Source organism: Xiphophorus couchianus, chromosome 12, assembly GCF_001444195.1.
Source record: "Xiphophorus couchianus chromosome 12, X_couchianus-1.0, whole genome shotgun sequence".
In the NCBI taxonomy this organism is placed as follows: Eukaryota; Metazoa; Chordata; class Actinopteri; order Cyprinodontiformes; family Poeciliidae; genus Xiphophorus; species Xiphophorus couchianus.
The window spans coordinates 31,742,038-31,814,126 of NC_040239.1; the positions used below are offsets into that span (position 1 = coordinate 31,742,038).

Sequence of the window (72,089 nt, forward strand, 5' to 3'; positions counted from 1 at the left end):
CTTAAATCTCTCAATATTCAGTACAGCAGCACAGTTAGTAACTTTGACCTGAGCCAAAAATACATCGGACTTTTTTGATCTGATCTGTTCTTTCCATTTGGTAAGATAATAAAGGAGAGAAAATATTAGAAGTGATTTCTAATTAAATGCGGAGCAGTTCAGCATTACTGCCTTCTACAGCACAACCTGTATATCTAAAAGAATGTAAGAGAAGAGTTTTTTTTTTATAAAAAGTAAATGAATAGTAGGAATGCATTTAAAAATCAGGAGACAAAATTACTTATTTGAAAAATTTGCCAAAAGGCTTAAAGAGAATTTCAGATGAAGAATTATTTATCATGTGTGGACTAATACAAAACGATGCTTCTAAAAATGTTTCCATGCGGTCTAACACGATTCTTTTAGGAACTTGAGAAAACACATGGCTGAAAATCATTTTGCCAGTTAGAATTTTTCTTAGATATTCAGCCTGTAGAAGAGCTTATGATGCATTAACCGGCCGTTGGTTGTGATCAGGCGCTGGTGGTGGAGTGGAGACCAGAAAGGAGGAGAGCCTGAGGAAGTCTGGTAGGACATACACTCCGTACATTTACAGATCTCAAGTTTAAGTAAACATAATTTCAATATGGCAAACAAAAAGCACAATAAGAACAAAGACTGTTGTCACCATTCAGCAGAACCTAATTGAATCAATGCACTTTCATAATATGTCAATTTCTGGTTATTTTCTTAGATATTGTACAACTCTCTTGTTGAGGTTTTGTTTTTAATTTTCAAATGAGTTGCCTGACTATTGAACTCAAGTTTAGATTTAAACCGTTTTCTGCTCATGAATAGATGAAGTATATCTGTATGTGAAAATCAACTGCTGTTCTAATTGTGTCTCCTGAAAGCTAAAAATGTCCACCTCTTATTGGCTGCTCTGATAACGTTCTTTGACACTGACAGCTGTTAGAGAGATCATATCAGCAAGTGGACATTTCATTTCTATGATTTTGTGATTTTATAATAGTTTTGGCTTCTATAAAGACAATTCTGGTACTATGTCATTACTATTTTGGAGGGGTGAGAATAGAAAATCTGGGAGAGAACTCACATAAAATGTGTGTGTTGCTAGAATTACATGACAAAATGTGCTCTCTCTCTCTGACTCCACTGTTTGTGTGTTGGGGTGTGCATGCGTGTGTGTGTCTGTGCATGTATGTTAGTGTCATGCTCCTCACTGCATAGCCGTTTGTGCGACTGATAGGACCCACACACACTGGAACTCCTCATTTATTCTGCTTATGTTTTCTCTACAAAGACTTCATCACACTGCGTTTCATAGAAGTCTTCAGACTGCTAGGTGAATCAAAATGCCAGCGACACCCATCCCCGGCCTGCATGTCATTTGTGAATAAACAGGGTGTCAGTCTGGCTGTGCTCCTGCTGCCTGCAGACAGCCTCTGTCAGCGTCAGACCAGGAAATGCCACCTCTCTGCTGACAGCTGCCTGTGCCGCGCTCACACCGGTACCCGCAGGGAGAACCCGGCAGCTCCCCACATGGCTCAATGCGCTGCCAAGCTAAGCACAGATCCCCAAACCTGCCACACGTTGCCCTGACAGCACTTCAGTATATATCTAAATAGAGCAGGAGCCCAGCGTGTCCCAGGGAAACTTTTACATTCGCCTCCATTCAGGGAGGATTTGTCACTGGGGAAGGAGGATAATGAAGCAGTGTTTCTTCTGTGCGTGTTCAAGGCAGTCCTTCCTAGCAGACATGGTAATGGCTGGATTGGTTTAAATGAGCTCTCCTTGCTGTCCATCAACTGCAGATCTGTGAGACCTTCCTTTTACAGGCTCATTTATATTAAATGAAGATAATGGGAGCAACTTTAAAAACACTTTTTTGTTTGTTTAGATATAAACAAACAAAAAATTATCTGGCCCTGAATTATGTAATTTATAATCAGTGAATTTTTCAACATCTAAAATTCAAACTGGTAAGAATAATAATGATTAGCTAATAATGACGAGCTGCTTGATACTGATATATTCCACATTAAACAACATAAGGTCAATTCACTGGATCATGCCAAATTTTGAGAATCAATTTAATTCTTAAAACCAATCATTGTGGAAATCGTGTAACGCATCATTTTATAAGTCTTTATTGACTAATTGGTTGATTGAAGGCAGAGACTTTGTAGCCTGATCCTTGGCTGATGTGGAATGTCACCTCTAGGGTGGAGAAGGACCCTGAGTTGGTGTGTGAGGTTGAAAGGCTTCTCACTCGCTCTGGCTCTAGAACCAGTCTCCTCAAGAAGGCCTGGACACTCTTTTACTCTGGAGTTGCCTGTATTGAAAGGCATCAAGCAGGATTGGGCATATTTATTGCCCCCATTCTTGGTACCCGTTCTTTGGGGCTCACCTCACTAAACAAGAGGGTAGCCTCCCTCCACCTACGTGTGGGGGGGATGGGTTTTGACTTGTTTGTGCTTATGCACCTAACATCACTTCAGACTTTTACTCTTTTTGAAGTCCTTGGAGGGAGCAGAGAGCGCTCCTCATGGGGGCTCCCCTGATTTGCTGGAGAACTTCGACACTCACATGGACAACATCAGTGAGACCTGGACAGATGTGGTTGGGAAGAACAAAATGGTGTTTTGTCATTGGACTTCTGTGCTCATCATTAACTGTCCATAACAATCATCATGTTCAAGCATATGAGTGCCAATATGTGCCTAAGAACACTTAGGCCATTGTTCAAAGATCAACTTAGTTGTTTCATCTGATCTGTGGACGCATGTCTTAGATACTCTGGTGAAGAGATGATGAGTTGGGTTGAGTGTCTGTGAGATTGAGCTGCAGCTCCCCCCTGAGGCAGAGCTTTGAACAGGCTCCAGGGGAGGTGGAGGACATTTGGTCCAAGTGGGCCATTTTCCTTCTCCTTGATCAAGAGCAAATCTACCTATGACACTGTCCAGCTGTAGACTCAGCATTATGCATAGAAGACTAGCAATATTTTTCACAATATAATTAAAGTATAAATTTTGATCCACTAAATAAAATACAAAGCCTTTACTTGTGGCTCTCTGCAGTGTCTAAAGCTAAAGCCTATACACTTAGGCTTTAGCTTTAGACACTAAATCTAGTGTGTAAGATTTGGATATTAGATCTAAATCTAGTGAAGAGTGGGGAGAAATCTTAAAATCTAGCTGGTTTTTAACTAAACAGTTATTTTGTGTTCATTGGCTGCTTGTCTAAATTCCAGAATAGATATGTGAGTCATTCATGAAGTTTACATATTTAGCCTTTGTTTCAGGGCTTTATTCAGATAATCTTTTCCCTACTGCACAACTTTAATATAGCTTAGTAAACATGTTAGTTAAATGCATTTTGTCCCACTAATTGGTCTTAATTGTTGGTAATAGCCCTGTGTCATTTTTCTTTAGGTCACCCTGACATGTGGCTGAGGAGGTGCCTTTTATATCGATGTGACAGTTCTAAATGGAGAACCTTTGGCGGAGCGTCAAAGCCTAATTAATCACTCTAATTTCATCTCTCCATGCATCTTCCTAGGCACTGAGTGAATGGGATCAGAGAGAGCTGTCTGCACATTAGCCGAGCATCCTCATGCTAATTAGCTACTAGCCCAGAGATGGAGAGGCCCTCAGGGCAAAAAGAAAGGGGCCGAAGTCAGCCTAAATGGCTATATAATGACCAAGGGAAAAGGAACCAGATCCCAGCTCATTTTATTTGTATATTACATTCATGTTGTTCACCTCCACCTCAACTCCTCCCACTCACTTCCAGAAAAACAAATGTTGTTTCTCCAATGTAAGTTATTGGGGCAACAGGCCTGTTCCTAATCTATCTGACCCTTTACTATCAACCACAGTCAACGGCATTACTTTGAAATGATGAAAATGGAGTTATGTCACCTGCACCGGCATAATGGAACCTAAAAAATATTTAGCAGGTTCGATAGTGAAAAGGTGAGAAGTTGTGTCATTTATTTCAACTACAGATTTCTGATATTATTTTTCTTTATCTATTTTTCTACTTTGAGATAAATTAAAGTTCTACAGAACTTAGAAACAGTCAGCTGAAAAAATGTATCTGGCAGTAAAAACTTTATTGGAGGTAGAAATGTTTAGTTGGTTCTTTAGTTGATTTTAGTACAAAAGAGCTGAACTTTTTTATATATGTGTTATGAAACACTATTATCCATCCGTTGTCCATATCTGCTTATCTTTTCAGGGAAAACTACCAAAAAACTCTAACGTATAGAACACCACAGAAATGTAGGATCTCCAGTGCAGCTCCACATCTCAAAGCCTTTCACCAAGTCCAAAAGTTTTCTCTACTCTTGTTAAGCTGAGGGTTGACTGATAAAATGGAGGCCGATCAGACAGAGTTACTCAGACAGAAGCCTGAAATAGTAAAACTTTAATGTAACACAGATGTAACTCAGCTGAGAAAATAGTGACCATCCTAACTACCTCTACTGAAATACAGTATACATTTAGATAACATCCTCTACTAGGGCACTGAAATAAAAAAATACAGTTTGCTTTGCTTTATATAGCTTAAACCAGCTAGCTGTTAGACTTCCACTGCTATTAAAATTTCTTCACCTTTCTTCAAACACAGTTTGAAAGTATCGCTGTTGTGAGAGAAATATTACTGATGGCTTTACAGAAGTTTACCCCAAAATATCTAAATCATCCCATTAACAACACAATGTCATTTCTATGCCCTCAGTTGTTCCTGTTAGTGTAAGTCCAGTTGGGTACGGTAAAGAGACGCTGAGGAATGAAGATGCAAATTAATAGCTGATACAAAAACACATATCTTCTAAATTTACTTAAATGTCGATTTGTCATGACATGATTACCATAATGAGAAGTGTGTTAAACTGAATGCATGGAGCATTGACACAATAAAAGATACAATGTCATATTAACCTTTTTGGTTAAAGTTTCAGACTCATTTTGATTATGAATACAGCAGCAAAACATGTTAATGGAAACGGCTTAAATATGGTTTATGTGAACACAGAGGATGAGAGACAGCTCACCGAACACCGAAGGCAGTTTATCACAGAATGTATTTGAACCGGAGAGATATGCTGATGCATAACATCATGAACTACATATTTTTATGCATAGAAATGAATTAATAAGTTAATAAGAATTGGTTAATTTTAGGACAAGTTTAACTCAGAAGGTAAAACTTCTTTGTACATAAATGACTCCATTTTAAACTGTGTTATGTGTTATCAGAAGAACTTGCAAAATGTAAATTAGCACCACATTGGCCAGCCAAATTGATTTTTGTTATGGAGACCAAGTGGTGTCAAAAGAAATTCTCAATTACACAAGGTAAGCAGTTAAAATGTGTGTCACAGCAGTTTTCATATTTCTTGTGCTTTTAGAATTAGTTGTGGGACAAAAAATATTGAATAAAGATTTTTGGTATTTGAGAGTACATAGCTCCATCTGTCCAGAATGTCTTTATTTTACATTTTATTGATTGATAAACTGTACATAGTTAAACCTGAACATACTAACTATGTGACATACATCAGGATCTATAGAGTCTGGTCTTGCAACACTAAGTATGAAAATGCTTGAACATTTACTCAAGAGCAACAGTTTCATAGTACAACTCATTTTATATCCATAAGCTCAGCTGTAAATACAGCAGAATCAAACCCCTGATCTTTGCTAGCTAGTTTCATGGTGTCCTTTAGTGAACTAGAGGAAAACAGGAGAAAGAGCCCAGGATCAAAAAAAGAAGGAATGTAGTATTTTGTGATTTCCACAGAGAATTGAACAACAGTCAACTCCTTTCTCTCTTTAGCCCAAACTCTTATTATTGTTTCTGGTTGAGGGTTGTCTTAACACAGTTAATGTGACACAGACAGTTAAGCATCTCTGTGTCGCCACACAAACATGCGTACATGTCTGTGTGGCGACTCTCGAAGGTCTGACTCCATCTGCAGTCCACAACTTGCAGATCTCCCTTAAACTCTTAAATGAGCTTGGTTGCTGCATGGTTGTTGCAACAGTCGTAATTGTGTGCTGTCTCTTTAAGACAGCCTAAGTTATTGCTAGTGATGTCAAAAGTATGAGCCACTGCCAAGAGCGTGGGAGAAAGGTGCTGCAGATGGACGTGTATGTTTTATCTCTGGATTTTAATTAACAGTAGTCAATAATCATCCACATTTAATACTATGTGACTAATGAATCTATATAATTGAATTTTCACTTATTTACTGAAATAAAGCAGCGTTTCAACGATCTTGTAATTTACTGTGATGCACCTATGTGCAGTGCACCTGATAGTTTGATGTTAGCTAAAATTAAAATCCTGTTTTCATAAGTTGCAGTTTAGGAAAAACCAATAAAGGCTTTTCCCAAACAGAGGCCTAACTCCAAAGGGAGCAATAATGTTGTAGTGGTGTACCTGTCTGCAGTTTCACTTGACTTTATGCATGTCTCAGCCCTTTGTTCATCACGTGAAAACAGAGAAAAAAAACACTCCTGCTTCTATTTTGGCCTCTAATTTGTAAAGTCAGTCATGATAAAAAGGAACAGCCCTTCAAGTCCTGGTTAGCTGTATGTGAGAATATAGCGGTGACATGTCAGCCATGCGGCTGGTTGTTATTAATGTCTCAGTTCTGTCTGCAGACTTTGGAACCCATTCTGAAGTTCAAAGAAGATATTAAATGTATTTGGAGGGCTGATCTTATGCAGACTTTTGGCTCTGTTCCTGCATCTTAAACTTTACTGGGCCCAGTGTTTCTATATTGCCTGTCAGGAGTTGTTAAGAATGGCCTCTTTCTAATAAAGCCTTCATCGCAGCACTTTATACGAGTCTGGGTACATCTGGCCAACGTATCTGGCGTCCTTTGCAGATTCTGACTCAGACACCTAACCTGAGACCTGAAAGCCCTCGGCCCCCTGCCTGGCTGCCACCCCCTCCCCTGGGAAAGCTGGGTTGGAGAACAGAGCGTCAGTCAGGACAGGATGCGGAGCTCCATGTGTACAAGAGCATAAAAGAGTAGAGAGATGCTTGCTCTATTTATTGTTAGCTGCTTGTAAATTCACAAAATGTGAACGTGGAAGCAGTTCCACAGAGAATAAAGCAGATCCCACAGAGATCCACTAGGAGGGTATGTTTATCCAGTCTTAACACATGATAACTTTGTGAAGTACAGATGCACTGTGTTTTTTTTTCTTGCTAAACCCATTTGGGGATTCAAGAGCCCAGCTTGAAAGACAAAACATTTTAATGTTCCTGGAAACGAGAAATGTGTACCATATGTACATTACTCCATAGTTTTAAACATATAAACCAGATATTTAAGGTCCCAGTTACATTTAGGCATTATACCCTACACTAAACCTGGGTGTCATTTCCTATATACAGAGTAATATCTTATTCAGGGAAGGTTTTAAATGTCAAACATAATGTTAATCACAGGTGGGATATTAATTGAAAATAAGCAGATAAATGTTTCCCCCCCTGAGTTTTCTAGTGACACTATGCAAAGTGTCTCAAACTTATCTTTAATGTTTGCATGACTCCAAACTAAAAGCAAAAATATATTTTTTATTGTTCAGTCCAGTGTAGATCTGTGTTTAATTTGAAGGGGCCCTGAAGGAACACCATGCCCCGTGTCCAAAAGTATTCACACCTTTTAAACATTTGATCATTTTGTCTCATTACATTAACTGTCTATTTGTTTTTATGGATAAATAAAATCACAATTACGTATAGAAATTGGAAGATAAATTCAGATTTATTTTATTTTATTCTTTTTACCAAAATTTCTGACAGGTTAAGCAGGCCATATATTTTGCTCCCTTTACTGCAATACCCCCAAATCAAATCCAGGTCAATCAGCTGCCTCTAGAAGTGATCCGATTAGTGAACAGTATCCATATGTGTGCATTTTAATCTCAGTATGAATCCAGCTGTTCTGTGAAGGCCTCAGAGGTTTGTTAGAGAACATTAAACAGCATCAAGGTGGTAGAAGATGACTTTTTCTGAACAAGTTTTGAAACCTGGATAGTGTTACATACCGGTTCTCATAGTAGAAGAAAACTAGTTAGAGTCAACAATAGACCAACAATAGACTAACAAGAATAGGTTGACAACTAAAGCTACGATGGAATGGTTTAAATACATCCATATATTCAATATTATCCAGATACTGAAATGGCCCAGTCAAAGTTCTGACTCTCACTCATTTATTTGACAATATGTGACAAGACTTGAAAATATATGTTCACAGATGCTTTTCATCCAGTTTGAGAGAGCAAGAGCTATTTTTTGTTGTTAAAAAAACTGAAAACCGTTTATTGTTTTCCATCCATATCACAATTCTGTGTTTCTCTAGTTCTGGTTTGTCACATTAACTCTGTGAAAACGTTCATGTAGCATAAATGCTTTGGCGAGACACTTCAAGTGCTAAAGCAAACATTGTTCACGTTTAATTTTTAGCTTTAAAAACATACCTATTTTCTGAACCATAGGACAATCCAGAGCTCTGAATGATCCACAGTTGATTTCCCTGAGAATGTCAGTTTTTATTCAAATACAAACACACACATCCATTAACACACAGTAAAGGTTCAGTTATTAGTCAGTTGTTTTTTCACCCTAATGCTTGATGTGGCTCCTCCATACACTCTGATCCGGGAATCAAATTCCCATCACTCAGGAATTTAAAGCAGGTTGTCAAAAGTGGTTTATTCTGACTTTGGAAATTCATAGCCTGGTACAATGTTCAGCCAAGCTTAGCAAAATGTTTATAGGTTAGTTTAACCATGATGATTTTCTGGAATACGGGCCAAACACACACTCACCAACGCAGGGACGTGGTGTAGGCAATACAGAAGCACATTCTGTCTGGTAGAGGTTGTTTTGTTCCTGATCCTGTCCTCAGACTCTTCACACCAGAGCACAAATAATTACCAAGTTGACCCACCGCAAAGTGCTCTTGTCTTGTGTTTTTTTTCCTGTTCACCCATTTCTAATTAACTGCTGCAGGCGAATCGTGCTTCTGTTTTTCATAATTCATGCTTTGCTTACAAAGTATAAAGATAGCCATTTCTTAGACGCGTCTCTCTCTACTTGGCGTTCCAGTTCCAGTGTGGAGCGAAGTGTAAACTGGTATATTTAAGTGGAAATCGTTTATGCCTTTATGATAAGCTCTGGTCCCTGCTGCTTCAGTCATGGGAAAACGGAGCACAATGTGCTCCAGCAGAGTGAGGAAAGCTGCTCATAAAACAGTTTTCATTTTTTTTCTCTCCACTTTTTTTTTTTCCAGTTATGCTTTCAGGAAGGCTGCCAGCCCAAATCACTCGCAGTTTTGGCACAGATGCTCATTTAAAGTGATTGCAAAAGTTTCTCAAAATGATCTTTTTTTTTAGTACTGCAATTGGGGGAAGCAGTTGCATGTAATGAGCTATATAAAATAATGAAACACAATATGGTAAGACAGTAGTTGCAGACCGCTCATACACCCCCCCACTCTCCCCCACCCACACACACACATTTCTGTGATGCATGAAACCTTTCTGTGTATACTGCGAATGTGCACCAGTCTTGTTTTTATCAAGTTTTTAAGAGTAATTTGCTGCACAGGTTCTTCAGGGATGAACTATTAGGCAGCAAAGTCTTTTTTATCTTTCCCATTCATCTTCATACATCCTTAGTTTTCTGTAAGGATAATGGAGTCAAACTCTGCATGTGTAACAGTCTTAATGTTGCATTAAAATGATCATCCCAAAGCTGCGCTCCACATTCTGCTATGACTTAAAATGAGAACATTTTCTCCGAAGGGCCAAACAAATGCCTCTGCTGGTCCCAAGTTTCTGCTTGTGCTATTTTTAAACTGATTTCAATAGTCAGCGATGCTGACCGCCTTGAGTTTCTTTCTGCAGTCACACAAAAGTGTTTGGTACTTTGGGAATTCTTGGGTCCCCTAATATAATTCTTAGGGTTTGGACCTTACTATTTAAATGCAGCGAGGCAGCCTACTGCATGCTGGGAGTCAAGGACAAACACACTCACTGGGAAAACAATGTAAAGCCTGTTAGTTTTTCAGGTTTGACATAATATCAAAATAAACCATATGTTTCTTCACAAGTTTTCAAATTATGTGACTCAAATTCCATGACATTAAACACCTCAATTTGGAGCAACAAGTAAACAAACTGTACTGCTTTCAGTTGAACTTTCTTCTGCAAGGCGTTGTCTCTTCTATCAAATGTTGCAGAGGAAATTTGGACCAGTTATTTCTTCACAATTCAGTTCATCGTAGAACCATTTTTGTTCAGACCTCTGGTGGTTCTGCAGTCAGATTAAACTGTGACATACATCCTAAAATCCCTGATCTCCTTACTTTTAGTCTTTTAGTTGTTGAGTAGCTGCAGTGTTCTCAGTGTTTCGATCGTTGTTGTTTTGCAAAGCTTATTTCTGGTCAAAAAACTCTGAACTATCAGATGATCTGACTCTTGAAATGTTGCTGCTGAATTTACTTGTTTGGCAATGTGACTGCCAAACAAGCCCAGATCACTATTCCTCCACCACCGAGCCTGATGATTTAATATGTTTACTTTGTTTTTAACTGGATATATAAGGCTTTCTCCAACACACTTCTGTACTCCACCACTCCACAGCTACTTTATAAAACGCTTTAAAACAATCACGGCAGAAACAAAATGTTGCACATAATTGCAAACTTCAAACATAAAAAAAACATACAATTATGACATGAGAACCGTCAAAGACTAGATACAATGCAACCAATTAAAAGAAGCAAGGATAAACAAAGTGTTGCTGATGTTGGAAGCCGAAGAATAAAAAATGTGTTTTATGGTGAGTCTTAAAAGCAGGCAGTGAAGGAGCCTTTCTAAAGTGCAGGTATAGTTTCTTCCCCCACTGAGGGGCAGCAGTCAGACGGCCCTGTTCCCTCTGAGATTCCTCCTAGACTTTGTACCTGCAGCAGTTTCTGTTCAGCTGACCGGAGGAACCGAGAACATGAGTATAACCAAATGCAGGTGCAGCTCAATTATGTAGAATAACATTGAAAAGTTGATATAGCTCAATAATTCAATGAAACTGATATGTAGACATGTAGTGATGATAAATGTTCATTTCTGTTAGCATTGATGATTGTGGCTTACAGGTGATGAAAAGGTAAAATTCAGTTTCTCACAATATGAAATAAGAGACCAGTAAAAAAAAAAAAAAAAAGGATTTATGATGCAAAAAAGTGGGCTTCCTGAAATGTGTCCAAGACGTAACCGGTAAAGTCCGGTTTAGGATTTTCAAATTAGAAGATCCGGAAGTAGTTCATTATTTCTTGCGCGGCCCGGTACCAATTGGGTGGTTGGGGACCACTGCTGTACAGGGTTTGTTCTTAGTCAGAGCTACAACAATGATTACTGGAATACTGTTGACACTGTGGCTCTCATTTCCCTATTGACAACATTCTAGATTATTTAGCCTATTATTGACCTAATGCAAATGGTAAATAAATGATGCATGCAAAATAGATTGCAAAATAGGCTAAAGGGAAACTATATGTAGCTACATGTTTTATGTAGCTGCATATAGAAAGTATAATAAATAAGGATATGTTTCATGTGTGTAATAGATAAGGATAAAAATATGGAATTTTTTTTTGTCTTTTTATGAAAGAATTTATTTCTAATACACACTTTACTGAAGTATTTCAAGACACTTCACAAATTTATGAATTTATTATCTTACAAATGATTGGTAGGGGATGTTTTTTATGACATTCCAATAATAACTGCATACCAGTAATATTTTAATTATTATTTATTGTATTGTATTTATAGGCTTTCAGAAATTTAAAGATTTGCTGTTTTTTCATTATATAACTTTCATGTTTTTTTATTATTAACTTTAAGATTTGGACTCTTTGCTGAACAAATGAAGGTGCCTCCTTGAAGCAGGTAACTATAGTGGACATAAGTTTGACTCTGATAACAGCTCAACTCCACTAGTGTTACTGTCAGTCCTCCATATAGTCTTTATGACAATATCCTGCTTTAGTTCGTCTAACTGTAAAATCTGCCCAATGAGCTCACAGGACAGAGCCTGATAATCCTCCACTATAATGGCCACCATGATCATCAGAGAACCAGGTAAACTAAAGGACTTCAACAGATCAGTGTAAGCTCCGCCCACAGCTCTGATCCTCAGCTTTGATAAGTGAGTTTGACAGATAAAATCATTACATGGTCCCTCTGCAGGAACAAGACCCATGAAATAATAGAATTAATTACGTGCATTATCGTCTATAAGTAATATGTATGTGTAAATTAATTTCTATTAAATAAATTATTTACGCACTTATATAAACAATTGTTTATTTCATGCAACATTGTGTATTTATTAGTTAAACTTAGTCTCCTTTGGTTCTCCATACTGAATTACTGAGCAGTAGCTCAGATCTTTTTTCTTCTCTGGTTCAGCCGTGGCTTGAAACAATAAATGTTGCAGTTGTAGTGTGTGTTCTGGATACGTGTGTGTGGTTGGTCTCCAGCTGCAGTCCCTGCTTTGTAATGCTCCCGCTCACTTTTGAATGTGTTTTTCAACATGATGGCCTGAAAGCTGCTTTTATCCCTGCTGCCTGTCGATCTTTACCTTCCTCTGATGTGCTTGGATAGAGAGCTGTGCGACTAGCCCGCCTCTCTACTGTGACGTTTCGTGACTTCTCCTCCTTTGTGAACTGGCTGTCTGCTGGACAACCATCAAACCAGCAGTTTTCACCATGTTTGCGGTTCTGCATGTACAGAACATTTATGTGTTAATATGCTTATTCTTATTGTATTCATATAGTTCTCAAATTGCCTGCTAAACAGAATTTGGGGATTTCAGTTAGCTGTAAACCACAAAATTAACTGGGAGAAACTCAAAATATATGTGCATTAATTCTCTATAATGAGTTTTACTTTTTGAACTAAATTGTGAGAAAAATAAACTTTTCAACCACTTCCAAATTCATTTAAATGGACTTGTGCCTTAACACTAGTTTATGTCTTCCTACTGATTTTTGTTGTTTTAATTCTTGCCAAATTGTTCAAATTTACTGGCCACAGCATTGCTCTGTTTTTCTTTTTTATTGTAGTAGATTCTTTCTTTGTTTGTTTCCAAAGAATTAAGGCTGCTGTGTGGTTCGTCCATTTCCTGATTGCACTGACAGGCTTCTAAAAGGTTTTCTGCCGTTTCTCTGAGCTCCCCTCATTCTGAGCCCAGACGTAAAGATGGTGAGTTTTACAATCCTGAGAGGACTGGCAGTTATTCTTGAAAAGTTGCTTCCTGAGTCATCCTTCTGACTGCAGAATGACTCAGAATTGTTTCCAAATGATTTTATAACCCTCTAAAGTTTGATGGGCACCATCATTTGCTTTTTGAAGGTTTTGCTAATGTCTTTCTGCCATGGCTGGGTGCCAACAGGAGCAGGTTCCAGACCTGAAGACAGGCCAAACTCTGGCTTTTACAGAGGTGCTTGCAGTTGCAGATGATCAGTTCAAACATTCTTGATTTAATTATCAAGATCTGGTCAGTTCTTCAAGGAGGTCTTGGGGGTTTTGACACACTACATGTGCACATTAGCTAAGACTTTAGTAGTAGCTAGTAGTATGTTTTTGTTAAATTGGACTGTAATAACCTAGAACCTGGTGACAACTTGATTCATTTTTAATAAAATTGTATAAACTTTAGTACAGCACATTTAAACAAGGCACCAGCAAGCACTGTTAAATATTAACGATAAAACACCAGTTCCTCATGAAAACACTGCAAAGAACTATTTCAGTCAATGTTTGATCCACCCTCAGAGAGCAGAGAGCATTTTTATCCAAGCATACCTTCAAGCACAAGTCTTTAATGGCCATGTTAGTTAAAAAAAAAACAACAAAAACAGTTTTAAAATAAAGACTTCTTGTGTTCATGACTTCTTTTGCAAGTAGGGATGTAATGATGTAACAAGACATGAAAACAAAAAGATATTTTAATCCTAATTATGTGGGAAAACAATCTAATTTTAGTGGAGAAAAGATTTCACAGAACACAAACTGTTTCAATTATACGGAAGAGGATTAGGGCCACCGAAAAAAAAAAAGAATTCTGAGAATAAAGTCAGAATTCTGACTTTATTCTCAGAATTTTGACTTTAATCTCAGAATTCTGACTTTATTTTTTAATTTTTTTGGTGGCCCTAATCCTCTTCCGTACAATTACCTGTATACATCCACGTTGAAATTAATCATTCTAGGTGTGACTTGTCCTCATATCAGTTTTAATGCTCGTCTTAATTTAGGGTTGCTTTAATCGGAAAACTGAGTCTTTGCTTTTAAAAATAGAATATTAGATGATTTCTTTCCAATATAAAATAAGTAGTATAAAAGTAATTATTGGATGAAGTCATATGCTGACAGCAAGAAAATGTAGTTTTAACAGACAGAGGTAAGATTGTGGCATTCTATTATCGTTATCCTTCCTACCTGTTGATGAAATCTTTCAACAAAACACACAAAATGTAAAAAAATACAGCTCATATGATATTTTGCTAATGCCGAAACTCATTCTTCTCATACCTACAGACTTAAATTAGGCAAACACAATGGAAATTGTGTTGTTTTAAACATTGGGCCTAACATTTTGATAATCTTCTTTCTACCAAACATGATTATTTTCTCTGAATCAGAAAGGATTTGATGATGAGTTCCCAGTTTTTCTGTTTCCGTCTCAATATTCATAGAGGTGGAAACTGGTGCTAAGAATCCTGTAGTTCTAGTTTAAGACAGGAACCCTTACAGGGTCCACAATTAGTTGTAACAAAAGACTTTGTTTAAAAACAATTCCATTCAGATGTAAAAACACTACAGCAAAAATACTGTAGGCTGTTTCATTTTTATAAATTGAAATAAAATATTGTCATATGGAAGTTACCAGGTTGCAATTTATCCAGGATAGACAACATCTGTGAGTTGCAAAGGCACTCGCTCTGTCCGTCCAGAGCAGCAGGTTTTGTTCAGTGAGTAAAGTTCAGCCCTGTCAATATGAACAGGAGCGTTGAAACAGCAGGCAGTACAGGAATGATGAGTGGAAAAAGAAACTGAGGAAGATCCAACAGATGAAGAGGAGAGAGTTGGATGAAAACGCTGGTGTTTGTGCAACTGCTGCTTTAAAATGCCAATCCAGAAGGAGAGGGTACGCTGGAGCTGATAGCACCAGTTTCTAACTCAAGTTGTTTACAGTTTGCATCGGGACGAAATGCTGCCTCAACTATATTAGAGCGGTGTGTTACAAAGACTTAAAGATGCTTTATTTTTTTATACTTTAAAAATCCGTTTGTTATTTTCCAATTTGTTTTGATTTCTGCTAATGGTGTTAGCTCCTGCTAATGGTGTTAGCTCTGTATAATATAGTAAAAGTTTGTTTGTTTGAACAGATATCTTGTGTATAGTGGCACATAAAACGTTGAGGCATTGTGCCATAATCCAGATGTTTGGTAGGCTGCCCTCGTCAAGCGGCCTCATGCATTGTGCAGGTGATAAAATGGAGACCTCTACAGGTGAAACATCAGCCTGGTAAAAAAACAGTGCCTTGTGTTACACGTTGCTTTGTCCAGAGGGTCTGGGCTCTCGGCTGTTAAGCAACAATTGCTTCCTGCAGGAGGAGACTGAAGTTCAAAATTTTACTCAATCTCTAACATTTGTCTGTGACGAATGTTCAACTCTAAGAAGCTTACCGGAAATTGCCTGTGCTGTAAACAACCATCCTCCACTATAAACAGAGTGCTGATCCCAACGCTGCGGATGTTAATATTAATTCAATATTTGGAAGTGTGGCCAAAACAGAGTGGATGGTTTTGTTCATGTCCTCCGCTGCCATTGCAAAAACTACATGAGGACTACAATTATAAAATTGACCACAACTCGTCCTGCTGTTCGTTGATTGGCCCGGGGAGAGTCTGAGAAAACCCAGACTCTGCTGGAAGCAAGAATCATTTTTGAGCAGAATTGCACAGAAAGGCAATGGCCAGGCTTGTGAAAAATATAATAAGGATATATGTTTTTGAAGTAATTGGATTTTTACATTTCACAAATAACTTTTTCGTTAAAAGGAAAATTACAAAATGTTTAGGCCACATATTGAGCTAATCACAGATCCCTTTAAGTATGAGTGATGTGTGTATTATTGTTTCTCTCTCTTAGCGATGTGTTGGCTCACACAGTAATGGACTGACTCCTGCCAGGACAGATCACACCGTCCCTGTTGACTGTAAGAACAGGCTCCAGAAGAGGTAAGCAACTTATTTTTTGTTATTTGATTATCAGTTATTGCCTAATCGATTACGGAAGTTAGTTCAATGTTCCATAAACTATCTAGGAGTTCCTTCAGGTGGTAAAATATTTATTGGATGTGGCAAAAAAATCCCAACTAAAACTAGGTTTGGCTGGCCTGTCAGTTGAGCCAACCTAAACCTGCAGCAAACTTTTTGACCTGAAGAAAACATAACAGCTGATATGCTGGTTACTTCATATGATGAGAAGAAAAAAAGATAAACGATCTTAAAAGTCTGGCCCAGAAAAGCATGATATTTTTTTTGTCTTAATTACAGCAACCACTACAAAGTAGGTACTTCACCAGCAAATGAAATAAAATAAATAACATAAAGGTCTGATGTTCTAAAAGCTAATATTCTCAATATTCTTGTATCTTCGATTCTGTTAAATAAGTAATACCTGTAAATATGAATCCGGTTCATACAAATGTATCTAGCAACAGTCCTATTCAGTTACAGTGTTACTAGTTATTTTGCATCATATTTCTTCTAACAGCTACAGGATCTGAATAGTTTCTGGTTCACTTTAATCAGATTATAGTTTCATTCTTAAATGGAATAAATTCTGCATAAATATTAATTTCCTAAACAATTTCCCTCCAGCGTATATTTTTCTTCAAATGAGAAGAATATTTATGCATTTATTCTGAGACACGTAAAAAAACTGGAAGCCCACAAAACACACAGAACTCATTTAAGTCATCCAGTTTTCCTAGAGACAGTCAGGTTCGACTGACTTCAGTCAGCGAAAGTGGAGCTGATTGGAGTTAAAGGCACATGGCAGTCATAGTATATTTTAAACTGTATTTTAATCTCAGATTTCCAAACAATGAAAAAAAAGACCTTTTACAGTCCTTCTAACAGTGATTCTTTTACAACATAAATACTGTCCTGAAAAACAAATTCCCCAAAAAAAGAAAACATTTCTTCTCAGCAGTCTCTCTTTGTGAATATTGAAAAATTTTAATCGGTTCTCCTCAGTTCTCAACAAGACAACATCAAAATAACAACAACCATTCCATCAGTGAGGCCCAGCCGCCTCACTATGTAGATAGTCTCTAATGGAGTCCTTTTGTTTCCTTCATGGTTCTAATTCTTTTAAAGTTCTAAGGTGTTAACAGTGCTCACTTTTAGATCCAGAAGGAGGGTAAGGATGTGGAAAAAGTCTTGAGTGTGCAGGGAGAGGTGGTGATGATGAGGGGTGAGGGGCTAGTGCTCTGACCATCAGAAGAGGCTGGTCAGCGTTGTCTGTGATGGGCTCCGGCACTCGTGGACGTCCATACCGCCCGGCACCGACGTGAGTACAGAGGTGACAGTAGGCATGGTGGGGTTGGTCAAGTCTGTGAGGGTGGTGGGGGTGCTGGAGGGGCTCATGGAGGCGTTGGAGATCTCCGAGGCCGGGCCTGAGGGCGTCCCACCCTGCAGCGTGGAACCGTCGGATGCCTTGTCCACCCCGGTGCTCTCCTGCCGCAGCAGGTTCCTCCTGAACTTGGCCCGAGCGTTTTGGAACCAGACCTTCAGAAAAAAGAAGAAAAAAAAGAAGAAATCTTGAGTCAGAGTTGGTCCAAGGTGGCATGGGGCCCTAAACAGGATTTCATTTAACTACCCTCAACTGCCAAGCATTTCTGTATTGCACATCTTACACAACCATTTTTACTGTACAACAGCTAAATGTTAGCGGTACAATATTACATTAATTAATTTTATAACTGACTTGTGCTGCCTGAACCATTATATATTTATAGCAGCTGGAATAAACCTTCCACTGGGGTTTAATAAAATCTGAAGCATTACTAATATTTAAACACCACAATATTTCCTTCAAACTGAAGTCCGACTCATTTGATCAGCTACAGCTTAAAATCTAAAATAATTCAACTTCCAAAAACATGACTGTCAGGTTGATTGGTCTCTCTAAATTCTCCTTAGGTGTGTGAGTGTGTGTGGGCGTGTGTGGGTGTGTGTGTGTGAATGGTTGTTTGTTCTGTCTGTTTCTGTGTTGCCATGCAATTGACTGGTGACCTGTCCAGGGTGACCCTGCCTCTCGCCTGTTGACAGCTGGAGACCAGCACCCCTCCCAACCCCAATGGGAGAAAGGTGTAAGAAAATGGATGGATGGATGGATGGATGGATGGATGGACAATTCAACTTCATTAAACAGGATAGTTCTAGAATGAACAGAGATTCTTTATGATGATTGTTTTTTTGTTGCTTTTTTTACATTAGGTCTCCTTTAGAATTAGATAGATATTAAAAACAGATTTTATATTTATCTGTAAATTGATTGAAGCTGTTCTGGAATATTAACACTGTTATATTACTACTATATTTGGAAAAACAAGCAAATGATGATTATTTTTAAGTATTAGCAGTTTGTTATGTTACATATACAGTAAACACAGGATTATACTTTGCTCTGGCAGATGTAGATTGAAAATCAAAATGGTTGTTTCTAAGAAGGCATCAGACACACACATATCAAAATATAATAAAACAATTTAAAAGAAAGATCAGTTAAATTACAATTTATCTGTTTTTACTTCCTACTTTTCAAGAAAGTGTAATTTATTCATTCACAACCTCCTGGAGTGTTTTTCATTGACTATTCAATGGAAATTATTCTTCTTGACATTCTTTTTGATATGTTAAAGTTTCTCAGTTTTGAGGACTGTTTTGCATTAACTAGGCACTTATTAAGACTCTTTGGGTTACTTTTAAAATGAGAAGAAATGAAAGTCCACTTCAAAGGTTGGAGAAGACCTTCAGCAGTCTTTCTGTGAGGTTCATGTCAGGGAATTATTGGCTTAGAGATAAAAACAACTTAAAATGGCCTCTTTAGAAACCAAAAAGAAGAAGAAAGTTCATTTGTTCAAACATCAGGTCTTTCTGACAGCCGCCCTTTGGATTTAACACAGATTAATTGTGAAATGTCCATAAGCCTGAGAAATGCAAAGCTTGCATCAGAAAAAGTTTATAAATTTATGGAAAAACTTAGCAGCAAACACCATAACTCACAAAATACAGCAGGTCTACAATGTCCAATTTTCAATTTGACTAAAGGCTTTAAGTAAAGATCCACCAGTGAATCACTCAGAACTCTGAATCAGACACATTTTCCTCAACTGGTTGAACTAAAAAAATAAAACTGGCTGTAGATCAAAGGAAACATTTTTCAGAATCTGATTTGGCAGGTCAGGCCTAAAAACAATGGAAATCGGTATCGATCAGGAAGGTCTGGTTAGTACAGTTGCAGGTTCCAGGTTTTCATCAAGAAGAAGAGCTTCTGTAAGATTTTGCAACATGTCTAAGTTTTTCTCAAAACAGAGAGCAAAGACCTCATGGTTAGTGTGGCGTCACACTAAAAAGGTCTTAGGTTTAAATCTCAGCTGGTATGCGTGAAGTCTCCGTGTTCTCCGTGTGCAGGTGAAGCTTTTCTCTGATTTGTTTCTCCCCAAATTCCGCTTAGCTTGACTGGCCACTTTAAATCACCCTGGGGTTTGGCAGTGTGTGTGTCAGGGGTTAGGGTTAGCGTCCTGCACACAGTGTGTGCCGTCTTCTGCATCTTGACTGGCAGCACCGACCCCATCACTTCCTCCAGCCTCCTAACGCTCCACTGTGGACAGGGTTAGGCAGGTCCAGGGCGCGAAAGGATGGGATTTAAAAACCGCTTTGGTGTGTATCACAACACACAACTTTGGCACAGTCTCATTCTGTGGTTGCCTTTAGCTCACTCTTTTAGTTTTCTGGCTTGCTGCTTTGCTGCCATCAGTACAGAAAGCTTTTTAAACTCTAAAGAAAACTGAGAGTGAGTGGGAACAGTGTAAACATCTCAAAGCATTTTCCCTGAGAAAAGAACCTTCCATGTCATGGGAGACAGATATCAAAACGGAAGAGGAAGCATAATCATTTTACATAAACTAATAAACTGATGTCCGCAGTTCTGTTGTTCCTGATATACAGCACACTGTCTTAAAAAAATTCTTACGAAACCCAAATCAAAGTAATTACATGATTACAGACGCCACACCAAACAAGCCGAACAGCTGAGAAAATTTCACATGACTGATTCTATATTCTTTATATGCATTTATAAACCACTGAATGCATTTTACTTTCAGTGTTTTTCTTTTTTAATTCCTTCAGAAAATAAAATTACAAGTAAAAGAAATCCGAGAAGATCTGTGGAGGAAGTTTCCGTTTCCTCTGTTTGGAGCCAGCAGTGAGCATAATATCTCTTTGTCTTTTTAAAGAGTATTTGCTAATGGTCTAACTGGAGTCCGGGATAAAAGCAAGCTTAAAAACACAAAGCTGCACTGCTCTTGTGCTGTGTACTGAAGTTATAAAAAGCCTTTACGTTTCACGGCTAGTCTCAGGAAAAATACAGCCTCCTCTTTTATGTTTGCACATAAAAATCCAGAGCCCATGGCTTCCTTTATTTGCCAATCCTGTGAGGAAATTCTAACTGACCCGTCTACAGTGTGTGGGCATAAAAGCAGCTGTGATTTCAGTTCTTAGTCTCATGTTTGCTAAGCCGTTTTCCTGATCATCCCCAGGAACGACACTGGCCTCCAGCTCAGCACTGAAGACAGCCTCCACCAATTATTGTTTTTCTGCACCAATTATTTGTAGTAATATCATATTAATAGAAAAATAATTGTAATAAAAAGCAGCGTGTGTGAGTGAGTGAGACAGAGTTGAGCGCTGAGCCGAGTGTTGGAGCGTGTTAGCGACAGAATCATGACAGAGCCATGGGAACCGAGTGGCAGGAGAGGCTCTTCAGCCGGAATAACAGGCAGGAAAACGCATCAAAGCAAAACGACTACAAGCTCTAATTAAGGCAGAAGGATATATTCCTTTTCCTTTTCACATTTTTCTTTTATTCACAACTCGTTTGTATTTCTTTCTTTCTTTCTCAGTTCCCCAGATAACATGTAGTACATGTCGTAGTGGAAATCAAACACCCTCTTCTGTCGTCTTTCCATATAGTGAAGAACATTTTCCTTCCTGTCCTTCAGTCACCATCAGAGCGTTATATCACAATCAGAAATACAGAGACGGAGCCTTCAGTCTGTGCAAGTAGACACACAATTAGCTTTCATCTTCCTAATTAATAAAACTGTAAATAAATATTTTGTACTTCTATGATCATTCTTTCTTGCTCAGTGTTTACGGTTTGGTTTGGGAGTTTTCTTCAGAAAAATTCAGAAATAACTGATATCCAGCCATCACTTAAAAATGTATTGATTTGCCATGGAAATAAAGAAGAATTTGTAGTGAGTGTAAAGGGATTCTCTTATAGCCCTATGTTTGTTTGTTTATTTTGACACTTTCTTAAGTTTAGTTATAGTCTTTTAACCAAAGACTAATTCAGTTTTACAGTCACAAATCCTTAACAAATCCTTCAAGTGGCAGAGAAAAGTCTGACTGTCCCGTTTGTCCCGTTTATCAGTGTGACTAAAACCAGATCGGATCAGATTTCTTCTTCTTTCAAAGTTTTTTTTTTGTTTTTATTCATTTACAAACATTTGAAAACATTTTATCATAGTTATCATTTTAGATGAGTATTATTAAACTTTCAGTCATGACTACAATATTTTGCTAACAGCGCACTGTGCCATGTACCAGAGTCTCTTGGTTCCAGACAGTGTTGCCCTCCAAACATTCAACATACAATGGCTGTTTAAGGTCTGACACTCGTTTATATTTAGTGCAGAAAAATGTTAAAATGTGAACTTTTTTTAGCCCGGTGGTCCCATCAGATAAAGTTGTTTTTTCTTGAGGTCGACCGCTCTTTGTCTTTCACCTCTTAACCAGATTCACGTTGTTTAGACGGAGGACAGGGCTGCACAGTGGCGCAGTTGGTAGCACTGTTGCCTTGCAGCAAGAAGGTCCTGGGTTCGATTCCCGGCCGGGGTCTTTCTGCATGGAGTTTGCATGTTCTCCCTGTGCATGCGTGGGTTCTCTCCGGGTACTCCGGCTTCCTCCCACAGTCCAAAAACATGACTGTCAGGTCAATTGGTTTCTCTAAATTCTCCCTAGGTGTGAGTGTGTGTGTGAATGGTTGTTTGTCCTGTATGTCTCTGTGTTGCCCTGCGACAGACTGGCGACCTGTCCGGGGTGTACCCCGCCTCTCGCCCGGAATGTAGCTGGAGATAGGCACCAGCAACCCTCCCGACCCCATTAGGGACAAGGGTGAACGGAAAATGGATGGATGAAATGGATAGACGGAGGACAATGCTGTCTTTCTATGTCTATTCAAAGGGAATTTCTTCAGGGCAATGTTTCCTGTCATATGGGTGTACTTCTGGGAGAATGAGAGAGTTACAGCTTTGTAAGACAAACAAGAGTTTATAGAACGGTGCAATATATTTGTGACTCACAGCTTTGTGATGTTTCCTTCCCTGTTCAGTCACAGAATGTGTGAACCAAGATGTGAGAGTCTGCGAGGGTTACCTGTAAGACCCGCTTGGTGAGGCCCGTCTTCTGGGCAAGCTGCTTCAGGTCCTTGGCGTCCGGGTTGTGGTTAATGGCGAAGTAGGACTTCATGGTTCGCAGCTGGTGATGCTTAAAGGACGTTCGCATCCGCTTGGTCTTCTGACTGGAGCTGTACTGAGAGTCCCGGTCTATGGACTCGCCGTCATTCTCATTACAGCTCAGAGCTGTGGGGAACAAGGGTAAGAGGGCAGGTTGAGTCGGCTGAACAGCATCATCATTATCGTTTTTATTCTTCTGCTGCTTATTAGCTTGACCCTGTAGCATTTGTATGCCAGACTCTCATCGGGTCCGAGGTCTCACATGAACCTGGTAATCAAATAATACAAGCCTCGGTGTGCATAAGCAACTTTTTAGTGCATCAATACGTCTAATAAAAGAACAGATTCCAAAGGTATATTCTGTGTATGCCCCACGTGTGCTTTTTCTGTCAGACGAAAAAAATCTCAAAAATCTCTACGCCTCTAATATTAAAGTGCGCTATCATCTTTATTTTTAGCGTGACAAAAATGAAAATTTCTTGCTGTTATTATTTCCCTGATTCATCACTTGAGTCTGATGTAAAGAGTGTCCCTTCCAGCTGTCGTTCACCTTCCCCACCTTGCCACACAGGCCAGTGCGCCTCGTATCTCTGCCTCTTCATCCAGGAGAGAGGTGAAAACGTAGCCTGGCCAAGCACACGCGCTCCCAAACACACAGCAACCACTGAGACAACAGCACACATACAGTATATTCATCCCAGCCTGCAAATTTCTTGGCAATATTCAAGGTGTTGCCGCATGCATAACAGTTCAATATCGGAATGTTGTAAATGATGAATATGAAGTGAGTGAAAAGCACCAGAATAACACTTTACTTAATTAGCCCATACGCACCAGGCAGAACAAATGTTGTTTTCCAGCCAAAGCATATGCTGAGGCGCTTTAACAAACAAAACAGAACCAAAAAAAAAGGGAGGAAAACAAACAGTCATCTTTATGCTGCTTTTCTACTAACTTCATGGTCCAGCAGCAGAATGCAGAGACAATGCTACCTGATGGGGCCCGCTGAGGGGGGTTACCCCGTATTAGGGTTAGTCAGGTTAAGCTTTGCTGCTGTTTCTAGTATGAAACAGGAGAGGGCGCACTACTTCTTCTTTCTCATTGCTCCTCAGTCTTCTTATAATACAAGTTTGTTCCAAAGTTAAACAAGTTTGATTTGTTGTATGAGTGGATATGAGTGGATAGTTTTTTTTTTTTTTAATGAAACAGAAACACACAGACACAATAAAAACAGTAGCTGCTTCCAAAGCAGGAGAAAACTCTGTCCACTTGTTGCAGCGTTTTTACTAAAACTGGATGTCATGTTAAAAGTCCTTATGCATTCAAAGAGCAAAATTTAAATAATAAAAAAAACAAGTCATTAATGCTGTCTTTTTGTTTTGTCTAACTCCGGATCTTCACACAAATGTTACACATATTCTGAAGACTGTGAGTGTGGGACGCCAGAAAACGCTGCTGTTGTGAGGTTAGCATGCTGCCTGCTCTCTCTTCCAGTGAATAACCCATCAAATCACATCGATCTGGCTGCTACACACCCATACTGGCCTGGTCCCAAAGCAAAGAGGTTCCAGAAGTGGGTGTGTTTAGAGTGTGAGTGTGTGTGGAAGAGGGCAAATGCAAAAGAAGGAATCAAAGGGAAAAAAATTGAAATATAATTAAATCTTAAATCTTCTGTATGACCGAAAAAAGGACAACAAAGAAACTAAACATTCGCTGAGATTTAGCTGATTGACTCTTCATTGGAAAAAGTTGAACATACCAAGATTTTACTTGTAAAATAATTTTAATACTTAAATTGACCGATTATATCAAACTACAAAACGCATCTAAATAAATATATATTTCTCTGCGCTTTTCTCCGCAAATATAGATCAAGGATTTGTTTTTTGTTTTTTTTGTCTGCACACTTGGACCCAACTTTTAATTATTTTTTATTTAAATTTCATGCAGAGGGACAGGCATGCACAGCAGCTTTTTGTCTTTTTTTCTTTACATAAATCTAGAGGATTATTTTAACATGTATAATTTTCTATATTCAGTGAACAGGGCATGAGGCAGTCATTTAAACCGCAGGATAAGTGGTTGTATTAGTTATTTGAAATTAATGCTTTATGTTTTCAGCTCTCTAGACAGAAAATGACCTATACTTTATTCCAAAGTAGTTTAACACTTCAAAACTATTTTGGAAGTGTTAAACTGTATGAATGTTTTATTTATTTTTTTCATTCTATATTATTATTGTTATTATTATTATTATTATTATTATTATTATTGAGTCAAGACTGATGTTTACCTCTGCCTTTTAGTTCTGAAAGTAAAAACATTAGTAGTGTAGTAAAGTTTAAAAAAAAGAGACAAAAAAAGTACGTCTCCTCTTTTCGTTCCCACACTAACATTTTGCAGACTGTTTTCTTACCCGCGTTGTATGCAGCCAGCTCGGCCCCAGGCCCCGGGCTCTTCCTCTTCCTGGGCCGGCCCTTCTGCACCGTGCCCACGCCGTTAAAGTAGGATAGTCCCAGCGCGTTGGCCGGGCCCAGGCCCTTGTGCGCCACAACGTCCGCGTGGTTAAAGTGAGTCTGGTATTCTCCCTGAATGAGAGTCTCAAAGTGCAGGCGGCAGTACACCAGGCTGTCCTTCATGCCGAAGTGGTCCCCGGTGGTCAGCATCTTGCTGCACGTGGTGCACGTGAAGCAGTTCAGGTGGTAGACCAGGTCCCGCGCGCGCATCACCATCTCCGAGGCAGAGATGCCCAGGTGGCAGCGCGCGCACCTCTGCACTGAAAATCTTCTGCGGACAAAACAGAGTCCATGAGCGGCAGAACGTGACCCCGGTGACCCCCTGACCCCAGCTCCCACCCGGAAGGAATTCTCAACGTAAATTGCAAAGTTAGAACCGAGTCCAATTTTTAATAATATAAACTTAAGTCGGATTTCTCCGTGATGTTCTCACACATTGCCAGTCAGGCTCACTTCCGAATGGGTCCCTCATTAATAATAAACTGCAGCCTTCTCGTATTTTTAAGAACTCTTCACCTGATCTGTTCTCGGTAGAAGAGTATTCTGAAATGTTCTGAGTAAATATCTCAGCGGAACTTTCAAAAACAATTGCGTTTATAATCTCCAGTCACTTTTGTCTCCCCAAATTGACACAATTTAAACTTCCAAGCAGTTCGATTTTTTTTTATTTTTATTTTTTTATTGTTTTTATTTTTTTTCGTTTTGGCGTCCCCTAATTTTAACTTTCACAAGGAGAGAGATGAGCAGAGTTTGAGTCCGTGTAAAATTCTGCAGACATGCACTGCAGAATTCAGCGTGTTGATTAACCGCCACTCGAACACTAAATTGGCTATAATTAACTGTAAAAAGCATCAAGCACATGCAGCTCTTTCTAAGCGTTTTTGCAACCAAACTCGATGAGCTCTCTCTACATGACCCCCTCCCTCCTACCTGTAGTAGTCCTCCTTGCAGTAGATGCTGCCGTCCTTGCTGAAGCAGGTGAGCTCGGACTCCAGGTTAAGTTTACACTCGCAGCATTTGAGGCAGCGCATGTGCCACTGCTTGTCCACGGCCAGCAGGTAGTAGCGATCCGCGATCTTCCTGCCGCAGCCCGCGCACAGAGCCACGCGCTCGCTGGTCACGCAGGGCATGGCCTGCAATGTGCACGAGGACATGGGGGTAAAACAAAAAAAAGTATATTTAGAAATATTAAATATACAGCCGGAATGCTTAAACAGTCCAGGTCCAAGGATTTTGGAAGCCACAGTTTATTTAGCTCTCCGTGTTTAGCAGATTAAATCAAGTATGATTGAAACCTCAGCGGAAGAGACTTGTCAATAATACATGAATATTTATTTCTGAGTTATCCTTTACAATAAAGCACATTTTTTAATTTCACAGATGAATTATTTAATATATTATTGTAATATATAATATTAACATGTAAACATAGATTTGATTGAAGTAGATTTGCTTTATAACTCGACCGTTACTTTCTGTGTGCAGTCACTCTGCGGTGGTTCTATTATGGACTGAAATATATTTTCTTTTTCAAAATACAAGTCTGCTGGTTTGTTAGAAGTTTTTGGAATTGGATGTTATTTTGCTCTGAGGCCTCGGAGATAATACACACCTCCAGGAATAAGGTGCACTTATTTCTTTTTATTTCTGGCCCGCGGTGTTCCTTTGATTTAAATTACAACAGGAATATAGAAAACTTTCCTGCTGTTAAGAGCGAGTACCTCGGTCACTTCGAGCAGAATATAATATATATATATATATATATATATATATATATAATGTGTGTGTATTTTTTTATTTAAATTGGCAAATTTGAACCTATTTGATGTTGCGATGTACGATATCTGAAGCTCATTGAAATAGTCAAAATACATTATTTTTGTTGTTGTTTTTCTTGAACAATTTCCTTAAATTATCTTAGAACTTTATAAACTGCGGCCTGATTTATTCTGGACATTTTACTGCGACTGAACCAAGTTTCCGAGCTGCAGAATCAGCAGTATTTAGGGAAAGTCTGGGAAAATGTCCTCAACAGTTGCTTACTCTGGTTTTTCTTCTACGACGATTAAAATCAGAGGAAGGCGGAACAGGAGCGCAGCCTCTGTCACATGTTTACAAGCGGCCATGCTGCCGACACTGGAAGCAGCAGAGAGAGAAGGCCAAAGAAAGGAGACAGGAAAAGTATCCTACCGTCTCTGACTCGCCCATATCGATGGCCGAGCTGATGGCCGCCGACTCGCCCTTTCCTCTCCGCTCCATTTCCTCCACCACACCGTGCACATCGCCCCCGGGGAGGCCATGGAAAAGCATCGTTGCCGCAGAGGGGAGGATGTTGTAACTGTTCTCTTCGGATCTGCAAGCCAAGATGTCCATCAGAGGCGCAGAGCCTGCGCCGGAACGCAGTGGCGACGCTCAGTTTTCGGGCTTTTCCTCGCTGCCGATGACAAGTAAGAAATCCAGTTCAGGGATTAAAAAAAAAAAAAAAAAAAAAAAAGGAAAGAAAATAAAAGAAAAAAAAAAGAAGGAAAAATTGGACACGTGTTCTCCACACTACGTATCATCTGCCAATGGCAACCATCATCCGAATCTCTGCAGTTCTCATTATTAATAAGCTCTGACTAATTCAGTAACAGCCGCGTGGATTCCGAGTCTTTCATTAAAAAAAAAAAGAAAAATCAATTTTCTCTCAGGAAGATTTTTTAAAATTATTTTTGGTTTCGCAAACTGCTTCTTCTATATTTTCTGATCCATTTGTTGGGAGTAAACATACCAAGTACGGAAGCTCCCGTTCCACGGCTCTCAGCCTCCACCTTGATGGGAGGAATGTTTTCGGATGTCGGCTCTGTGGAGGGGAACTGGCACAACCATCCGGGTTGTTCTGTGTGACTCTGGGCAGCAGTTTATACAGGAGAACACAAAAAAATACAACAATTAAGAAAAAAGATTGGGAGGAATGATTCTCCTCCTGCGGGATCAACAGTCCAAGTTGATTCTCACAGCAGCTGATGGAAACTACTTGCCCCAGTCACAGACAAAAATAAAAAGAACCACTAGTAATTGAAAAAAAAAAAACACACACACAAAAAAACACGTGGCCTCTGCGTGATAAAGTCCCGTCGGTGATCTATGGGCAGCACTTTCCGTTGTACAGCCTGTTTAGTTCTTGTTTGGGCTCATGCCTGAAGATGCGTGTGCGTAACGGCAGCAGAGGAGGAGGAGGAAGAGGAGGAGGAGGAGGAGGAGGAGCTGGCTTTACGCTCACTGACTGTCCGCTGAACCCCCCAAACCCGCCGGTCCTCCGTTTAAGGTCCCGGTAGAACCCTCCGCTCCTTATCTACGGGCCCTGTTGCGTCACGACGCAGCGCTTGTGTTCATTGGCTGTGCCGGGGTCTCGGAACTGTTCAGTTGTCTACTTTCACCGAGAAAGAAGCAGCTCTGAGAGAGCATGTGAAGCAGCAGCAGCAGCAGCAGCAGCAGCCGCGGTGCGCACTGTCCGCAGCTGGGGCTTGAAAACTCTCTCTCTCTCTCTCTCTGTGTGTGTGTGTGTGTGTGTGTATACGTGCGTGCGCGCGAGCCCCAGCAGTCTGCTGGGACCTTTACTCATAACTCTCTACCTCAGCCTCTCCAAAGCGATCTGTGCGCAACTTGTAAGGTCTCCCGCTTAAAAAGCTGAACCATCCTTGATTTTTCCTCATTTTGTTTTTGTCTTCTTGAAATAGGTGTGAAATACAGTTTATTCCTGCGCAACAGATGGATCACCTCGGATTTTATTCCCGAAGTTGTAAAAGTTCTCTCTACCAACCTTAACTAGTTTCCACTTGATGCTTTCCAGGTTTCTGCATCACTTCCCATGAGGCTGCGTGGAGTAGAAAGTGTTGCTCAGATAGTTTTTCCTCTATCAAAACACAGATGTGAAGCTTTATTAATTTTCGATTTGATTTAATAATTTATAAATGAAACAGATACAATAATTAAAGGAAAACAATGGTTTTATGTATGTCGTGTTGCTGTCTAGTCAGAGTAAAACCGCGGCTTATTTGAGCTCAATTTGGCAAGTCGGCTTTTCATCAAGAAGTTGTTCTTTTTCTCTCCAACATCACTTTCTAGGATTTGACGTCACTTCCCATGCAGGCTGGTGTTTTAAGGAGAAGCAGCTTTTCCTCCTAAATGGCCCTCTCAGCCGCCGTTCAGTTATTTATGAGAAAATAAAAGAAGAAATTTGAAATAAAAATAAAAAATGATATAAAATTTTAACTAAAATAATTAGTTACATTAGAAAACGTCAAAGATTAAAAATAAAACAACCTGGACAGGTTTTAATCTAAAAATAACATTTTTAAAAACATTTTTTCTCTTTCTCTTCATATTTTTTAACCAGATGCGTTGAAATAATTTCTGCCCATTTACGTTTTTATTTCCGCTTTATTATTATTATTATTATTATTAGTATTATATTATTACGTATTATTATTGCGTATTATTATTAATATTATTATTATTATTAATATTATTATTATTAGTAGTAGTAGTATTATTATTTTATAAGTCGATGTAAGCTAGTTTTCTCTCTTCCCAGTCAGTCAGTGACTGGACATCATATCGGCCCAGCAGCCTGACTGGTTCGTCCCTGCACCCTAACCCAGCGCTCAACTGATCCCAGATCCACTCGCTCTAATTAGCTCTCCACTCTTAATTGGAGATTCTGGGGTGGGGATGGGGCGTGAGGACGGAGGGGATTGGAAGGGGTTGGGGGGGGGGGGGGGGGGGACCGCGTCATCTGAGGATGTGTTTGAGGTTTTCTCCAGCTCCAAAGACGGTTGGAGAAAATTACACGTTATCACATCTCTGCTGTTGTTTAGAGGATCAGATGAAGCAGGAGGTGAAGAGGCTGAAATCCATCCAGCTGTTCAGTCCGCCGCGCAACCTGCCGACCCGAACAGCCAGGCGCCAAATTCACTGTTTGTTCCTTAATGTTTCTCCACAAAGAAATACAATTAAAAGAAAATCCCCCCTCCCTCCCCAACATGCACTCTCACCTCCCCTCCCTGGTATAACAGCTCCCGTTTAGGCTATTGTGAAGTTTTATAGCACAAATATGATGTTAAGCTCCTAAATCCTCATGCAAATCACCTCCCCTGTAATACCTTTAATTGAATACATGCATATTTATCATCTGGGTTTTCTACCCGCTATAAGGCTGGGTTTATACATTAAACATAGCTGCAGCGCTCATGTCTGCAGGCGAGGAAGAAATGTGATATTAGGCAGTGGGCTGAGATTAAAGAATCAAAATAAATGTAAAAAAAAAAAAAGAAAGAAATCGGAGTTTGTATGTATTAGTGTGTGAGAAGCTGCCATGTTCTCATGGATTGGCACTGACGCCATGTATGCTGTAATTATCTCAGTAACCTGAGCCAGAATCTCTCCAGCTTCAGCGCAGATCACAAGAGTTAATAATAGTGGTAAAAAGTACTGCGCGGGATAAAATAGTCCTATGATGCTTTTATTGTAAAATGGGGCAAATTACACGCGCGCGCTCGCACTCCCAACACACACTTTGTATTTGTTAACATGGGGGCAACAGACCCACATCTTCAGAGCAGGGGGATAAAAAGATGCCGAAGAAGAGAATGAAAAGACAAGCCGTCAGCAAACTGCGCCGCTCCGCCTCTGCTACCAGGCTGCTGCGCTACATAAAGAGCTGCTCATTAAGACTCGCACTATAAGTTTTTGGCAACTAAATAAAAAAAAATAAAAAATAGGTGCGTCGTTGTTCTCAGACAAACGGATCACAGAGTGAATAAAGTGAAGCAAACTGAGATACTACCTCTGTTCTTTATTAGAAACTACAGAATAATTCCATAACAATGACAGAAGAAAGGAATAAACTGAGAGCAAAAAATACCGTCATTTGTTTTATATGTACTTACTAAACATTATTATTATTTTTATTATTATTATTTTTTATTTATTTATTTGTTTAAAACTAACAATGACAATTTTTTTCTTAATCAACTTTGTTGGATTAAGAGGCTCTTAGCATTGTACAGAGATTTGCAAACCATCATAAAATAATACAATTAAATATAAATAAATAAATAAATTCTGGGAGTATTTTTATTAAATAGCAGATTTCAAAACAGTTTCAATAATACTGAATCTGCAGTACAGTGTGTGTTGTACAGTTTGATTTCCATGGGAATTCCTGGAGCTCCCTCCTGATGACAGGAGCATGCAGTGTGCATCTGGGACGGCAGCCACACGCTCTGCCGATCTTCCAGCTCCACTGCCATTAGTAGAGATCCAGGATGGCTGGCGGTTCTGTCTAGTGATGCTTTTTGTCAATCTGATCACAGCTTTGGGGTCCAGAGGATTACAGTTTGGCTTATGATGCCAGAATATTCTTAAGTGTCCTTACACTGAACATCCTCTGTTCCTGCAGAAAAAAAGAGCTGTCCTGCAGTTATGTGATGCTTCAGCTCAGATCCTCAACAATGTAGATCCCTGATCCTTGATGCTTCTGACTGCCTTTCCATCCCCGATGTCAGTCTCCTCCAGCCCTGAGCTCATGCTGATGTTGAGCATGTAGCCTGTTGTTGACCTGGAGCCCATCATCAAAAACACATCAACATATCAATAATTCATTCTTTTAAATATATATAGTATGAAAATTATGGGATTGACTGTTCTATGATTTTTCCTGGGATTTTCTCATTTAAATTATTTTAAAGTGTATAGCACAGAACCATTCAAAGTGCTTACATAAAGATTTAGGAACATTAAAAAAAGTTTAAAACACACAAAAAATACAGTGCAGTGATAACTTACTCAAATGAAACAGCAAATAAAAACTCACTTTTTCAATACGAATTTAAAGCTTAAAAAGGCTTTTTCACAGGATCACGTATAGATATCAAGCCACAGCAATATGTACATTTACATAATTTTACAGTCATCAGTTATTACAGAATATATGTGACAATATAACTCCAAACCAGCAGAAAACACAAGACAGAAACAGAACACAGAGTTTTTCGAGGGGCAGACAGAAACACTGTAAGAGCAAATTTTTAATGAGTTCTGCTTTACCCATAAAACGAATTCACCTCTATGGATATTTTTTTTCTTTTCATATCTTTAAGAAATCAATCACCATCAACAAAATTTGGCTAATCTGACAAACAAAAAAATCGTTTTGATGCCAAAGTGAAACTGTTTCCTCAAAATAATGACAAAAATGTATCCTGCATTCTCACTACGTGTGGATTAAAGAGTAGAGTTGAAACCCATTCAGTTCCTCCAAAGAAAACATCGATGTGTGGCCAATGTGAAACTTTTAGCCAACAACTGCACACACAGAAGCAGCACTGAGACTCACCAAAAGAATCTTATAGCCACACTGACAGCTGTGGGGTGGGGGGCAGCATCATGGCCTGTCATTACTGTTCATCAGATGAATCTGAGGTTTTTGTTAAAGTGGAAGAAATGATGAGCAGATAAAAATACAATGTCTGTCCGTTTAGATCCAACACCTGCAGGTGTCCGAAAAAAAAAAAAAAGTCATTTTAGCTGAAGGCAAAAAGAAAACGCCATTTTTCAACCACATGGTGAGTTCAAGGATACATCAAGTCAACAACACAAAAGCTGCACCAGAAAAAACATGTTCTAGAATGGCCCAACCAGAGTCCAGAACTGAATCCAACACAAAATATGAGCAAGGACTTACAGAAGATTGTTGACAAGAGATGTTCTCACAATCCAAGGAACTTAGAGATCTTTTGCAATTCAGATGAAAAATTTTACCAAGTTAAAGTTGCAACATGCTGCTTGACTTCAACCAAAGAAGAATGATAGAAACTAGCGGTTTTTATAATGAGATTGTTTTACACACATTGAATTCCATTCACTGATTAACTTAATATTAAAGGTGGTTCTTTGCACCGGATTTCATTTAGGGGTGTTAGATTAAAAGAGATTTTCTTGGAATGATTTTCATTCTGCTTCAAAACTCTGGACTAATCTGTCACATAAAATCACAAAAAACATTGGATTTTGTGAAACAATATGTGGAAAAGTTCATATAATTTGAGTACTTCTGCAGTGCACTGTATACATTTTTCCAATTTGTTAATATAAAAAAAACATTTAACACTGACTGTAAATAGATTTTGTTTATTGTGGTTATCTAAAACTATGATTAATAAAATCAGCAGACACAATAGTGTGTCATTCACTAATTTCCATATCAAATAAACCAAACCCATGCTGTACAACTTAATCCAGTATTTTTGTTTAGCCAGACATCATGAACATTGCATAAGTGAGGAGAGGCAATGAACCAGATTTAGCCATTAGCTACTTTCCATTTGTGGTATAAAGGCAAGTGCAAACCGACCCATGTCAAAGCTAGCTAGGCAGCAGTTGGCTGTAGTTGTGAAACATTCACATGTTGCCATTCTCAAATTTCTGATTAGCCCATCAACACATCCAAAATAGTGCAGCTTTTTGAGATAAAACCAGATCAATAACAACCGTATTTTAGAGATTTGCACCTTTACCCTAACCTGAATCAATAGTTGGATTTTGTTCTCTCTTTTAGTAGGAAATGTGATCTAATCTGAGATCAGGCTTTAGATTTTATGGAGTCACTGCAATACATTTACTGAGTCTCAGTGTGAGTGACTAACTTTACAGTTTTTGTTGACAATTAAAACCTTGTGTGTGGGGGTGGGCGGGTGTGTGTGTGTGTAGGGGTGTACTTGTTTAGCTATCTTATATAGGACTTCCCTGGCATATTTATCGATCTTTTGACAACCAAGGGGCTTTATGGGGACCAAACCCTAATACAGTGTTTGGGGTCAGAGGTAAGGAGTGAATACAATTTTAGTTAAGCCTAGAGTGAGAAATGGACTTTTATTAGGGTTAGGAAAAATGTCTGGGTTAGGAATGAATGCACTTACTAAAATAAATAGAAGTCTATATAAGTGCCAATATGAGTAGAAATACAAACATATGTGTGTGTGATGGCGCGGGTGTGCAGGGGTGGGCGTGTGTGTGTGTGTGTGTGTGTGTATGTATCTGTGTTTCAGCATTTCTAGCAATTTTTCCAATAAGTACTACATTATTGCTCCTTATGGGGCCCAAACCGAGGACCCCATAAGGAGTGGTCCTGTTTTGGGATTGGGGTCAGGTTTTAGGACTAAGGTGTGAACTGAGTTCAGGTTCCATTTAGGGAATCAATGAAAAATTAATGGAATCTAATGCAAAGTCCTTGTGAGGATAGAAATAAATACTATGTGTGTGTTTGTGTGTGGGTGAGCAAGACAGGGTGCCATGTTGTCAACAAGCAGAATGCTGATGCAGCTCCTCTGATTACTCCTTGTCCGGTAATGATTTCCAAACTAGATGCTCATCAATAACACAAATCTGCATTTTTCAGAAAAACATCTTTCTCGTCAGGCTCCTGGCATCTTTTTGATCTCTCCCAGTGTTTTAATTGTATCCTGCATAAAGGTAGAGCGGGAGACGCCGGGGTGCGTGGCTTTAATGTGATGCTGCTGTGTGGAGGTGGGGAGTGGGTTACATGGTCTCTGAGGAGAGCTCGGCTTTAATTAAGAACGGGAACAAAGCAGGGGAGAGTGAAAACACATGAAGGGTGTGTGTGTGTGTGTGTGTGTGTGTGTGTGTGCGTGTGTGTGTGTGTGTGGAGGGAGATTACCTAATCACCGTGCGTGCTACATTCATGCCACTGCTGCCACGTAAGCACAGCGTTGTGATGTCCTGGAAGAGTTCCATGAGTAGAAACAGAGCAGTTCAGGCAGCACACCTGAGCCTCTGGCAGCGCTCTGACCCACAGTCTGCTCCAGGAAGGCTGGAGCGTCAGATAGGACAGAACCACCACATGGAGTCAGTACAGGCAAATGACATTATCAACTCTCTGTGATTCCCAAGCCAAGGATCAGGGTACAAGATGCAGTCACAGCATTAAGAGATTTAGTTTATGGATAAAATAGATGAGATTCTCTTTTTCTGCTCGATGAAATCATAAATGTTTGCTATGTTTATTTATTGGTTTCTTTTGCCCTAACTTTTTATTTTTGGTGTTATTTACTGTAAAAAGATCTTTTAAAATTCCACCATATTTCTCAGCAGAGTTATCCAGTTATGGTCAAAATGTGATTTTTAGCTGGTGAAATGTGATACGATATTATTATATGAACATTAGTACTTTTGGTTTAATGTCCTTTCTTCAATGTGTGAGATTCAGGGAATAGTTTTTTACTTAAACAGGCAGTGCTGATGGAGTCGACTAATAAACAGCTATCAGCAGGCTGGCCAACAGCACTCAGCTCTAAAAGCAACAATGAAACATTTTTAAATGTTCGGTGTGGCAGCATGTTGGGTCCTGAGAACTTTTATATTCTGTGAGAATACACAAAGGTTTAAAGCTGCAGTATGTAACCTTTCTAAACAATGTGTTCTTTTCTATTTGATGGGATAGTCTCTATGCTGTGACAAAATAATATGAAACAACTCCCCTGCCTTCTCCCTGTGGTCCTACTGACATCTGCAGAAATACACCACTCCTGGTGAGAAACAACCAATCAGAGCCAGGAGGAGGGTCTTAGCGCTATTGATCACCTTGTGTACGCGCTGCTCAATGTGCTAATGGTAGAGAAACAGCTTGCCTTTACACAAAAAAACTCTTTATCCAATGTCGTCAGTGCTCATGATAGCCTTAGCATTCACAGAAGGATATGTTACGGGGAAGAAGCTTTAGCCTAGCACAGATACAGGGGGAAGGTCTGAGCAGTGCTAAGAGCCTTCTACTGTTTCAGATTGTTTTATATTGTCTCTTTTGTGAAACAGATAACAAGTTACTGCACTGACACTGAGGTTTGATGAACTAACATGTCTGTTTAATGGTCCATTTAGACTAATCAAAGACTGCAGGAGCCATGCATGTGATGTAATTGTTTAGTAGAGGAGAAGTGTCCCACCTGATAACAGGAAGCACCTGTCTGCCATGGTAGACAGAATCAGCACCTTGAAAACTGTAAAGAACATAAATAAAGGAACATGACAAAAAGGTAAAAAAATATAAGATAAAAATTAGATAAAACTTCACATAAGTTCATCTTATTTCAAGTCAGGTTATTTCACACAAATTCAACACAGTATGTCAATCTGCTTTACAAAAAATAAAGTCAGGTCAAATCAGTCCAATCAAACCTATTTTTCAGTTGATTCTTGTTAGGAAATAATGCAGTCAAGTTATGTTTATTTAAATTAGTTAAAAATATTAGAGACCCAGAAATTTGTTTTCCCTTGACTCACGAAGAAATATTAAGCAAAAAGTTTGTTAATAATTGACCTGAACATGTATTTAAAATAATTACCAGATATCTTGTCAATTTCTTTCATAAACAACTGTATTAATAAACAATAGAGGAGCATGAGCCTTACCAGTGATTATGATAAATATAAACTGTAAACAAAATTTCTGTTATCTAATAACAAAGTAGCATCCATCCTGCTGAGTGCAGCAGGCTTTGTTTCCTAAAATGTTCTGCCATAGAAACAAAGTAACAAGGAAGAAGACGTCTCACTTGTCCATCAAAATTGACAGCTTTTAATGTTCAGGGGTTAAAACCTCCCAAGCCCAGTGACTGCTGTTTGGACCCTTGTTGAATATTATACTACTGTATATGTCTTAGATTGACTGTGCAGAAAAGTGGTGTAGGTGTAACCACTACTTAATTTAATTAGCAATAAATTCAGTAGGAACGTTAGTTTTGTTCTATGGTCACACAGGAGGATGATACGCATAAGTTTTAACAACTCAAGTTTATTTTTCTTTCCCCACAAAAAAAAAACTATAATCCAGGTAACACTAATTACCTTAATAAAATTAAGGTATAAAACTTAAATTGTCCACCCTTATAAAAAAAATATCAGATTAATATTCAGAAAATTGAGGGTAGGTTTTCTAAACTGTAGCTTTAAAGCTCATTTCAACAAAGAAATTACATATTCCATTTAGTCCTTCAATATAACAGTTCAATCAATGTGCACATAAGTTGTCAGTTTTGAAAATGTTCATGAACAAATAAGTTTGTGAAACGAAATAACTTGAAGGATTGCCCTCCCCCCCTTTTTGTTCAATAAGCTTATCTGTTGTCCAAATCAAAGTAGCTCCAGCTCCAGTAGCACCAGTCCCTCCGTCTTTCCAGGCTTCAGTCCTTTTATGAGTAGTAACTTCTCTACTTCTGCTCAAATGTGCTTAGTCTACCATTTCTTTTTCTTCTCCCCTCAGCCTTACTCTTCTTCTCGTACCCAGACAGGAGAAATGTGGGTCTAGTGCCCTCTACAGGACATTCTAAGAACTAACAAAATACATTAAACATACAGACAGATCAGCATAGAATATGGGGGTTACATAGGCACATAGCATCCATGTTGTATGAAGCCTAGCCTCTCCTGAACAGGCCAACCAGCGGGCCTGTTGAGGCTGCTTTGTGTTTTAAGTCTGAGTGATTGTTACCTTGATCTTATGAGTAGCTGTTGCTTAGATTTGGTCATCTTTCACAAGAATATGTAAATCCATAATGTCCACAAGATGTAATATGATATCCACAATAATATATTAAACCTCTCCAGGAAAAATCATGTCTGTTTGCACCTGTAACATATTCCAGAAATCAGAAGTCCTTTTTTAATTAAACACGTTTATGTTTATAGGAGAGCTAAAATGTAGATGACGATTGTGATGAAGGATGGCAAAGGTTTATCTACAAAACTGAAAAAACAAAGTTAAGAACTTGACTTAGCATAAACATGACTAGAATTAACATGGATGAAAGGCGGCTGACAGCAACAATAAAACAACAAGAATCCAGAAACTGAACAGGAAGTTAAATCGCACAATAGATAGGTGCATAGAAAACACAGAAAGACACAGGTGAAAAAGATGAGATTGACTAACTGACACAAAAGGTAAGCTGAAACCCAGCAGACCTGATAATAATACACAAATATAAGAAACATAGTAAAAGACTAAATTGGAGCGAGTGTAGAACAAAAACAGAAGGAAATCCAGGGCATGGAACCTGGTAGGAAAATCTCCAAGCCTTGGAACAAAACAGATGAGACATGAGCCGACTGGATGAGAAAAGAGACAGAGTGGAACAGAAACCGATTTAACATGACCAGAAGACAACTTCTCAAATGAACAGCACAATCACCAAGACTAAAAAGTAAACTATGAAATATGATGAAACAAAACATGGAAAGCAGCACAGAACAGAAAATTCTAATGTAAATCAACCATGAACAAAATAATCCCAGATTATCAGAAAATAATCTGAGTCCATAAAACACAAAGGACAACAGAAATGTGAAGACAAGACTCCATCCATCCATCCATCCATCCATCCATCCATCCATCCATCCATCCATTTTCTTCCGCTTTATCCGGGGTCGGGTTGCGGGGGTAGCAGCTTCAGAAGGCAAGACTTATAAAGCAAAGACTATGAACACAAAACACCAGCAGACCATATAATAAAACCCAAAACAAAACCACAAGACAATGTGACAGTTTGAGGAAAGTGAGTTCCTTAAAAACATGGATTTGATTTTTCCTCGCGGATTTCTGATCTTTGCCTGTTAGAACATATTTGTGATTAATTAGAACTCCAACATGTGAGCCAACATCAGTGTTTGACCTCACGAATGTGCTTCTTGTAAAATGGTCAAAAATTCCCACTAACGTCCCCAAAGAGTTGAGGCTATTATTGCTGACATCATATTAAGTAAAATAGATTAAACAAGTTATGTCACTGAAGTTTATGGGTTTAAAAGCAAATTAGCAAATACTTTCGGGAAAATAGTGCATACCCAAGTTGCAAAATGTTTACATTTTTATGAGAATCTCTCTGAAATTAAATATTTCAATTTATTCAATATGGATATGTAGTTAAAATAGGATGGGATGTGTAGACTGGAATAGGATAAATGTTAATCTTTGCCCATAATTAAAGTTACATGCCAAAATTTTTCGAGGAATCATTAATTTCTAAAACTTGTGCGAAACTTTGGTCTTACAGCTAAGATATAATTTCCTCTTTTGTGCATTATGTGTGTGATGGTCGGACTAATCAAAGATTCCTAGCTGGAAAAAGTCTTCACAGAGTTCAGACAGAGCAGAGGAAACCAGGAGGGAAGCTTCATCAGGATGTTAATCACTTTCTACTATACTGTATTATGTTTCTAGTCTCTTCAAAGGTGCATCTGAAGCCATTTCTCAGTCAGGGGGCTGGAGCCCACATCATACTAACTGCTTAAGGAGATGGAGAAAATGTTAACTTTGCAGCAAAAACGTCTTTAAAAGTGCCATGTGATCCTCTAATTCCTGTGAAACCCGACAACTGTTGCATCCTGAATGGAGATAAATCAGAACGGGACATTGTCTGTCAGTGGTCTGTTGTATCACAGGGAGGTAGCGGTGTTTCTCTGCTGGTTTTGTGTGCCAGCACTCTCTCATCCCAGCTCCTGTCAATCAGGCCCAGACCGCAGGGATTACAAAAGACACTCATTCTGCCACTGGAGCCCCTCTTTAGAGAGCAATTCTAAAACTTACATGCCTCTTATTTGTTGGGTCAAAGGTTAAATTGCTGACCCTCCCCTCCATTCCTCCCTCTCGCTCTCCCCACTGTGACCAAGCTGTACTCCGAGTCTTATATTTACATGGATTAGAGTCCTTTCACGCTAAAGAAAAGACCTGGTTCACAGTCAAAGCCCGAAGAGCAGTCCATGCTGCCCGAGTGGCCACATTATTCACCAGCAGACAATGACCATATTGTAGTTATGGGGAAAAGGAGGGGGCAAGAGGAAAGAGAAATCCCCCCCTTTTGCCATGGCAAAGTCCTACTCTTGTGCCACGAAGAGGGGAGGGCTGAGCCTCATCCGCTTTTTCAAGCAGAGCAAACAAAGCCTGCCCACTGTGAACAAGATGAAGATGTCAAAAGCTTTTAGTAGGGAGGAGGGGGCTGGCTGGGGTAGGATAAACCAACAAAACAAGTGAAAAGGCCTTTTTCTCAAATGGATAAATCCTGCTAAGTCTACATTTCCACATCAGATTTACTCTCTCCAGTAATGTCTCCTCTCCCCACTTTCAGTTACTCTTCCAAACCCACAAAGGCACAAAGGGAGGCTCCAGATTTTTTCAGAAGGAAATTTGACATTCTTTATAAAGCAGTAATGACACTGACAGAAAATAAATCCTTTACATGCAGTTATAATAGCATGTGATCATAAGGATAGGCATACAATGAAAGAAACAAAATTACAAAATGAGCAAAAAAGAAATACATATCAACTGCAAATAAAATGAAATGATAAATGGTGCATTTTAACGTTAGCAGGTGCAGATATTCCACCACAACAGCCACCTATGGCAGTGTGATGCCTCAAAGGACTCAAGCCTCAGGCAGTGTGGAGTGAATGACATAAAGAGGCCTGGTACACAGCCACGGCCAATTCACATGCAAATGTCCGGTCTTGGACTGACTCTGATTAACTCCTTGTGAGTTCATAGTTTCTCTGCTAACAGAGATTTAGCTGCTTTTAAATGAAGCAGCACATGAAGTGTGGAGAGACAGAGAGCTGGTGGTAAACCTTACTGTAAAGCTCCGTCAGGACATAATGCTACCTCCGTCTTATCAGTCTAATCCACCTCACAGATGCAGGATGGAGACGGCGCAGCTACAAGGAACCACAAGAAGGAGACAAAAGAAACACAGCTCTGTTGTTTCCAGGTCCGAACCGGCAGCAGAAGTCCTCCACCACCTCATGACTGAACCGAGTTCAGCATATGAGTCTGAACCAGTGAAGAGCTCTGAGCCCGGCGGATTCTATGAACAAGAATGGGGTCACATTACTCTGCTGCACTGCTTGAACTGCTTTTCAGCCCAGTTTGTAAAGTGTTGCAGCGGTAAAAGAGGTTTAATCAAGTAAAACTCAAATCAAGCGGAAAAAAGCAGAGACAGAACCCAACTAGAATGGTTTCAGCAAGGGGGAAAAAAGAAAAAAAAAATTACATTCAGATGCAAAACATTTGCTAAATTATTACAAAACAAAAACATTTATTTCTACTTCTATCTGAACATAAAAATAAAACACATTATGTGTGCTATATACAGTGACATGCAAAAAATAATAATTAACTCTATACAAATTTTCCAGCTGACTAAAAATTACTTTCAGTCGTCCTAACTGTGTTACTGTTGGTATTTTCACAGTTCAGAAAATCAGGTCTGGACTGGAGTCATATGATTTGGACACAAGTCAAGACACAAGTCTTAAATTTAATGACCTGAGACTCGACATGATAAAATCACAAAATACTTTGAGCTCAACTCAGACTTATAACATGACAGGACTAATATTGTAAACTGACAGTACATAATTAAACAAAGATATCCTAAATCAATAAATATAATTTTTAATTCTTATATTGTAACATTGCTTATGAATTTCTTTTGTAATGCATTTCTTTTAATTTTTTCACATGAATTATAAATTCACTTCTCAGAAAAACTGTTTATGCCTGGTATTTTGGCTTAAAATGAGTTAGGAATGTAGTGACATTTCAAAATATTATGTACACTCACTCTTAGTGTGACAATTTTAGTTATGCTTTAAATCCGCCCAGAGAAAGGTATGCAAAATATTAGATTTTTAAAAATGATGTAAATAAATGCTTTATTTTTAATTGTGTTGTTTAAACAGTCCTTCTATCACAAATAATCTGACCTAAAAGTTATACCCTTTAACTTTATCATGTTTTGCTTTGTTAAGAATGAGTATAAGATGTGGATAAATTGCCTGAATGTGACTTTTGTGCAGCTTTGATTCCTGCTCGTTGGTTGCTGTGCCACCCTTAGCCCCAGCAGCAGCACCCTGCATGGTATAGCTCTGCTGGTGTGAAACCAGAAGAATAGCCTTTGTCAAGGTGTACTCGCTCCAATTCTCACTCATCTCCCCTGGCATAGGGGTGTTAAATTATATGCTCCAGAGGACCCCGCATTCATATTTTTACAAGACCCAGGTTATTAGGCAAACAGGCTCTGCACATGTCCCCTGCTATGACAGTTTTCACAGTCAAGGATTTCGACCTTTATTTCCATCCAACTACCGCCTGCACTCCCCTTCGCACCCACTGCGACACACACATGTACACACACCCACATGTACAACCCCTACCAGCCATTGCTAATTCTTGCTCCCTGTCCCTCTAACTAGGCGAGAGCCTCTAAGTCTGCAGAGGGTGTGATCACAGGGTAGTTGCTCTGGGTGTAAGACTGTAGGCAGAACGGCTGCAGATCTAAACCTCCCAATCTACTCGGTGGATTGACAGCCGAGCCCTCAACCCCCATCCTATTCTGGAGTTTTATTTTTGGTGCCCTTTTGCTTAGTTCATAGAAGAGAAAAACTGTTTCTGATGGCAATTTGTTCCTGAAGAGGAGACAAATTATATGTGTAAGCTTTGCCTTTGTACTCGAACAAAATGCCTTTTTCATAACCGAAAAACGAGCCTGATGAAAAGACCAAGGAACATCAAAGTGGTCCGCCCTCCAACAGAAAGGTTAAAAGTTGAGCTTCAACACCGACTCTCTTGCATTCTTCCTGGCTCGATTCTCATTAGCCACTCATTTTAATCAGATGCACCATCAATTAGCATGACTTTTCTATGCGTTTGATGCTTGAAAGTTGGATCTCAAGGACGCCTAACTTTCAGCGTACTCAGATGTGAGGCAGGGTCAGTGAAGCATCCAGTGCTTGCTGCGCTTGCGGGGTGTCTGCGTTTTTTATTGCCACAAAGGAGGAAGTTGTTAATTCTGAGACAGACAGGGTTCAAGCCTGCTGGACAGCAGAACATGTATGTTTAATGGGAGTGTTTTGAAGTGGGGGCCGAAAGGGGGAGGGGTGTTACCTATGTGAACATTTTAAACACTGGATACAAAACCAGTCACAAAAAACAAAACCAAACGGTCTCTTTTTTCACTTTAGATATGACCTTATGATGATGTTACCATCAATGAACGGAAGTGTTGTGAACTGTATTGAACTGAGTGTAATTCTTTTGAGTTGATTAGTAATTTATAACACTTGATGGAGTTGGATTATAATATGGTCAAACTAAAGTGTAATTATTTCAAACATATGGAACAGAATTGGATTAAGAATGTAATTAATTTCTCCCATTTTTATATTCTATTTTATAAAAAGTGTCATGAATGGACTTACGGTTGGTAATGGAAGCTGTGCAAATGAAGGTAGACTAAAGTTTAAAGAGGTTTGGTTATTTGGGCTTTGGTAAGGCGTTCCCTGCAGTGGTTACCTCTTGATCCTCAGGAACATCGAAATATGTCAGTTTTTCAGTTAATTTCTATGTAGCAGATTTCTGCTACACGAAAACTTTGCCAATCTCAAACAAATAAAAATTAAGTATTATTGCAGTTTCACGTCCATATTCTCTACTTTTTAAAATATTTCAGATATGCTTGATGGAAAAGAAAAATTCCACGAATAGGTAGATTTTCCATGAATAATCTGAAGTTAACGTTCCACAGAAAATCCACAAATAAGTGATTCCATTAATACAATCCTGAACCGTGAAGAACAGGAGTCCACTGTGCTAAAAAATATTTATAGTTTTAATTTTTATTTTTTGGTGAATGGTAAATTCAGTTCTAGCCAGAAAGATATTTTGCTGAAGAAAAGAAGAATTATTATTTTTTAAATATCTAAAAAAATGCACAAACTGAATGTGCAAAAATTGAAATTATAATTTTTTATTTATAGTTTAATAAGTGGTAGGTGAAGTATTTGATTCATATTTCATACTTATTCATTACTATTTGGTTTTATATTATTAATACCATAAATTTCGATTAAAAGAAAAGTTATAGGCCAACATAAGAGATAAAAGCAGATTCAAGTACTACTGTCTAACTATTACATATTGCCAATATAATTTATAAATATTATATTGGAAGCCAGAGAAACATCTCATCATAGATACACATCTCATTGATGTTCCGTCTCCTCTACTGTCTCTCTCACTCTCATCTCATTTGACTTCACAAATTCTTCCAGGAACAAATGACAATTCTTCTATTCTGCCTTCCAGACATTCACCCTCAACAACAGTTGCCTTCTATCATTTCACATTTTAATGGACTTTATTGTTTTTAACCTGCAAACTGTTCATGAGATTGAAGAGTTTTCTTAAAATCTTCTAATCTTCCATTATAAGGCTTTTCCTTGCAACCTCCTCAGTCATAGGTGACATAAATTTTAACTGAGAGCATGACCAGTGAGCGTTGTGTCAGTGTACCGCTTTGCCAATTTAAATCCCCGTTTTGTTCCATCGGGTTGAGATTCCCCACCTGTAAACAAACCAGTTAAATCCAAACCATTCAGTCAATTTATTTTCTGTAGGTAATTAAGTATTTTTTATTTAATTGGTTAAAAGACCTTACAGAAATGCTCTAAAATTAAATTACAGAGCAAATGATTTAAATTAAATATTAGTTATGTTATTTTCTTTTTATACAAAGCCCAATTTCTAACTGGTGTAGTTTCAGTCCCAGTCCGTATCAGTCTGTTATTGTAAAACTGTACAATAACAGACAGTCTGATACGGTTTGACCAGGGACAGATTCTGACCCTGGTCAAAGATTGCATGTACACGTATCTTACATAACAGTTTATGAAACTTTTCACAAGTGTCTGCTGGGACTTTGGCCCATTTTTCCTGATGAGGTGAATTTTAATGTCAGCTCAGCCTCGTCTCTGTATGTGAAAGAAACGAGGCTCTATGATGGCCATTCTAAAACATCCTTGTTCCACCTTGTTAATGATTTTGTGGTACGCAACAGTTCTAAAACCGTTGTCCCTCTGGAACCACACTTTAATAACACTTTAACTTCCTTGTTAGCATATTTGGGTATCAATTGAATTTAATTGAATTTATCTCATTCAGATAGTGCTTATTTATCAACTTGACCACAATTCCTGGCAGTGTAAACATGCAGGCATTAGCACATCAGCTATTTTAATGACATCACCGTCTGTGCTTCCACAAAATGTTTTGCAGCATACAGGGCCGTGAAGAGACCTTTGGAGGTGCAGGGGCTCAAAGTTAAAGGAACACATTGAACAAGATATTAAATCATCATACAATAACCTAGCAACAAGTATTCTAAAGTATTTTAAGTGACCTAAAACAGGAAAAGTTTAGTCTTAATGTCAGACAATGGCAAAACAAAGCTTTTCACAGTGTAAATACTGCCCCTCTAATACTTAAAGGAGCAGTACTATGTTTTTTTTCCCCAAATATGGTTGACATTAACTGTATATCACTGTTATTCCCCCTGTCACACAATTGCCAAGGCTGGTGTTATATGAAGTGCTATGATTGGTTTTGTAAGTTATGAAGTAGTTTTTTCTTTTTTTCAATTTAAAATCTATAACTAGAATCAACATGTTCAAAGAACAAACACAATTCTAGCTATATCAAAAATAATACTGTATCCATACCTAATGTTTCTTTTTATTTACATGATTTTAATTTATTTGTTTTATATGTACCATTTTGCATAATATCTTGTTTTATTATTTTACATCATAATTATTATGTCACTTCCTAATAGTTTTTAAATATAGTCTTTAGAAAAGTCCATCCAGGGACAAATGTTGCAAATTAGCTTACACTATAAGCATCGTGATACCGGAATGGGACTGCTGCTTTATTCAGTTTGTCTATGTTAGTGTGTGCTTGTCCCTATCAAATGAACCTATAAAATAAATAAACAATAAAGTCCAATAAAACTAAGCTTTAATACAAGTCTGTATTAATCCATTCCTAAACATTACAGTAACCTATTTAACCAAGAAGAACAAGAAATCCAATTGGAACATTTGTCTTAGATAAATTCAGAAATCCTGCGAGGCTGTAGAGTTTTGATTGAAACTGTACAGTCATGTAATCATAGACAAAAAATCTCAATTTTCAACAAAACAGATTAAAGGGAACAAAGGGATGCTTGGCAGAGGTGTTGGTAAGGGGCTCTGCTGGTGAGACGCAGGTAGGAGAACAGAGCCGAAGGAGTTAACACTCAGCTGTGGTTAATCTCCTCAGGGGGACTTTGGGGCAATATCCAGTCAGACTGGAATGTGAATGTGTGTGATTCTGACCAGCGGCTGGCACAACTGCCTCTCACTCCTCCTGCAGAGAGCCTATGGTTGCTCCTCTCAGCAGTGTTATTTCTCCCCAGCACCCTATTAAAACTGTTCTCAACACATGGAACTGGCTCTGACCATGGCAGACAAGCTTCTCCCTTGAGCCTAACCACTGACGCTCGGATCCAAACCACACGAGGCCCCAGAGAGCACAAGTGATACACTGAAGAATTAACTCTGCTCCCTGCAGACATTGTAAAGTTTCAAACTTTGTTGGAGGAAACCCCAAAAATCCTGGGATTAAACTTGAACAAAATCTCAATAAAAGGAGAACAGAGACGTTTCACATGCATTGCAACAGGTTTAGTTTTATTTGATGTTTTTCACAAAACAGGTGTTTAAAAATTATTTAATCACAAAAAATCTAATATCAAAGACATGAAAGAAAAGCTTTTTTGTTTACTTGGTAGAATAATAAATAATTGGCAATTTGACCATACTATATGACAGACACAAAGGTTTGCCATCAACTTACCAGTTATAACTTGGGGGGGACTACAGTCATCATGATCTGTCAATAGCCGTCTACTGATTAGTTAAACTTCACTGCAGTGGAATCAGTTCAGCCACAGGCATTTCTGTTGAGCTAACAACTTGTTCTGTTCTGGCAACATTGATGTGTACGAGGTACGTCACATTGTTTGATGCTTTTCCTGTTATCTGTTGCATCTTCAGAAATCTTTCTAATGGATTCCATACATGTTCTAGATTAAATCTTTCAATGTCAAGAAAAATATGCTACAAACATAGAATATGATTGTATCAGTGTACAGTACTGATACAATCAGTACTGTATCAGTACTGATTGTAAAGGGAGGTACAGTACTGTACCGTACAGTACTGTACCTCCCTTTACTCTAGACTCTAGAAAAGGAATCTGTGTAGCATTATAATCCTAGCTTAAAATTCATCCCTACAACTGATGCAATATCTCATAGTAAAAACCACAGATATCAAACCAGCTATATCCCAAATACATAAATATAGCGAATACATTAAATTTTTTAGATTATTAACCAAACCTAATTTTCCACAGTATTAGGTTTTTCAAACCTATCTGGTTTCTGTCCCTCTGCTTCTCAGTTTTTAAACTCCACTTTTATGATATGGCTTATTGTCCAGGGACTGAGGTTATTCAGAGTCATCCCTTCAGCTATGCATAACAGACTTAACACTAGAAGGGCCGAAGGTAGTCCACGTAGACAACACTCCTATTCAGTCTAGAGATGGCCAAATGGCCTAAGTACCCTTAAAGGAGCAGTACTATGTGTTATAATATACTTCTATAGCACAATCAAGTAACTACAGTATGTTACCTTCAGTTGTTATGAAAATACTATATATATCAAATATGACTAAAAGAAATTAGATTTTGAATTTTATGTCTTGAAATTGGACCTCATTCTCTTTAAGAAACTCTGACTCTTTCCAACACTCCACCTGCAGGATGTCATCACAACCTGGCTCCTCTATTAACCTTTTAATAACATTTTTGCCAGCATTTTGCAAAAAAAGTAGCTTGTGCAATGATAATGTTTGCTAATTGCTGCTGGCTAGTCTTAAGGAACTGAGTGGAGGAGTGCTGCTCTCTGAGGCGGAAGCTCTGAAGGTTGGAAGCTGCAGCTCGGAGGAAGAGCTACATCTCACAGGTGGCGCTCAGTTCCACCAGGCGTTTTGCACAGCTGAATGGTTGCCATGAAGATTAAAGGATTTGTCTTTTTTCAAGCATGCATGAAAGAATCAAGGCAATGTTCCAGGTATGTTTTTGATGATGAAATGACATTATGACACAATGTAGACCTCAAAGAAGTTGGTTTTACATATGCTGCCCTTTTCAAATAAACTGTTTTATAGACTTGATTTACTTTTGTCTTTTACATTCATATGATGTTAATTTGTTCTGTTTAAAGTAGAAACTCCTGGTCCAGTGCTTCAGTGTTTGTCAGCAGCAGGTTGAGGCATACAGTGTTTAATTCTGCTGCAGGTTTCCTTCTATTAACCTGAAGTAATTCCACCAAGCTGCCCCAGGTATGCTTGGTATAGGAGAGTCAGTTGAAATTATATGCATTTCATGTGACTTCCCATGTAGACAACTGTATAATAATATGATGTTGGTCTATGTTGACATATGCTTTATGTCTTTAGCTGTTAACTGTAGCAAAACAATTGACATAATGAAAATATAGACATCATCACAGTTTTTCTTGCCCACCTAACTACAGATGATTGCTATTGCCATTTTATGTGATTTTATGTATTCGAATGAGCTTTGTTCCAGGTTTCTCCTAAGTTCTCATGTGATAATTAGACATTTCAAAGCAGCTCTAACATCAACCTTCATCTCAACAACAGTAATCTAAAACACAAGCAGAGGTAGAAGCCATGTGTTAAAATGCAGAATTTTGAAATTGTCCTGAATGTGAAATATGGTGCGTTTACACAGTGGTTAAGGGTTTTACTTCCTGGGCTTCCTCCCTGTAAACTGCGGGAGGCGTGTCCCCACTTCCGCTGTGAATTACGCTAAGTTTGGCATATGGTAGTAATTTACACAAACCTATTCTTTGTGTTAAAGGAAAGAGCAAACACATTGTTGGTATTTCTGTGTGAAGAGAAGAGCTCAAAGCCGTAGTAAGATGTTAGACATTCACCATTTAGTCACAGAGCTGCTTTTTTCCTGAGGAGGATGTTCGGCTCAAACACATTTTCGCATGTATGAAAGTGTAAATAGAGATTCTAGTTTTCAGTAAAAATGATTTTCCAGTGTGTGGGGCCACCCACTGTTAACAGATGAATACAGATGCTTCATATTCATATCTTTTAACTATACATGAGCAGAGCAGACATCAGTTTCAGACTACAAAGTCTTGCTTTTATGCTCTGTACTATACAAGGCCATGAATCCCCAGGGTTTGTACCCCTCCCCATGTACCAGCATGTGGAGTGTTATGTTGTGCGATGTGCAGCACAGAAACCATTCCCTTCAGTTTACTGTGGGCTTGGCTGGGTATGGCAGATGTCGGCAACACTGCTCCGCTCTGAGTTGAGGGCTCCATTTCAAAGGCCTGTTTACTGGCAAGCCTTAATAGGAAGTGATCTTAAAGTGTTCTTTTAAACATGTCGGAGGCTAATGGTTTAATTTGCTCTGGGTATTGCTCTGTCTAATGAGATTTAACATGTGCACCCTACTACACCACTCAAACACTCATCTTTCGAAAATGAAGACATAATTTCCTCTGTTCACTGAGAATGCTGCAAGTCTTGTAATTTGTCACAACATGCAGGTTCTGCTTCTTGCAAAATCAAACCTGGTTTTCTTTGAAACATGAGCCACTTCTTTGTTAATCTACAGTGTGAAATGTGTTAATGACATTTGTGTTTTATTTATTTTTAAAATATTCACAACATTTGTGTGATCTGTTTATTGGCAACTTATAAAGCTTTAATGTAGCACCCAGCAAGTAGTTAGTTGGTTGTGGCTCTCTAAATTACCTGGAGCAACAAAATGAGTGTCTGCGTATGTGTTTGACATGTTTACATGTATACACACTGCAGCTGAACAAGGTACAAGCCTGAAAATGATGGATCTGTTCCCTCAGGCCCCTGGAGTGTTCATTTCCAGAGGCCAGGTGGTGGCTCCGGTTTTCCCAGGGATCAAAGGCTGTGATTGGATCAGTGTAGCACACTCCCCTTTGGTCCACGGACTGTATCCCCTCAGCTTCAATCCATTCTGTCTGTATGAAGACAGACAGGAAGTTGTCTTCTTGGCTATGACAGCTTCTTCATCTAACTTTATCTGACAGAGGATGCCCTCCTGTTCTCTTTGCCTAAGGCAAGAACTTTCCCCGTCATTTCAGTCCTGACTGCTCACCCCTTCCCACATTGATGATCGCACATCAAAGATTTGTTTCTTAATTTGAAATACTTAAAGCAAAATGCAGTCAAACTGCACGTTTTAATTTGGGGGCCTTAGAGGTCTGGGGCCCTTAGGCACTTACCCATTGGCTATACAGTGTGGACTAAATGCTTTGAAGTTCTCCATAAACGTAGGAACCAGGTACACCAGCTTATAGAAGAGAAACACACATGACACTGCAAAAAGCTACCTGAAAATCTAAAAGGTCAAGCTGCTGAATGCCTTCCTTCGTCAATTTTAACTGCAAGGAACAAATCTGAAATTACATCCATGATGCTCTAGAAACCTCTTGGAATCAGAGCTGTTAACTACCATGTTGTTCTGATGGAAATTAAAATAAAAAATGATTTCTCCAATTTTGTAGGATTTAAAAAGATTACTGCTAGACAGTGACCATCAAATACAAGTACATCTAAAAAATATACTTTTAGGTAAAACTGCAATATTTCTTGCCAGTCATCTCAGACAGCAAAACTCATGTAAAATAGAATCATCACACACAGAGTGGTATATTGCAAGCCTTTGCTTCTTCTCATTTTGATGATAATAAAATTAAACTTAATGTCTCTGAAAATTAGAATACTGTGGAAAAGGTCATTAATGGAAACTCATGGAGTCACACCTCAATCAGCCAATTAACTCCAAACACCTGCAAAGGTTCTCTGAGCGCTTAGAAGCTCTCTCACTCTGGGTTGGGTCAGTCGGACACCATCATGGGGAAAAATGATTCAAATGGCAAAGAAATAATAGCTTGAAATACTTTAATTTGAGTAATTATTTACAATTGGATAGGATTGGTTTACGATGATAGCAACTCAATACCAGATCTCCCATTTCACCCAATATGTGCAAAACACAATCTTCAACCTTAAAGCAGATGGGCTGCAACAGCTGAATACCACACCTGGTCCTACTTGTATCAGATGAGAACAGAAAACTGTGGCTAACGTTCACACAGGGTATCCCAGATTGGACAATAACAGATTGGCAAACAGTATCTGTTCTGATGAATCTCAGTTTTAGCTGCGACACCCAGATGGTGGGGTCAGAATTTGGCGTTCTTTCCATCCTGCCCTGTTTCAATGGTTCAGGCTGCTGCTGGTGTTTTGGTGTGGGGGATATTTTCTTGGCACACTTTTGATCTCAGCACCAACCCAGTATTGTTCAAATACCATAGCCTATCAGTGTACTGTTGCTGACCGTGTCCATCTATTAATGATCCCAGTGTACTTGTCAATTCTGAAGTGTTCCCTCTCTGTTATGAACGATCAAGACAGTTTTGAAAGTAAAGGAGGGCTCAAACCTCGAATTCGGTGTATCTACTGCAGCATCCCGTGAATATGGAAAATTCTGGACTATTTCCACCATAAGCCTCATGTTACATTCAAAATTTAATTAATTGTGGTTCCTAGAGTGTCAGTAGAATGGGAAGCAGGAGTTTCATTTATTCCCTCCCAGTGGAACCAGTTTCTATTAGCTTTGTGACCTTGCATTTGATTCTGTAGGAAGCAACCTGGTGTGGTTCTTTGTTGTTCATTTCTGTCCCATAGTGAACGGGTCAGTTGTTTCTTTTAAACTAAACCCTCCTGTGTTTTTTTCAGGTCGGGGAGTCACATCACTCTGAAGATCCAATGCAATCTGTGATCTTTATACTTTGTTATTATTGTGCATCTTTGTATGATCGGCCCACAAGTTTAAATGTTTGTAATAAAAGCTGCGCATGGCAGAACTTTATAACAGCCGTCTGAAGAGATAAGGTGCTTTTCAGCAGGATTGTCCTACTCTTAGCTCCATCCATCGTTCAGTCGATGGACCAGTTTCCTTGTTGTTGCTGCAGTGAACCAACCTAAAGACATCATAGTGCCGTGTTTCACAGTGGGGATGGAATAAGGAGGTTTTTGCTTGAGGCCAAAAATGGTCAGAATCCATTCATTGTTCATTTTAATGATGGTCAAGCAGTTTGGCTGAAACACCAGTCGATCACTACTAAACAAACATTTTACAAATAATTTCTAAAAGGCACAGATTTATATATAAGCTCTTCAGGCAAAATGAGGAACTGGGTCATGTTCAGCTACAATGGACTGTGTTCTCTGCTTTCACTACTATCAACAACACAGTACTCGGTTACATCAAAATGGATTCAATTAAAAAATATATATTTTTTGCTTCTGAAACAATGGGCAAGTAAACAACTGTGACAATAGTCACCGTTTAAGGAGATAAAACTTCCTGACAATAAAGCACCAGGGCCTCTGCTCAGCAGGCTGCCTTGGTCTAATATTTTTCCCTCTAGTTTCCATCTTACCAAGTGAAGTATGTGAAGGGTTAGAAGCTTGAGATAAGCTTATCTGGCTAAAACCCCATGAAATGCAGCAATAGGATTATGGGGTCCATGCATAAGTCCACAGTAACCCTCTCTGAAGCAGACTATCCATATTCAAATCAGGGTTTCCTGTTTGTGTTCAGACTTTTGCTTCTTCCTTTACAAGGAATCACAAGACATTATTTAAGGATTTTGCAAATTGATTAATGTATATCGTCGCCATATTTGTGAAATGTCCACCAATTTCTTCTGTTATTTTCTGTTAATTTTAGTAGCTTTACTAGGAACCTGCTAAAAAGTGGAGGAATTTGGATAGTATGGCAAGTGAATCTCTTTACATCCAGTAGTTATACACTGCCTGGCCAAAAAAAAAAGTCGCCACCTGGATTTAACTAAGCAAATAGGTACAAGCCTCCTATTGGATAAGTACTGCATAGGCGATTATCTTTCAGCTAACAACAAGTTATTTAACCCCAGCTGATGCAATGAGTAACTCCTCATTTCTTAAACAACCATGGCAAAAGACACATCCTGTGGTCGTGGAAAAGACGTTAGTCTGTTTAAGAAGGGTCAAATCATTGGCATGCATCAAGCAGAGAAAACATCAAAGGAGATTGCAGAAACTACTAGAATTGGGTTAAGAACTGTCCAACGCATCATTAAAAACTGGAAGGATGGTGGTGAACCATCGTCTTCCAGGAAGAAATGTGGTCAGAAAAAAATCCTGAATGATTGTGATCGGCGATTACTTAAACGTTTGGTCAAATCAAATCGAAGAAAAACAACAGCAGAACTCAGGAGTATGTTTAATTGTGAACGCAAAAGCATGTCCACACGCACAATGTGAAGGGAACTCAAGGGGTTGGGATTGAACAGCTGTGTAGCCGTAAGAAAACCTCTAATCAGTAAGGCTAACCAGAAAAAAAGGCTTCAGTTTGCTAGGGAGCATAAAGATTGGACTCTGGAGGAATGGAAGAGGGTCATGTGGTCTGATGAGTCCAGATTTACCCTGTTCCAGAGTGATGGGCGCATCAGGGTAAGAAGAGAGGCAGGTGAAGTGATGCACCCTTCATGCCTAGTGCCTACTGTACAAGCCTGTGGGGGCAGTGCAATGATCTGGGGTTGCTGCAGTTGGTCAGGTCTAGGTTCAGCAACATTGTGTGCCCAAAGAATGAGGTCAGCTGACTACCTGAATATACTGAATGACCAGGTTATTCCATCAATGGATTTTGTCTTCCCAAATGGAACGGGCATATTCCAAGATGACAATGCCAGGATTCATGGGCTCACATTGTGAAAGAGTGGTTCAGGGAGCATGAGACATCTTTTTCACACATGGATTGGCCACCACAGAGTCCAGACCTTAACCCCACTGAGAATCTTTGGGATGTGCTGGAGAAGGCTTTGCGCAGTGGTCAGACTCTCCCATCATCAATACAAGATCTTGGTGAAAGATTCATGCAACACTGGATGGAAATAAATCTTGTGACACTGCAGAAGCTTATTGAAACAATGCCACAGCGAATGTAATCAAAGCTAAAGGCGGTCCAACAAAATATTAGAGAGTGTGACCATTTTTTGGTGGCGACTTTTTTTTTGGCCAGGCAGTGTATAATCACAGCATGACAAGTGGTTAATACTGCCAATGATGTTAGTCACACTTTTATTTTCTGTATCCCAATAGGAACATAACTCAAAGTGATCTGATTTACCTTTGTTTACATACAGCTAAATCAAGTGAGTGATGATGATGTTTAAAGAATAAGCTCTTAGAGCAACACAGGTACCACATCAGAAATAATGCAAGCCATGCAAAGTCACCACCAAGATCAGCACCCACCGAAAGGTAGATTACTTCCTCTGGGTGAAAGGTCAGTGTCTTGGCATTTTCCTCTTGAATTATGATCCGACTGACTAGGAGATAAACAGATAGACTCACTTCCTCATTTCCAGCTACACGGATGCTGCTTTAGTCTCTTGTGAGAAGAAAGCACTGAGCTTAAAAGCAAGGCTCTAAGTTTACCGGGTCAGCCTCAGCTGGACATGAGATCATGGAAGGAAGATCACTCCATGATCTTCTTCATGGAAAGAAATGAACATCATTCCATGAAAACATGATCTTCTTCATGTAAGGAAGATCATGGTCCTCCAGGGGAACCTTCTGAAGCCAGTCACATTAAATTGTGAATGTCTTCAGACACTGACATTCTGATTGAGGTATTTGATGAAGTGGGCTTTTCGGTCACTAACAGGTGCACCAACAAGTTAAACCTTCTGTGTATTCTAGGGATGGAGGACCTGAGGCCGGTCTCAGGCTGTCTTTTTCCGGGCTTGGATTGTTATGGCTCAGTTTTGGTCTTGTTCTACAAAATGCGTTGTAAGGTCAAGTTCAAGACTATTGTTTAGTCAAACTGATAGACTCCTGGACTTCTGAGACTCTTTTTGGTACATCAGACTGGTTAGTGACTCCCTGTGCCAGCCCAGAACCCGATGGAGAGACAAAACAGGTTTTTAAATGTCAGGATTGTAAAACTGAGGTCAAGATAAACCATTTCAGAACTTTTTCTACCTTTAATGTGATCTATGACATGCACAAGTCAATTTAAAAGCAAACAAGAATTTTTAAACTGGAATGGCCATTCCAGTATACACTTACACTCCCTTATGTCCCTTATGATTACAGATCTGATGGGAATGGGCTGAGATTAATTAATGCACTTAGTTTTATTGGAGAAGTTAAGTAATCTACTGTGTAACAAAGGTGTTTGCGTGAGCAGCTCAGAGGATAACAGTGACAGTAGCTTTTTCCTGCTTTTGTGGCTCCAGGTCAACTTAACCTTTCATCCTTTCCTACTTGATATTTTGTTTTGCAACACGCTGCCTAGAGTCGGAAAACTTGGTCTCAGTATCAGGTCATGGGTCTTCCAGCAAGATAATGACACAAATCACAACTAAAAACACCAAAGAATGTCTAAGACAAACACATTGGACTATTCTGAACAGGCCTGCTCTCAGTCCTGATCTAAATCCTGTTGAACATCTGTGGAAGGAGCTGAAACATCTGGAGAAGGTTCCCTTCAACTGGAGACACCTGGAGCAGTTTGTCCATAAGGAGTGGACCAGAACACCTGTGGACAGGTGAAGAAGTCTCTCAGAATGTTACAGAACTTGTTTGATTGCAGTGATTGCCTCAGTAAGTTGAACAACAAAATGTTAAGTTGCAAGTGTCATAATTTTTGTCCTGTCCTGTTTCATTAGTTGTTTTTTTTCCTACAGTGATTCTGTTCAACCACAATTCCTAATCAGTGATTGATTTTGAATTGGTTAACTTTTAGTACATTTTTATTTATTACTACTTCTGTCAGTTTCAAGTCATTTCAGTGGCCACAGTGGGCTTTTCGGTCACTAACAGGTGCACCAACAAGTTAAACCTTCTGTGTATTCTAGGGATGGAGGACCTGAGGCCGGTCTCAGGCTGTCTTTTTCCGGGCTCGGATTGTTATGCCTCAGTTTTGGTCTTGTTCTACAAAATGCGTCGTAAGGTCAAGTTCAAGACTATTGTTTAGTCAAACTTACAAACACTTAATTCCCCCTTTTCTTCTTGCAGACTCACATCAAGATGAATGTTAATTAAAAGCAACATGAGAAATCACAGTGCAGCTGCATCCCACCATCAAGTACAATCTTTTTATTATGACTGCAAAATCGTGTTGCATGCAGCAGACCTTTGACTTAAAAGAGCTCATCTGTATGTTCATATGGGATGTGGTCTAGCTTTTGCTGAGCAAGAACCTGCAGCCTGACTGCAGAAAAGTATTAAATCAGCTTTTAAAAAAAATGAAGAGAGGAGAATGCTTGTCTAAAACATGGGGCAACCAGGATTATCAATATGTAAAGTGAGCAGAGCGACATTTTGATAGACATTTATTGCCGACACAATGACAAGTATATAGCAATGCCAAATGCACAACACCCTTTCAACACTAAGCAGCTAAATAATAATAAAATGCAAATGATAAACCAGCATAAACACAAAAACACACAGTGACGTGCAACAGTGTTTTAGCCACATGAGCATTGATGTCACTGACACTTTACCACTGTGTTTTCATTTTGTGTACACAAAAGCTTTTAATAATAAATATTTCTCACAGATTACTTTTAATTCCTTGTCATTTCAGAGTTTTTCTCTGTTGTAACTGGGTCAAATGGCGGCTACTTTTGATAGCTGTATAATATTTCCATTTAATAATCTTGTACAGTACAGTGGGATTATCAGTTAGCGTCATCACCTGAATAAATGAAAGAACAAGGTGGACAAGAATGAAAGCACAATAGTTGACCAATTTAAATATTCAAGTAGTTTTATTGTGTCAGCAATTGAGTTTCCATTACGGATGTGTGCAAATCTTTGTTTATGTTCTGCTACAGTTGAAAAAACTGAATTTTGCAATTGTGGTACTTACATTGAACAAGAAATAAAATTAAAATTACATGTGAATAGGCTTGTTCACATGCTGTCATTTAAAATCATGGCAGTGAGGATGTATTTTGGATGATAAACCTTCTCATCCAAGCGCCACAACTTTTTTTTTTACTGAAATATGTGAGTTTTTAAAAAATTGTCATGTTTCCATTAAGCAAATTTATTTATTTATTTTTGTAATTCTATTTTGTGCAGTTCTATGGTTAACATAAAGGCAGCTATGGACGCTTTAAATTAAGGCACGCTCTCTCCAACGGTTTTTCAGCATCGCCATAAAACTCACTGAACCGGCAGCTGATGAAATAAATAAAGCTCATTTCATGGAGCCAAAAGCATTAATTCAGTATTATCTTCCATGTTTTCATGGTCATAATACGTTTTACCGAGAATATTTCCACTGGGCTCAGTAATTTGTTGTCCCTGTTTCTACATGATTTCTGTAAATCCCCCAGATTTTATTTGATCTTAGGAATTCACCTTCTGTGAGGCAATTTGTATGCACTGATAATAATATTAAAATGTATAATAGTTTATTGATATGTCCAGGCCACATGTTTTTAGGAACAGTAGGCTGTTTAGCATATGATACTCTGATGAATTACTTTTATTCAGATGATCATATAAAGTAAGATTTTTTTTAAAAACATGAGAAATCTTTATTAGCCTAATCTTAACTTTTTTAATTTTTCATACAAGTATTGTGTGATCTAAGCTGTGTGGCTGTGTTTAATAAATTAAGCATTACCTCCAGCAGGCCATCGAGTGTAAAAATACTGTGAGTTGGAGGTGGTTCTACTGTACAAGGTAATTTCTCATGGGGCAGAACACAAATGAACACAACAGTTTCCAGAGTTTAATTAATAATAATAAATATACTGTATATACAAATATATATATATATATATATATATATATATATATATATATATATATATATATATATATATATATATATTTTTTTTTTTTTTTTCCACTGCTGACTTGTGCACTATCTTGTTTTGACCTGTCTATTAATATGTCATAAACAAGCCTTGAAGGTTGTGGTTCCAATGTGTGAAAAGTTCAAGGGCTATGATTACTCTTGCAAGGTGCTGTATCCACCAACACAGTTTCATGGAAAACTACTGTTCACAGTGTGACACTTCTATAGGAGTACATCACTGTGAGTTCCATCAAACAACTGGTGGAAGGTTTGAGGAAACAGCAGTCTGTTAGACAAATCAGCGATGCAGCTGCAAAAGCAAGTTAATGAAATAACATCTGCCTCAAAGTTACACTTTTTGTAAAGATTTACATTCTGAGGTGAACACCATGTGTCCTGAAAACTGAAAGCCAACCTTGTTCAGTCCATTAGCTGGACATGTCAACTGGCAGGTGTAGGCAGAGGATCAGTCATCTGCTGTTTACACTTGTTGAAAATCTGGATGTTTTACCCAAAACTGTAATATAAGCCACATATGAAGATAACTGACACCTCACCATGTTTACAGAGAAATCGTTAAGGTGGGTCTGTTGATTAGAACCAGACATGCCATTTTGTTGCTGTTGGAGTTCACAGAGTTAGAGAAGAATGAGTCTTCAGTATAATGATAATGTACCATCTATGATTCAAAAAACCCAGATATTGCTGCCAAATTTCATGAAATATCACAAGGTTCAATCAGAGGGTAGAATATCATTGTATTTTGCAATATGAAGCCTTTTTTCTGCAAATCATAACAGATGGACTTTATCATGTCAGTGGAGTACGAATTTTATTCAAGTAAAATGACCAAATCATGGTTAGTTAGCCAAGATCAACGTCTCCAACTGATGTTATATGTTATAAACTTAATTAATCAGTTTGATCTTGACAACAACATACAAAACTATTTCCTAACGAAACAGGCCCAGTCCCCTCTCAGGTCTGGTGTCTTTAAATTGAAATATTGTGATTATTCCCCTAGTCCGGGGGACACACGCAGTAATGGCCAGACAAATGATGTAGAAAAGCAATAAAAAGCTGCTCCCAGGAGACTCTTCTAGCTGGCCGAGTGACACGGCCATGAGGGATATGAACTGCCGATGTGTCAATGAAGTGCAGCCCGAGTTGCAGCAAGGCACCCTGCTGGAGCCATAGATCTGCACTGCCTAAAGAGGATTTGACTAAACAAATGGCAGCATATGGTAGATGAGAGAAAGGAGGTGAGAATGGAATAAGTGGCATTTTTTTCCTGAAAGAAGGGAAAGGGTGGGTGTGTTGGTGAAGGGGTGTTCATGCATCTCCCCTCCCCCAACAGTCTTTCATTATGTTGTCACACTCTAGCTGCGTGCTTCCAGTAACACTTTAATTAGCCTCCATGAGTTTAATTGTGGGTGAATGTCTGCAGGCTTGTTTTGCCGCGTAAATCTGTCTTGTTTGTTTTACTCCCAGTAGTGATGCTGGAAACCCTGCACACCTTTATGATCTATCTATCTATCTATCTATCTATCTATCTATCTATCTATCTATCTATCTACCTATCTATCTATCTATCTATCTATCTATCTATCTATCTATCTATCTATCTATCTATCTATCTATCCATCCATCCATCCATCCATCCATCCATCCATCCATCCATCCATCCATCCATCCATCCATCCATCCATCCATCCATCCATCCAACCAACCAACCAACCAACCAACACTGTTAATTTGTATAACGTGATTCACATCCGAGCTTCTGTAATTTTTGAACCGTCAGTATAGTTTATTTCAGTCTCTGTGTCAACCTTTATTCTATGGTGCTAATCTCCCGATCTCTGAAAACAGCTTCTCTTCCTCTCCCCTCCTGTCCTCATACTTAGCTCACAGTTGTCATGGAGAGAAACAGGAAGAACTCTGGAATTATTTCACTGTTGTTGTAGAAAATGAAAAAGAAATTAAATGTAGCAAAATATTACTTTTCATATCATCTAAAAGGGGTTTAGTGGACTCCTTCTCAGCTATTTACCTTATGTGCTGTTCCGGTGGGGTCACACTGACTGCATGTGCTTTTACAAGCTTTTACCAGGTTACTTTTCTTAATGGTTTTGGGAACTGAAGTTCTGACGGACACCCCTGTTGTTTCCCTGTTGAACGACCGTGACATCTGCCGTGCTTTTCCTGAGAGTCACGGTAAAATTGTGGGAGAGTTAAACAGCAAAGTCTAGTCAAAACATTTGTTTAAAAAAGTAGAAATCAAGTAAAGATTGTCACTTCACCTTTCCCTGGTGTGAAAGTCTCAGACTCACCACCTGAACCTGGGAATCTCCATCCTCTCCTCATGTGGATCACATGGGAAGGCTTTCCTCTGCTGTCCTTATTGTTTGGTGTAATTTATTTTAAAAAGAAGAAAAAAGCAAGCTATGCAGGCATATAAGTGTGTGTGCATGTGTGTGTGTTGCATTGGGCCTTGTGTGGATCAGATCCACAGTTTTGTGAATCATGTGCATCGTCTTCCTGTGGCATGTTTATGTGGGTTAGGTTTGTACTGGACTTGTGCTCCACTCACATGGTGTGATTTGGGGATGTGTTTGTCCAGCCTGGTAAAAACCAGCCACTTGAATTATTGCTTCATCCAGAAGGTTTGAGCTCTCAGCTACTGAGATACAGATACTTTGCAGTGACGTGAAGTGTATTGTGGTTTTAAATTTTACCCAATTGATAATGTTTGCCCATGACATATGTAATGCACCAGTTAGACACTAAGAAGTTTACCAGATGTTTCCTGTGCTGTAAACAACCATCCTCCAGTGTGAAGAGAGAAGATCCGAGCTGAACGAGGCGACTGTTGATGTTAATTTAATATTTGGAAATGTGATTAACATGACCTGAATGGCTTTCTTCACTTCCTCAACTGCCATTGCTAAAACTACAGACACGCTACAATCCTAAAACAACACAGAAACTCAACATGATCGTCCACTACTTCTCCTTCTGTTCTCAGATTGGCCCAGTAAAGAATTGACCAGAGACAATCAAAGTCAATGGGAGAGAGCCCAGACTGAGTTGGAAGCTAGAACTTTTTTTGATTGGAATTGCTAGTGTGGGTCAAGTGCAGAGATAGTTTTGTGAGTGTAACCTTCTGATAACATCCTGCAGGCACCCTAACTGTAAATTTGCAAAATGAATCGTTCTTTATCATGAACCACATCCATTAAGTCATATTGAAAAAATCTCAGCATCTGTTTCTTTTTGCTACTAACTGTGATTCAGCACTGACATTATGAAGCATTGAATCTCAAAGAAAACATGGCTGCATACAATTTCTACCTGACCAATAGTGGCCCAGTAACTTGGAAGAAAAACATTGCAACTGATAGGCCACACACACAATTTCAAATAAGAAAGAAAAGCTACCAAAATAACTCTGGAAGTCATCCCCAGTTTCATTCTTTTTTTTTTTTTTTTTTATTCTTTATGCGGAAGCAAGAAGCAGGCAGTTTGCTGCCAGTAGGAGGTTCTGCTGCCTGGAGCTAAAGGGAGCATCAAACCAAGCCTGTGTGTTGCCATTTGTGTGTCTCTGTGTATGTTGAGTTGCTGTTGTTGCTGCTACCTCCATACCACTTGCCTCCTTCTCCTCCCTTCTCTGGCCTAATCAACAAAACAGCCTCAGCTGCCCCTTCGGATCCCCTGCCAGGGTCCCTATCATCCTCTGATCAAATATTAATGTGTGATACTGAGCTTGCTCACTAATCCAAAGCCAATTAATATTATCTGTCAATTATTTACAGATCCTGAGGTGCGGAGGCAGATCCCCCAGGACTGCATCGGCCAGGTTCAGAATATGTAATTAACTTCCTCTTTTGCCCCCCCCCCCATTCCCCCCAAACTCCCTCAAATCAACCCAAGCCTGTCTTCATTCTTTCCTCCTCTATCCCTTTCATGTTTTCCATCATTTTCCTTCTCTTTTCATCTCGTCCTTTCCTTTTTCTTTATGTGTGTCTTTTAAAGCCTAAATGGTTGTCTTTTCAGTGGTTCAGGATGCTGCACGGGCATTAGCATTGCTGATGTATCTGACATTGTGGGACGAGGGGCGGCGGGGGAGCCTTTTCTGCCAGGGCTTTGTGTCTGCTTCTCACTCATACAGTGGAGTCAGGGAATACCGTTATTAGGTTTTATCACTGAGGTGCAACAATATGACATATGTTTCAAATCCCAGCGCCTAGTGATCTGGGTTGTTAGCTCCAATCACATCCATTGTTATTGCAATACATGCTGCATGCACTTTTTGCAGTGTGCCTTCATTCTAAGAAGTAGTCAAGCAAAGGGGACAGAAATAAATTCGCCTTAAAAATCACACAGTCATTTTACTGTCTGTTGCTGTGTTTCCACTACAGATGTGTGCAAAACTTTGTCAATATTCTCATATTGTCGAAAAAGTAATTTCACATAAAATGTTTCCAATAAATAAGTAATGCAATTAAAGTCAGTCGTGAATAAGTTTGTTCATGTGATTAGTCATTAAGAGTTCATTCACACCAGCCCTGTTTAGTCAGCTTTAATTGAACTGAATTTTGTCTAGACTATTCGGTTCTCTTGCAGAGGTGTGAATGTGAGATTGAACTCTGATGTGGACCAAAGAACTGAACTCTGGTTTTGCCTGAAAGCCTCCATCTTAGTTTGATTGAAGTGAACTCTGTTGCGGTTCAAATACATTACGTAGATGTAAGAGAACCAGAGACCGCTCCAAAAGCAGGAAACAGGCTGCAACATGGGGCATTCTGGGTAAACACAACCAAAACAAAAGCAAGGGTCTATTGCTAGAAGGAGAAATGGTTTGTAGTCCTTTACCAGAGACTACAAACCATTAGTAGTAACCATTTTACAGAACATTTGTTACATTTTCAGCTGCTTCAATTCACTTTCACACTGCACTGTGTCAAACCAATCACACCCTTTGAAAAACTTGTTAGCCCCATCTTTACAGATAAGAAGCACCACAGCTTAATGCTGCCATCACCATGTTTTACACTAGGCATAATATATTTCATAGTAATAGTGCTGTTCATTCTTAGTTTTCTTTTAGCATTGCATGTTGGCCAAAAAGATTCATTTGTAACTCCTCCAAATGTACCATGAGTCTCTTGGCTGCTTCCCTGGATAATTCCCTACTTACTTCCCTTTTCATTGTAGGTGGTCAGACATGACTTAGTCGGTCTGCATTTGGTCTGTCTTTTTTCCATGTTCAGAAGATGAATTGAACAGAACTCTGTGAGATGTTCAGAGCTGGGGGATATTATTTTAAACTTTTCTACACACTGTTGAGTTTCATGGTATTCACTAATGTTCTCTAACAAACGTCTAAGACCTTCACAGAACAGCTGGATATTCACTGAAAATAAATTACACAAAGTTTGACTTTGTGTAATTTATGTCAAAATTTAGGACATATTTGCTAAAAAGTCTTTTCTCGGATTCTGATTAGGTCAAAATAAAAACAATGAGTCTTCCCTAGAAAGCAATAGAAAGAAGATCATGGACATCCAGTATTTGGAGGGGGGTGGTGTTTTTCTTGGTTTGGCCTGTGGGGTGAGGAAAGCCCGGGATTCGAAGGGAACATGGTGGCTGGTCGTTTTGGATCTGGTGAGCCTTAAAATCGACCTGTGAATAAGAAGAATAGAAAGGATGAAGAAAAAAAGACAAGATGAAAAAAGTGGGTGTTGTTGCTGACAGCTGCCACTGAACTCCAACCACCTCCTATAATGAACTTTGACCTGCTGGAGCCTCTGACAGGCTAGCATGGGGAGGAGCAGCAGAAGTGAGCCCAGTCCTCTGTTGGAAAACACCAACAGATCCGTTGAAATCTGTTGGTGTTTTCTACGGATTTGCTTCATAATGTTGAGTGATTTGTTTGTTGGCTGACTTGCAGTTTGTATGTTGCACTAGGTAGTTTGTAAACACTGAGTGCCTGTATGTCCCAACTTCTGATAAATTTCAATAAACTATTTTACTGGCTCAGAATGTGGCTCCTTCTACTTAGGTGTGCCTTCACAGCTCAGATCTCACCAGTTTAATCTGATATGTAAATACAGTGTCTGATCCAAAACGATAGCCTAACGAGCTAAAGCCTCTGGTTTTCCCCCGCCTTTCCTTGGCTGATAATAACAACAAAGCCTGTTTGGTATCTTCTGTCTCTCCTGTCTGCCTCTCCTTCATCTCTCTGTCTTTCCTTCGTCTTCTCTCCCCCTCTTGTTCCCTGCCTCCCCGTGTCTCCTCTTTGACATGGGCGCTGCGCAGTCTTGATTTTTTTGCACGTTTTATCCTTTGCGTTCAGCAGCTGCAGCATATTTTGTCAGAGTCGTTGCTGTGAAGCACGTTTGTCACACTGGAAGCGTGATGTTTGAAGCTGGGCTCTTTTGAAGTGGCTGATGCAGGACCGTTTTAACTGGAAGGCAAAGGGATGACGGTCACCCATAATGGGGGAGTATTCAAATGTCTGACCTCTAGATGACAGACCCAGCCAACTGCGTTATGAATAAACAGCAGCTTGATGTGGCGCTTTACACTGCGCTTTGTTCAGGTGTTGATATCATGTTCCTATCATGCTGCCTGTTAAATGACTGAAGGTCACTGGTGTCTGAGGGATGGTGCTGAGATCCATTTAGCTAAGAGCTGAGAGACTGGCAGTGAATGCAGCGCACAAAGCCAGTCCTCCTGATGTGTGGGGGTGTGCGTGTGTGTGTGTGATGATCCCAGTGAGTCCTCAAATCTGTATGAAGATTATATCTACCCTGGCAAAATAATGACAAGGGTGATGTGCTTACTTCCATACTGGCAGACAAATAGTGCCTGTAACTGTGAGTGGAGGGGGGATGTATTACCGAAAAATCGATCACTTATCATAGAAAGCATTGATATCTTCTATGCTTCATGCTAATTTTCGTTCAATGTGGCCTGCAAGAAATCTATTCAATAGAGAATATGACGTTTAGCATCTTGTGTGAAATCTCCTTCTATGTCAATAGCATATTTCTGGTCTGATAAAATGAGTTAAGGAAGAGTATCATGAAAGTATCATGTTATAATGTTTTTTTTCCCTCAGCAAACACATAACCAGAGTGTTGTTTTGACTTATGTATGGATGTTTCAGTCACTGAAATATGCATATCAGTTTCAGTCACTGATAGGCAGCCAGTCACTGGCTGTCTATCTATCTAAAGCTTCACCTAGGAGTTTCAGACTCCAGGTTCCGTGGACAGAGCACCCTTGCCCCACTAAGCTCCATCAGACTAGTGGCAGCGGCAACCAGCAAACACTCCATGGGGCTGCATGTCTGCTGAGTTCCTAACAATGGTTGTAAACAGCATTAATGGAAGGCATGGAGCCGTGGCTACTAACACTAGCTCACCACCATCAGTGTGTGAATGATGAATGACTGAATGTAGTGTGAAAAACTTTGGGGTCCTCTGGAGTTAATAAACTGCTAAACAAGTACAAACTATTTATCATTTTATCATTTCACTATTTAACTTACTATTTGTCTTAATTTAATTAGGCAGGCAGGCAGGCAGACAGGCAGGCAGGCAGGCAGGCAGGCAGGCAGGCAGGCAGGCAGGCAGGCAGGCAGGCAGGCAGACAGACAGACAGACAGACAGACAGACAGACAGACAGACAGACAGATAGATAGATAGATAGATAGATAGATAGATAGATAGATAGATAGATAGATAGATAGATAGATATATCTTATCATGTCCGTCTTCCCCACAGAACTTTTAGATATACATAGAACACTTGAAATATTTAAAAAAAACGAACAATAGAGACACAGACCCTGCCAATCCTCCAGTCCCTTTGTCTCTGTTACACTCCTGTAAGCCCTTCTCTAAACCTTGTTTCATTGAAACAACCAAATTATAAACTGATAACAAAACCATCTGAAATATATCAGCCACATGCATTTGGACTTTCACATTTAAAAAAATCTGCTGGATGGGATCCGGAAAGATCAGGAATCTATAATATTATTATTAAAAGCTTGAGCCACGAAATCTGTCGCTTTACTTTGATATGCCAAATCTCCAACTTCTGGTTCCAGCTCTGTTGCATTGATAGTCTCCTAATTAATTTGTCTGTAGTTGGTTTACCTTGATTAAGGATTGCGTGTGGAGGGAGAAAACACCTGGTAACATATGCTGCTGGGACTGCTAGCACGGCTACAGCATGCCAGCTGCAGATAACAGACAGGACGGTTCAGCAGATTGGATTCATGTTTGGGAATGAGAAGAAACACACCAACAACTGAAGTAAACAAGTGAATAACCTTATACCTCATCTGAGCTTCACACCAGCAGTTACTTTGTGAAAAAATCTATAACTACTCCCCTTTTTCCTCTTGACAGTTTGTTTAGACAATGATTTGACATGTTCTTTATTTTTGCCCTGTCTGAACACTTTTGACATTGTGTCAGGTGTATAAACTATAGATAGTTTTCTTTTTTTTTTCTGTTCACAAATAAAATGGAATTGTAAGTGTGGCAAATAAGTTCTGCTTAATCCATCATCTGAAGATGGAAAACCTATTACATGTCAATGCACACATACCAAGACATGGTTGTTCACCTAAACCTACAGAATAGACAACAGGGGCTTTAATTAGAGAACCAGCCAAGAAGAACCACGGTAACTCAGGTGGAAAAATCTGTCAATAGGACAAATTAAGGGATGCGCTACACTTTATTGGCCTTTAAGGAAAGCAGAACAGAAATCATTTTTGGAGGAAAGTCTCAAAAAATTTGTTTGCTGTTTACCACAAGTCATAGGGTCTTCATAACATAAAGAAAATTATGGGCAACCCTGAGCAACTGCTTTACAACAACACAGTGTCTTCAGTCAGTGGTCTCTTCAGACTCGTTGAAATACAGACTGCTACAGGAGATCCTCCATGCCCACAGCCATCACCAGCTAAAACAACTTTTTGAAAGACCCTTGAAAGTAAAGGGTATGAATACATTTTTGAGGTGCAGAAAGTTATTTGTAAAATACCAGCAGACTTGATTTAAAAATATTTTAAGTCTCATGATCCATTCCTGAAACCCTCGTTCCCAACACATCAGAAACTCCAGAGGGCTGGTGGACCTCCTGATTCGCGACACTGATTTTTAAAAATCAGATTTCTGGCAGAGTTAGTGGACAGGCTAGCTACAGGCTAATGGACAAGCTAGTGGACAGGCTAAAGGACAAGCTAGTGGACAGGCTAGCAGACAGGGCTAGCACTCGGCTGGGGTCTGAGCATTGCTCAGCTCTGAAATACCACCTCGTGTGGTGGATCCTGAGAGGAGCGCCCCGGCAGCTGCCCTCCTTCATGCCTGTTTGTCAGTAGCTGTCGATAAGTGCCACACTCGCTCTGCTTTAAAGAGGAGGGGAAGAAAAGGCTGAAACAGGATGCCTCCTGCCCTTTAACATGCCAGAGGCTTCGTTAAGGAAACCTGTGAAATAAGTTTAATAGGCTGACATCACCTCTGGGCCTCTGTGACCCGGCTCTCATGAGACCCCTCCAACACTTCTCTTTTTTTAACTTTCTACTTTTCCTTTTCTTTCCAGTTTTCCTTCTTGTTTCTCCTTTACTGATTGTTTAGTTATTCCACAGTTCTGCTCTTATCATCCACTGCCCCCCCTTTTATTTGTATCATACTGTCCTTGTTTGCCATTAACGTTTTCCAGTCCAGTCCCATTTTAAATTTGCTCCCATCTTCCTCTTCCTCTTTATATGTTTGTGTTCACTCAGTTTTCTTTAGTCTATCCATAATCATTCTTGTCTCTTCCTCTCCCATCATCCATGGATGTCTTCTCCATTCCTTCCCTTGCTTTTCTTCTCATCTCTCCTCTTAAGTATTTTTTCTTTGTGTTACCTTCTGTAGAAATGTTTGTTGCTGATCCAACAGGGGGATTGTTCTATTTTCTTTCCAGCTGACCTTGATGAAAACAGAGCAGCGGGCCAGTCTAAAGACGAGTCTGCGTCTGCCTGAACCCACCTGACATTAGTGAATAAAATATAGCTCAGGCTTCCTGTTGGGGATGGCTGCTGAAAGCAAGATTACCCACCTTCTCTTATTTATTCTGTTCCCCCTGCTTCTGACGCTGAAGTTGAGAATGTCACGTTAATGTGCATACCGTCTGTTTGAACTGCCAACCACAGGTCAGCCACTTTAATAGAGCGGTCCAACGTTCTCTCAAAGGAGCAGCAGCCCAACGTCTCCATTAATGCAGAGTAGGAATGTAGCCATAAAACAGCACTTCCTCATGTACAGAGCATACTGGGACTCTATCCACTCTCTTGTAATACACGTTAGGAGATTTGATGGCCGATTTCGATTAGACTATTGCACATAAATAATTAGTTTCATAATTTATTAAAAGACTGTCAACAATCAATTTAGAATAAAACCAATTCAATATCAGCAGATTATAATAGTAAAGCATGCAAAAGTGCATTCGCTACTAATATAAGAAAGTTAATAAAAGACAAAAAATGGTCACACAGATTCTATACTACAAGTATTTTCAAAATTAACAAGGAAGAGATTTGAAATTTGAAAAAGAATTTTAGAAATATTATTTAAGCTGTTTAAAAATTTACCATTGGTCAAAGCTTTACTTGGTCTCTCTCTGGAGATTAAAGAAAATGCTTTTAGTTTCATATTTAATAAGAGATCCACCTTTATATAACTCTAGAAATGAATTGGACACAAAAAATCCTCTAAAAGGTGAATAAAACTCATAGCAGTTTCTAAAGGAACATTACACAAAAATCCGGAAGACAACTAGAAGAAATGTACATTTGATAAATGCACAAAACCATTTATCAAATCCAAGTGTGGCAGCTCGGTCCATCTAAGCAAAATCTTCTGGATGGTACTGTGTTTTGCTTTGCCAGATTTTCTTTTGTTATTTGCTGAGTCAGCACATGCTCAGGCATCACAAGAGCTGATCAACCAATCAGAAGTGGACTATGGTAAGTGTGTGGTCATATCTCATTAAAGACCCAAAAAGAAAATCTGAATCTATTTTTAAGTCATCACATTATTTAAACTAAAAAGACGCAATTAAAATGAACAGTCATTTTAGATACAATCATCTTGGTTTAGGTTGTTGTACATTAAGGGCCAAAACATTTAATCATTCTCAGAAACAAAAGATGAAAACATCCAGTTTTGTGAAAAAACTTTCCTGAATTTCTCCATAAAAAAAATTATTCATAAGAGACACTAGAACACATTTTCACAGCCATTCAGATAGCTCATCTACAGTGGAACCGGAGGGTCATAAAGGCACTGATTGGGATAAGATGTTGTTTCGGCTCATAGTCGAGTAGACTATGAGTCTGCCTTGTTGCAGAAAAATTCTATATAAATAAAACTTATTCTTCTTCTATGGAAAATTACTTCAAATCATAATCCTTACCAGCAGGAATTAATTTATTATCACCTATTATTGATTCTGTTTCAACTGGTCCAAACCAACTGGAATCAACTGGTCCAAACCAAGATCAGAACTAAAACTAATGGATGTCAGACAGAAATTGAAGTCTTCAAAATTAGTAGGTACATAGAATATGCATTACTACAACTCATGAATGTATTTAACCATGTAAAAATAAACTCCTACTCATTGGTAATTACTTGCATACAAAAAATGGTTTATTTAAAAGGGCCACAATGAAGATGGGTGGGACAAAGTGGCAAGACAGTGGTGTAAAACGAAATAAAATGGACCTACAAAATTTCTGTGAATGATGCATCGCAGAGTTATGTATTGTGGATATTTTGTCTTCTGGGTACGGTGCGAAGAGTGCTTGTGTGTGCATGAGTGGAAGTGCATCTCTGCGGTGCAAGCATATGGGTCCTGACACTGCCTGGATGGTTATGGCTGCCCTTGGCTGTAGGCAGGCCTTGGGGGGAGCAGACCCTCTCCTAGTGGGGATAAAAGCAAGAGGCATCTGGCTCCAGCGGAGCTCCAAAAACTCAAAGTAGCCTAAGATCCCCTTCTCCTAGTTTAGCCAAACAAGCTGGACTAATCCCAACTATCAGGGGATGCTCTGTCAAAACAAGCAGCAGGGCCCTAAGGCAAGCCGATCCGCTGAGCGGGGAAGGGCTGTGGAGAGAGGGAGAGAGGGAAGGAGGCGCTCCCATTAGCATAATGCCTCTCGGTAGCGAGCTGGTGTGCTGGCCTGACAGCCTGAGCACAGGGGCACAGCGTCTCACAGGGGGTTTGGGCTCAGACACGGGGCAGCAGGGGCAGCGGGGGCAGCCGTGAAGATGTGGGAGCTTTCTGGCTTAAATCAGCGAGGGGCAAAACCCGGTCCAGCCTGCTGATGGCAGTTCCTCCTCTCGCTCTCTGTCTCTCTGTGATTCCTGCTCCTCTGGCTTATTTTTAGCAGCCTTCATCCTCCAAAAGCAGGGTGAGTCCTCTTCTCACTGAATATGTAGGCCTGTGCCCTGGGCTCTCTGTCGTTCACCCAGTTCACCGGCTGCACTGATACCTCACAGAGCTATTCTGGTGCTGCTGCTGCTGCTGCTGCTGCTGCTGCTGCGTGGCTACCTGCTGAATAGCAGCTCGCAATTCTAGTCAGGGGAGACGAGGAACCGCCTGACACACAATGCATCATAACTCTCCCTGATATTTCTTTAGCCAGTTCAAAACCGTAAGCAGGGATCTTTCAATATTCAATCGGCTCTCCTGCCTGTGACATGACTTAAAAATACGCCTGAATAGAAAGAATTCAGGCAGTCTCACTTTGTTGGAGGGCAATTCCATTTAATTTTCCATATGGTGAAGGGCTAAATGAAACAAATGAGCTAGTTGTATGTGTTATTAGCCTTAATGGGAACATAATAGGGTTATCTTAGGCCACGTAATAATGAGTATCAATATGAGCAGCCAGGGATATTATTAAAGCTTTACATCATCTCCATGACACTTCATTTAAGAGGCCACTGACAGAGGGGGTGCCGGAATGGAGAAAAGATGTACTTCTTGCACTATTTCCTTCAGTGATACACAGATGTCCTGCTTCATATACATATCAAATCATTTTTATTTAACAGACAGATTTGAATCTTGACAAAAAAAAATCTTGGTGGGCAAATTCTTGCACATATTGTCACGAGAAAGGATCTTTGTAGCTGTCCGATCAGCATAAATGCAGTATTTATGATTTGTGAACATCTGTCTCCGGCTGCAGCCTCGCTGAAACAACCTTTTTAAAATAGGAAACCCTGCTGCCTGCCTCGAGTCTAGCCTTCCCTGCTGGGATCGTTCTTGGACTGGATCCAGTTGATTATCATTTCAGCCCACTGTCACTCATAAGGAGGCAGGTTCCTGAGTCCAATTATCTTTGAAAACCCACCCATGCAGGCTGGATGTGATCAATGAGGCCGATGCCAACGTCGATATGCTTCAAGTCAAACCTATTGATCACCAGATGTGTATAGACGGATGTTGTGAGCTGTATAATGTCAGAGGGGACCAGGGGGCGCGAGCCAGCGGTGTGGGGGTCGGGATGGGGGGTGGGTGGGGGTGGAGGGAGATCTGGGGGCGTGGCTACAGCTCCGAGAGCCTCAGGTGTGCTGCATCAGGAGGAAGAGGTGACAGTTTGGTGAGGCCCGGCATCCCCA

The 72,089-nt window shown here is 39.3% G+C and overlaps 1 protein-coding gene across 2 annotated transcripts; it reads right to left on the bottom strand.

Annotated features, from left to right (window-relative positions):
• Positions 1–17,179: 17,179 nt before the first annotated feature.
• lhx2b (LIM homeobox 2b) lies at positions 17,180–28,912 on the bottom strand. 2 transcript variants are annotated; one of them, XM_028032640.1, is made up of 5 exons: positions 27,627–28,908; positions 26,367–26,569; positions 25,337–25,707; positions 22,841–23,046; positions 17,180–17,902 (listed from the first exon to the last, which is right to left on the bottom strand). In XM_028032640.1, exons 1-5 carry the CDS (start codon positions 27,807–27,809, stop codon positions 17,612–17,614), a joined length of 1,254 nt encoding a protein of 417 aa, XP_027888441.1. In that variant the 5' UTR covers positions 27,810–28,908; the 3' UTR covers positions 17,180–17,611. The 2 variants fall into 2 exon arrangements, with proteins under 2 accessions (XP_027888441.1, XP_027888442.1); XM_028032641.1 differs by having other exon boundaries at positions 17,612–17,902; positions 25,337–25,704; positions 27,627–28,912.
• Between the last annotated feature and the right edge of the window lie 43,177 nt (positions 28,913–72,089).

Bases quoted from the DNA above. Each gene is read 5' to 3' on its own strand.
- lhx2b (XM_028032640.1), bottom strand. From the start codon at position 27,809: ATGGACATCTTGGCTTGCAGATCCGAAGAGAACAGTTACAACATCCTC. The intron at 23,047-25,336 runs GTAAGAAAACAG...TGTTCCCCACAG, and splicing joins GCTGGCTGCATACAACGCGG to CTCTGAGCTGTAATGAGAAT. The intron at 17,903-22,840 runs GTAACCCTCGCA...TTTTTTCTGAAG, and splicing joins TCACCAAGCGGGTCTTACAG to GTCTGGTTCCAAAACGCTCG.